The sequence below is a fragment of the Suricata suricatta genome, chromosome 7, assembly GCF_006229205.1.
Source record: "Suricata suricatta isolate VVHF042 chromosome 7, meerkat_22Aug2017_6uvM2_HiC, whole genome shotgun sequence".
Taxonomy (NCBI): Eukaryota; Metazoa; Chordata; class Mammalia; order Carnivora; family Herpestidae; genus Suricata; species Suricata suricatta.
The window spans coordinates 87,239,770-87,311,858 of record NC_043706.1 but is presented as its reverse complement, the minus strand read 5'-3'; positions in this window follow the sequence as shown (position 1 = coordinate 87,311,858).

The window sequence follows — 72,089 nt, the reverse complement described above, 5'->3', positions numbered from 1 at the left end:
ATGAATTACTCAGTTGAAAATAGAATATGTTAGGTTTTTTTCCTTATAAGTAGACATCAAGGTTAAATGAAGTTACTGCTAGATCTCTACTTCCACAATAAAAAAAGCTGAGGCTTGAACTTCTCTTCCAGTTTGTTTTCCACAGCTCTTTCTTTATATTTCATGTAAAACTAAAGAATATATTATTTTAAGTAAACCAGATCTAGGTTCAAATCCTGATTTTGTCAAATGCCTGGTCCTTGAGTGACAACTTTCTGATTAATTTCTCAACTTTCTCCTCTATTAGATGGGAATAATGATATTACCTTTCATGTAGTGAGAGAGAAACCATCGAGGCTAAGCCTATCAGTAAGGCTTCATTGGATTAGTGTCATTTAAAATTCCTTTATTCACAGTTAGATTATCAACAGATGAAATGAAGGGTGTAGGATTTGAAGCAGAACACTGTTTTCAGCAAAGCAATAGATGTAAGAAATTAAAGGGTGTGACTGGTAGTTATACCAGTTTGTATATGGAGTGAGAAATTTTTATGAGGATTGTGAGAGATAAAATAATAGAGGGCCTTGAATGCCAAGACACAGAATTTGGATTTATATAATTACCAATGGGGATAAACAAAAGTTCTTGACCAAGACATTGATTGACCAGAATTATACTTTAAGAAAAATATTCTGGTAATGAAGGAAGGAATAACTGGAGCTTGAGAAATCAATTACCAAAATCAAAGAGTGTGCAATTAGGAGTTTACATAAAGTGGAACATCAAATCTAAAATACCATGAGTTGTAAGATGCATCATTAGTTTATTTACTAAAATGAAGGAACAGAAAGGACTGTAATTAAACTATGACACAATCTTAATACATCAGTGATTGTAGAACATATTCCAGTTTCAAAGATGTTAACATTTTAACAAATACATAGGTTAGAATTAATGAAATATGCTATAATGGTCATAATGAAAAGGAGGAAGAGATTAAAAGTTTTGAAAGAATCTGATAACTAAATTACCAAAAATAGAGTGGGAATAGAAGGAATCAAATGTGGAACTGAGACTTTAAGTCTTACTTCTTTTTTTAAATTAAGTTTATTTATTTATTTTGAGAGTGACAGAAATAGCATGTGTAGGGGAGGGGCAGAGAAACAGGGAGAGAGAATGAGAATCCCATGAAGCCTCCCCATTGCCAGTGCAGAGCCCAATCTGGGACTCAAGCTGATAAAACCATAAGATCATGATCTAAGCTGAAACTGAGAGTCTGATGCTTAACTGAATGAGCCACTGAGGCACCCCATACTTGTTAATGCTACTATCCAAAATGATGTCATTGTGGTACCATGGAAGTTTCTGAGATGTTGTTGACCAAAGAGTTGTAATGTGAAAGAAAGAACTTGAAGACATGGTTGTTACTTGAGAGTGTATTTGAAAATCACATGCATTGAAATCATGGGAATATGTGAGCTCATGAAAGAACTGAGAATTTAGAAGAGAATAGAATTAAGGACAGAAAGGTAGATGTTGCAGAAGAAAAAAGGAATAAGAAAAACAGGAAAAAGATTAAAGAATATAAAAACAGAATTTTAGGGTAGAAACCCAGGTTAGGGAAGAAAAACGTTTCCAGAAGACAGTGTTGGCCATTAGTATTAGTGGCTGTAGAATGGTTAAGGATGAAGAAAGACAACTACTGGAGGAAAAAACACAATTCTGTTTTAACCAAAGTTAATTAAGTGAAGTTAAGATTTTACGTGCTGAAAAAATATTCTCAAAGAAACATGCTGAACAGATTTTATGTTCTTTTCTTTCTTGAGAACTTTCCAGCATTTAAGAGGGACACATTTTGTTTTAAAAGCTAGTATATAGGTGTTTAGAATCTGCCCCACATTTTTAAAAGCTAATGCATGCAATTTACCAGTAATCTGAACCAAATCTGAAACTTAGCTGTCAAAATAACTTCTCTAGTTCCCAGTACTGCAGATGGTCATTAGAATTTTCAAAGAGAAAAAATAAATGTAGCATCCAGAAATATAAAAACAGAGAGCAAAACATTTTTCCAAATGAATAAATAAATATTAATATGACTCATTTTACAAATACTTTTTAACAGAGGATAAGGATATATGGCAAGTATTCTCCCAGAGCCATAGGCTCTGCCCTATCACACCTTCTGGTAGGGAGTATATTTTCACTGTGAGGAAGCACCTCATCTTGTGCCCCCTCCTTACTCATCCCTGGCACAACCTGCTATGTCACATGGACCGCTCTGTTTCCACGCCAGTTGTGGTGTATTCATTTGTTCGCTCATTCATTAATCCATTCATTCATTCTTGCATTCCAGCTTCTATTGTATTTGGCAGTGAGAATAGCCCAGCATCTCAATCATTATGGACACTGAAGAACCTGTCAAACTAAACCCATTTCTAGGACCATGCATGGGAAAAGGGAAGGAGACTAGGAAGAAACAAATCACTGTACTCAGTCACTTCCACTCTGAACATTTATATCCTGGCAAAATCACGGTAAAATGAGCAACAAGGAAATCCTTGATAAAAAAAAATGTAGGCTCAAAAAGTAGGGCCAGAAACTAATACTTGATGAGCATTTAAATGTGGATCAAATCCTCTGTTAGATGTTCTAGAAATATTTCACTTTATTTTATTCTCAAAACTATGCTATGTGATGTATCTCATTAATCCCATTTTCCAGATTCCGATACTGAAGATGCAAGAGGTTATTTGCCTACTATGTGAAAAATCAGAATTCAAATTCAGGTCTCAGTTTAAAATTCATGGCTTTCCCCCATAACAGTGTTGACTGCTTGAAAAATGGGTGGACATGAAAACAGAGATTCAAAGCTGTTTTAAGCATATTAACAGTTAGTTTTTATAAGCTAAATTTGTATGGAGGTCTCAGTCTTCTTTGTTTTTTACCATCAAATGAAACAGATATCACCTTCCCATCACACGTTTTTGTGCCAACACTCACCTGTCACCAAAGAAGCCAACCTAGGATTTAAGCCAAGTATATACTTTTAAATATTATAAACTGCTTCTATAAACTAGATACAGAGATTTATTGTTAGCTATTTCTATTTGCATGTAAATAACACCCTAAAATCTTTTCAAATTATATATGTATATATATAATGTTTATTTTTGAGAGAGAGAGAGCACATGTGAGAGTGCACACAAGTAGGGGGATGGGAAGAGAGAGAGGGAGACACAGAATCTAAAGCAGGCTCCAGGCTCCTAGCTGTTAGGAAAAAGCCCAATGCGGGGCTCAAACTCACGAGAGATTATGACTTGAGCCAAAGTCAGATGCTTAACGAACTGAATCACCCAGGCATGACTCAAATGATATTTTTAATGGACAAATGTGCCCCACCACACAATTTTTCTCACTAGAAAGTTTCTACTTTTTTGATTTTGTATGCTATAACTTAACTTTTGACAAAGAACTATTAAAATACACCTATCTTATCTAAAATGCAAAGTGGGCTTCTAATCTGTGATACAAGTATAATATGTACTTTCTAATATTGTTGTGAATATTAGATATGATTTGTTTATTCAAAAACTTTTGGTGAGTACCTGTTATATGCCAAGAACAGTCCTAGTTATGTAAATCACCCAGCAATGACATGGCACACACCTGGTGCTAAATACATAAGGGTATAGGCCTCACCCCACAGGATCATAGGAGAACAGACACGCAGCTGCTTATGACTTTGGAGGGGTGTTATTTTCCCTCTTCCCCTGGCAGCACAGTGATCATTGAAGGGTAATTGCTATTTCATCCGTGGGTGTGCTGCCATGTTTCCTTTCCTTACAGGTATACCTCATAGCACACTGTCATATAAATGGGCCAATGATTGCCCCTGTATACAGGCTTTTATGTTGCTTACTTCTTCACAGCAGGCTAGGATTTTTATGCCAAAGCCCGCCAAACTTAAATTCTTACACATGCAATGGCTTTAAATATAACCCAAACAAACATATTTTTAGCCGTTTAGAGCCTGCCTGCTTTGCTTACCCTGTGAAACTGTACCCAACATCTGCTAATCATAGATAAGTCAAACTAAGTCTGTACAAACACCAAAAAAAAACATTTTTAACAAACTAGAAAGTTGCTGTTCGAAGGATATAAAGTTTCAATTATGCAAGATGAAAAGGTTTTAGGGCATTATTTCTACATGCAAGGTATTTCTGCAAGTAGAAATACCTAATAATAAACAATGTTTATCTAGTTTAGAGAAGCAGTGTTTTATATAGTTTTTAGAAGTGTGGACTGGGTTAAGCGCTTAATCCCAGATTGGGCACTTAATAACTGAGTTATTTACCTTCTCTAGGCCTCAGTGTTTTGATCTGTAAAATAGAAAGCCTAACATTTAGGATAACCCATATAAAATTGCTTATATTTGACAGTTTTTGACCTAGAAAGAGGGCAATTTCATGGGGTTGACTCTAAAAACTAACTCTAATATGTACGCTGAGGGGATTATAGAAATAATATGTGAAGAGCATCAAGCATGTTTTCTGGAATATATTCGAACTGCAATAATGTTCTTTCATATTTCCCTTCAATTCTCCATGGATGATACTGACCTTTATATATAATCTGGTCTTAATTTTCTGTGTTAGTGAAGATAGCCAGGGGATGGAAAACCAAATACTACAAGTGATAATCATTACCTCTAAGAGCTAAATTGGACCTTAGGTGAGAATTACTCCAGCCTACTAATTTTTCAGGTGAAGAATATGAGCTTAGCCACTCATGGAGAATCCCTTCACCATCCTCGGTTAGGATCACGGTCTATAAACCCCCCAATTTTGCTTATAGGGTCAGTCCATCTGGATGTCACAGAGTATCTCTCAACTCGAACTTTAAATGCTAAAACATCTAAGACAGCCTTTTTGTGGTCATTTTTTAAAGTTCAAAATATAGTTTAACATCATTGGCAATTTAGATTGAGATGAATGTGATGAACATCCAAGCTGCAACCATTTCACAAAGTTTAAGTCACCAAGAACATTTATTAAAACACCCAGAGGAAAAAAGTCCTAAAAATAGAACTAAAATGTTAAAATAGCTCTAATTAAACAATATAGATCATAATACATTTTCAATGCTACTTCCTCTAGAGTTCTTTCCCTTATGTCCACAATTCATATACCTTTAGGGACTCCTAGGCTTACTTATTCTACTTATTCCCTGTAAGCTTTAATAATATTCTATTATTCACACAATCTAGAAAAAGTATAGGCCATCCTTTTTGATTTTAGGCATGCTGTTGGTTTACACACTGTTAGAGTGTAGATACACACTATGTCCAAAATAAGACTACCAGCTGCAGGAAATAGTAGAGAGTCATGACCACTTCAATTAAGAAATATAGTCATTTGTTAGCTTAATTAAAACTCTAGGCATTGATTCAGAAAAGTGTTGACCAAAATTCAGCCTTAACTAGACTCCAAATTGGCAAAAAGCAAACATGTTTATATATGGTCAGTAATGGCAGGCAGCCTTGGAAAAATCGGGTTGAAAAACAAGAAATTATTTTCTGGGTATGAAGTGTAAGCATAACATAATCCATTTTCCTATGCTTATACCCATAAGTGGCATTATTATATAGCCTATGGAATTCAAATTGCATGGCAATATTTTTTTTGCTCGTGTCATATTATGCCAAGTAGGCCAACAACTTGGAAACATAAAACTACAACTATAGCCCATTTTCAATAAAGAGTAGCTCATTGTCTAGATTTTTATCTAGTAGTAGTAGTCTTGGTGTTTATAAACCAGAGGACAAGTAAAGAGAAATAAGAAAATAGTAAAAGCTTGTCTCAAAGATGACTAAAGTTGACAAGGCAAGGCCACCAAAGATTCAGGAACATAGTACCACTTTGTCATTTAGTTTCCTAAAGTATAGTCAAATGTTATTTCTAGCTTTCAAGTAAGACCCTAAGCAATCCTGGGAGTACTCATCTTTGCATCCACTATGCTGGGCTCACTTTGTAGCCTGAGTATCAATTCCTTTTTTTCTGATTAAATTTACAAAAATCATGCAAAAACAATTGCACTGTGAGTTTTGCCTCTGATACCCCAGTCAACCAAATGTAAAAGTGGCATATGGCACAAAAGCAAGCTGCAGATGGCCCAACAGCAGCCGTGCACATCTGGCACATGGCTGTTTGATTTTGTATTTGCCAACTTGCCAGATGACTCTTTCTGGAGAAAAGCCCAATAAGAAAAATTCACTCAACTTCCTTATTCTATGAGCTCAATGCTTTAGCCACTCTTCTTAGCCTCGTCTGTATAAGCCTAAACAATCACAGATTCTAAGCCCTTTCAAAAGAGACAGAGAGGCAAAAGGAAAAAGAAAAAAAAAAAAAAAAAAGAAAAGCCAGCAAGAAAACCCCAACAAAACAAACAAACAAACAAACAAACAAACTCTAGTTTGGTTTGATCATGAATAGTATCTGGTTTTCTGAATTTACAGCCTCTGTATAACCACTACAGAGCTTTATCTTTGGGAGCTAGTTAGATAGCCTATAAAATGGAAGAACATTTGGTTCAATGAGTATGCATTGGTAGGAATTCATTGATACAAATTCAGGAATATCAATCTCTCTCCAAAAGCTTTGCAGTTAGAGATTGGAATCAAGCTGTCAAGACATTTAAAATCGAACCCAATTAGACACCAAGGGTACAATTGGAATACAATATAAAGAAATCTCTTTTTTGCTACAGAAATTATTTTATGTAGTAGGTAATTTATATGTTCTAGGGGAAGATAGCATTCTCTCTGTAAGTATGAACTATCTGCATAAGATGTCTGTGGCAGTCATTTCTGCTAATCTCACATTTCCAATTCTCTCAAATAATTTGCATTTACCTAAACACGTTATGATGTATCATGTCTTCCTATGTATGCGTATGTTTTTCACTCTATCTGAAATGTTATTCTTCCACTTTTCTACTTAATGCCATCTTATTCACCAACCAAAATTCAAAATATTATCATTTCTATAAAGATATTTCTTCTTACTCCTTTTCATTAACTTTCCAAAATACCTTCTTTGTGTTTTCATAATGTTTTGAGTATGACTTTTTTTTTGTAATGCACTCTCCTAGTTTACCTCCTTGATTAGTGTATTGGTTTGTGACAGCTGCCATAAAAAAGTATCACAGACTGCGTGGTTTAAAGAACAAAAATTTATTTTCTTTAGTTCTGGAGGCTTGAAGTCAGAGGTGAAGATGTCAGCAGCATTGATTTTAATGAGGTCCCTTCTCCTTGGCTTTTAGATGGTCAGCTTTTCCCTGTTTTTTCACATGGTTTACCCTCTGTACATATTTAAGTCCTAATTTCTTCTTCTTACAAGTCCACCAATCATATTGGATTAAGGCCCAGCCGAATTACCTCATTTAAATTTAATTAAATCTTTAAAGACCTTCTCCCCATATATAGTCACATTTTAAGCTTAGGAGTTCAACATATGATTTTAGGGAAGCACAATTCAGCACATAGCGCCTAGTTTATACATATACTAGATTGTTTTAGTTACTTATCCATTTCCAGTTTCTAGCACAGCCTCCACAGCATACCTTGAGAGCAAGATCTCAAATAATGTCTTCTAGGAACAATGGAAGAAATGGAACTTGAAGGCGAGTCCAAATTCTTAGGGAAGAGAGATCATATTAGTACACAAGATTCAATCAATGACCTATTTACTCATGGTGTTATCTAGGCAAAGGATAATCATAATAGGTAAGTGTGAAGAAATTATTATTCCCAGGGATACAGTGGGTCCAGCCACAAGTACTAGGAAATGAGGACATAAGGTAGCAATTTGTGTTCCTTACAGAACAAGGAGTAAGTCAGGGCACCTGGGTGGCCCAGTCAGTTGAGGGTCTGACTTCAGCTCAGGTCACAATCTCACAGTTTGTGGGCTCAAGCCCTGCATCAGGCTATGTGCTGAGAGCTCAGAGCCCAGAACCTGCTTTGGATTCTGTGTCTCCCTCTCTCTCTGCCCCTCCCCAGCTCACGCTCTGTCTCATTCTGTATCTCAAAAATAAATACGTGTAAAATAAATAAATAAATAAAAAGGAATAAGTCAGGAATCCTAACACTGAAATATAAGACTATCACTGGTACTAACTTTTTAGCAGTTGTGGTCCCTCTGAATCAGTTAGCTATGACCATATGATGCTGTGTAACAAACCACTCAGAATTCATTGGCTTGAAACAGCCATCATTTATTCTCACTCAGGTATTTGTGGTTTAGCTTGGGAATTGCTGATCTACTCTGGCTAAATTAGCCATCTTTGCTTCCAGTTTTTATTGTGTCTGGACTTATTTTCTCATTGGAATGGATGAGTTCAGCTCTATATGTGGGGCTCAGGTTGAATAGGCAGCATTTACCCAGTGGAAGTTTTTCTCATGATGATACCAAAAATACAAGAAGGCAAGCTCAATCATTTCAAGATTTTGTTTGCATTTTTGCCAATGTCCCATTGGCTCAAGCAAGTCACACAATTAGCAATTGACAAATTCAAGATGGGGAGTTCTCCCCACATTTGGTGTGAAGGACAACAATGTCACATGAAAAAACATAGAGGGGCACCTGGGTGGCTCAGTCGGTTGAGCCTCCAACTTCGACTCAGGTCAGATCTCACGTTCGTGGGTTCGAGCCCCGCGTCAGGCTCTGTGCTGACAGCTAGCTCAGAGCCTGGAGCCTGCTTCGTGTTCCGTGCCTCCTTCTCTCTCTGCCCCTCCCCCTCTCATGCTCTGTCTCTGTCTGTATCAAAAATAAAAATTTAAAAAAATAAAAAAAAACATAGATATGAGAATGGTAACCAGTGGGTCCAATAATAAAATCTACCACAAGCCCTTAGCGATCTTGAGGGTAACTTTACAGAAAAAAATCAAGAAGTCATTTTGTGATGTCTCCACTTTCTCATTCAGATTTGAAGGCCAAATGCCACTGAGAAAGGCCTTCACTGACCACACTATCTGGCACAGTCTCCACACCCCACCCACCCTTGGTTCCTTCACTCGAGTTTTCTTCACAATACCAATTATTCTCCAAAGTTATCTTGTTCATTGATATATTTCTTATTTCTCATAACATTTCCTAATAGAATAGAAGTCCCTTAAGGGCAGGGAGTCAGTAATGTTGCATGAATATATGCAAGAATGAACAAAATGACTTTAGTAGAACCTGCAGTAATACTGATGCTGCACTTGGGACTATTGGTAAAGGGTCTCATATCACACAACTGCCATATTTTTTATAGGATTGATATCAAAGTTTGGTGTGAGACTGAATTAGAACAATTAGTTAGAATAATTATTAATAAATGTCAATCCACATATATCAAACATTTACACAGACCAGATACTGTATGAAGCACTATGAGATAAGGTACCATTTGCACCTCTATTTTACAGGTTAAAAAACACTGGTGGTTCCAATGGTGAAAATATTTGTGGAAGAGCTTTTGGTAAGTAAAGGGCACAAAGATAGGATCCAGAGATGTTTTACTCAATTTATAAACCCGATGCTAGGCTGCCTCACTACCCACATGTAGTCCCTTTTGGTACTTTGCTTTTCTGTCAGTTATTCCACTAGGGTAAGTATGTAATTACTTCATAGTCCTTTTTGCTTCCTTCTCACTCTTCCTTTCCTTCATGTCACAGAAGACTTGAAATCTAGACTAAATCTCATGTCCACTTTCCCTTTTGTCTTTGGTTATTGTGATCTTGATGGCCCATGGAGTTTCTGCAGATTTCTCCTCATGGGTCCCTAAATCCTTCCAACATAAATTTCCTTTTCTGTCTGTCTATTTTGGTTTCTTCTTGGCAGTCATGCTTTCCTTGCCCATTACTCATCTTCTGCTGTCACTGACAATTGCATTTCATAGAACATTTTGACTAAATTTATAATCTCTTTAGTATATAAAACTAGATTTTCCATATACAAATCGACAATTCCAATTTACTAGTGGATTTACTTTCTGTTTTGAGGACTTTAATATTCTCAAAAGAGTTAAAGCAGTTCAAATAGAAAGAAACGTCTCCCAGGTAATCTCTAATGTCCTAACATTCTGTTTTGGTTCCTATACTTGGCATATACACAGACAAACATGTTTGTGATTACAGATTTGGACCCCAAAGAGTTCCTTCTTTTCACTGCATCCACAAAAACATAATGACAAGCAAAAAAGTGACTGCTGCACCAATTATCCAACCAGAGATACAGATTAGACTTAGAGTCAACAGCTGCAATTGTAGAAGCAACATTATAAAACAGCTGGGTGTGGTCAGAAGTAGGCTATATTCCTAGGAATTATGAATCATGGCCTTGGAAAAAGGAACCGTAAAACAGGTTTTTTTTTTCAACCATTCACTTTCTATGCAGTGTTCTTTATCGTGTTAGAACATCCTAGTTGATGCAATAAAAATATATTGTTTGTCAGGCAATACAATTGAGATTCAGTTCCCATGTTAGTGAGTTGGTTTAGCAATTGGTCAGCCCCATTTTGATAAAGTTCAAAGAAGTACTAGCTCCAACTTATGTATTCTCAGATTTACAACTCTAAATGTGTGCCTAATCATTTATTTTTGACATACTTTCACATAGTTCCTTTCACTTACATTTTTTACATATGATTGGTTAAATATAAAATGGCAAAGTTAAATAAATAATAATCAAAAGGGCAAAGCAAAAACAGTCCACATCAACAGGGCTTTGTAAGGAGGTGACTTGGTGGTCATTGAGTCAGGTATTTGAGAACTGCTTCTGCAACCACTATCTCTGGAGACATATTTATGTTCTAATCAGTTGATCTTAATACAAAATGCTATACACAGAACGCCATGTGTAAGAAGGTATAAGTTCATGACTTTAGAATTAATCCAAACCAAATCCACACATCAAACTCCATGAACTTTAACTGAATTTGGAAAAGACAATTTCAAAAACTGGTTGTAGGTGGATGATTTATGATGTAGTGTGAAATAGAGGGTTTTCTAAACCTGAGCAACACAAAGGGCAAAGTTTACTGTCATCAGTTATTTTTATATAACAGTGGTGTAAACCTCTGCTTCCAATTACTCATGTGCAGGAAAAGACCTGGAAGTAAGAAAATCAGCAGATCCTCAGATGCCATCAAAGCAACCTGGAAGGGGACTAAGTAAAGATGGGACTGGTCTCTCTATTCTCCGCCTGAGGAACAAGGAAAGCTCTGCAACTGTAAGAAACTCATAGTTGGACACTCAAATATTTTGATCCTAATAGAAAGCATTCAGTTTGATTCTCCTTAAAGTATGCAGGAGGGTACAGTCTGAGAGGAACTGGCGCCTACTTGGAATATCTTACACTTCTCTTTTTTTCCTTCAGATGACTAAAGCAGGTCAGGAGAGCTGTCTGAATACCAGACAAGCTCCTGAATGAAGAAATGCTATACAGAAGAAAAATTTCACCCACTAGCTCAACAGGGGTTAGCTTCTCCCTATACATGGTCCATGCCAACCCTACCGAAGTAAGACAAAAGATAGTCATGACTCTGCCAAAGCACAAGCCTAGTCTTTTCTCCATCTTCACGGCCTATCTTCTATCTGCATTGTAGGAGCATGGGCTTGGATCAGGAGATACTGGTCACATCTTCTAAACTCTAAGTCAGTTGTTTCCAACAGTACTTCAATATTTAGGGTGTTTCCTATTCCTTGATTCAACCAGGGAATCTCTGGACTTAATAGGTTATAAAAATGGGATCATTGGTAAGCTTTTATTAGAATAAAGGGTTATATGGCTTAGGATTTTGAAAATCGTTGCAGAAGTGGGAGTTTGAATTTTTCTTTACTCCTCACTTCCACACTTGCATTCTTCTTGAAGAGGTGGCCAAATGTAGAGCTAAGGAGATAAGGAAGCCAGATTATAGGGAAGTATAGCTTTTACTAAGTGGAATTATATGTTGAACTTGAATGAAACCACTCTTTTGGGGGGGGGACTTATTTCCATTTTCTCTAAAGAGCTTTCTCTATTCACTTCTATTTGAAATGGAGTTGAGGAGGGTAAGGAGGAAGATGTGTTAAGAGTACCTTCCACTAAAGAAGCTTGTGGGACCAGAATGGGGTTAAAGGCAGGAGAGAAATAGAGCACTCTGACACATGTGAGATCAAGTTCCCCTTGTCTTCTTTTCCCTTTTTCTTCCTGATTTTATGGGTATTTTTGCTTTTGTTTTTGAGAGAGACAGACATACAGACTGTGGCTCCAGGCTCCAGGCTCCAAGTGGTCAGCATGGCACAGAGTTCAAATTCAGAAAGTGCAAGATCAAGACCTGAGCCCAAGTCAGATGTTTAACTGACTGAGCCACGGAGGCTCCCCTTCCTGATTTTAGAATGAAAACTAAAGGCGAAACCCTATACAAATTTAGTGGAAGGAAAAAGGCTTTTAATGCCTTCAGTCTGGGCCATTATTATAATGGAAGTAAAAGTGTTCTTGAGGCTCATTTCTGGCTTAGTCCAGCTTTGTTGGATAAAGGATAAGAGAGGGATTGGAATTCAGTGCTCTAGCTAATGAAAACGTGAAAACATATTGCTGTAATGTTTTCTGAGGATCTATCTCCTGGGTGACAGCAGCTATAAGTTCAAGATTCAGATTGTAATTTCACAACCCCAGGGATCTTTCCTTATAAGAAATATGAATAATAGACTGGTCTAAGGGGCAGAGATCAGGATTTTACAGAAGTGAGTTACATTGTTTCTGAAATGTCCACAATGGGTAGAGACCTAAGAGACTAACTTGAGAGACTTGTCTCCAAACAGACATATTTTCAGGAAGGACAGATATCTAAATATAATTTCTTGCCTTCAGCAATTTTTTCTGCACCTGGTAAAAGATTTAAATGCATATGGCTGTAGAGCAAAGAAGTCTGCAAGGATTAAAGACTATGGTCAACATCTACCATATCCAAAATTTAAGTTGGGCATTAGGACTTTGGTTTAGGAGAAGCAGGACCTGGTAGATATCACCTGCCTTAGTCTACTCAGTCTGCCATACAAAATACCATATTGCATTGCTTAAACAACAGAAAATTATTTTCTCACAGTTCTGGAGGCTGGAAGTCTGAGCTCAGTGTGTCATCATGGTTGAGTTCTGGTCAGAGCTTTCCTCCGGGCTTGCAGGCAGCAACCTTCTCATTGTATCCTCACAAAGCAGGGATGGAGAGGTGGGAGGGAGAGGGAGAGACAAGAAGGAGTAGGAGTAGAAGAAGGAGAAACAGCAGCAGCAACAGGAGGAGGAGGTATATAGGAGGAAGAGAGGGAAAGAGAAATAAAGAGAGAACTCTCTGGCATCTATTCTTACAAGGATATCAATTTTATCATGAGGATTCTGCTTTCATGACCTCATCTAAACCTAATTGTCTCCCAAACGCACATCTCCAAATACCATCATATTGGAGGTTAGGGCTTCAACATATAAGTTTGGGGAGATACAATTCATTCCACAGCAGATGGTTTTTGAATATAATATTGCTCTGTATCTATAAGCCCACAAAATACCAAATTTATTACCATGAAGCATTAAGAAGGTGTCCTCAGAAACAAGATTAAACCTTTAAGAGATGCAGCATAATTTAGTGAATGAAACATGGGTACTTGAAGTTAGACAGATTTGTCCTGAAATCTTATTCTGGCACTTGTGATCTCTGTAACAGGAGAACTCTGGACAAGATTAATACTAATTCCTTTTTAACAGAATTATTGTGAAGATTAGTGAAATAAAATATAAGACATCTAGCACTATAGCCAGCACTTAGCTACTATTCATAAATGTTAATTCACCCTTTTAGCTTATATCAATGAGAAATGTTTTGAACACAAATAACAGTAACTTTGTCACTAAACACATTTAATTGTCTCTCAAAATTAACATGAAGTCTAGAAGTAAAAAGATATAAGCTTAAAATAGTACCTCAGTAATGCCCTCCAGGACTTTTTATGTTTTCTCCACCCTCCTTAGTTTTGTTTTATCAAACAACAACATCATCAATGGCCACAACAGAAATCCATACCTGCATGTACCTAGATGGTTTGGTCAGTCACAAGATGTTGAGTGCAGCACCAAGCAGCATACCTATATTCCATAAAAGAAGGAAAACCTCCAGGAACACCTGTTTATTTTATCAGGAAACCAAAAGTTTCTCATCTTTCCAGTGAACTCCCTCATAATGCTTCCTTGGTCAATTAGTCACCCTCCCTGAAACAGAAGCTGAAAAACAGGATGTAGCTTTCCAACTTCTATATTGGATATGGTATAAGAGAAAGGAATTAAGGGTGGCTGATAAGTTAGTTCTCTGTAGTAGGCAGAATTCTAAGATGGCCTCCCAATTTTTTGCCCTCTGGTGTATACAAACCTTCTCTCAGCTATACAATCAAACTCTAATATAAGCACTGCTATAAAGAAATCTTTACAGATGAAATTAAGGACCCAAATCAGTTGACTTTAACAAAGGGAGATTATCTGGGTGCTTTTTGCCCTAATTACAGCCCTTTAAATATGAATCTAGTTGTCAGAGACAAGCCAAGGAAAGCCAAGGAAAATGCAAGGCACTTTTGCTTGCTGGATGATAGAGGAGGCCAGTGACAAGGAATGTCTAAGAACTTAGAGTGGTCCACAGCTAACAGCAAGCAAGAAAATGGGTATCTCAGTATATAACCTCATGGAAGTGAATTTTGCCAGTAATAAGCTTGGAAGGATGAGCTTCAATGAGCTTGGAAGAAGATTGTTTTTTTCCCCAGAGCCTCTAGGCAAGAACTCAATTCAGCTGATTTAATCTCATCCTTGAGATACCCTGAACACAGTCATGCTGTGTTGGACTTCTGACCTATAGAACCATGAGCTAATAAATAGATGCTCACTCCAAAGCCACTAAGTATGTGGTAATTTGTTGCACAGCATTGAGAAACAAATACACCATCCAACACTACCTACCATATCCCCTGATATTACTATTAAAGCATTCTTATAAAGCATATAATAAGTTATACTTGTTTAATCAGAGTAATTTAGAAAAATAGTATATGGTGGGAAAATGAGAAATACTTTTAGAAAAAGACAATTTATTTAAGTCAGCAAAATGAAAAGAGGCAGAAGCAAGGAGCAGTAGTGAGTTTTAACTGAAGTCCCTAAATTGGAATAGTTTGAGACTTAAACTTGAAAGTTACAAGAAAATTAGGTTTTTAGCAAGTAAAGTAAATTTTCCTAATAATAATAAAGTTTAAAAACTTAATCCAAAGGAAGACATTATTTTCTAAAGTAATGACACCATTATTTGTCCCAAGAAACACTTGGGCTTGCTTCACTAAAAAGGCTTGCTTCATGCCTACATCTTGTGAGACACTTTTATTAGTTAAAGTTGCTTAGATTCTGAATGAAAAAGAGCTTCAAAAGTCATAACTGATTACCTGACAATATTATATCTATACAATTTTCCCAATATTATATCTCTTTCCCAATATTATATCTATACAAATTAAAATATCGAGTAAGAAAATTGTTGAAAAGCCACAAGAATAAACATGCAGTACCTATATCCATGCCAGATAAGTCGATCACCATGGGAGCCTTTGATACTTGTGCAGGATGGAAAATCACTACTTAATTCTGCAGGGTGAACAAGAATACTGACCCCATAACACCTGGGGCAGCTGAGAGCTTACTAAACCTTCCCTTTCATTGAAAAGAAAGAAAGAAAGTAAAAAGAAGCCAGATGTGCCCACCACCCAAAACCTGGCACCTGACAGGAGACATGGTCATTCGTCAGAATGACATCAGGATACTTTGAGGAGAGTGTGAAGCCTAAATATCATCTAGCATATTAGGATTCTGGAAGAGAAAAGTAAAAATCACCCTGTCAAATGGTGGAACTGAAGGCTAGAGAAATTAGACTTCCTCATGATTAATGTTAGTACCTTCAGCTTCCACTCTGTCACCTACTTCTATGGAATCTGGGTTTACATCATGGGCAGGAAGAAGCAATGAGAGCATGTATCAAGACAAAAACAGAACCGGCTTTTAAAGAAAGATTGCTTTAACTCTTCAAAGAACCTCCCCCTTCACATACATCATGTCTCTTTCTGTGGCTGGCTCTGATCAGCGAGTATAATTAGACTGAATCTCTGGTGGCAGGGCAGGTGGCAGCTGAATGGCTAGAAAATTACACACTTTGCTTCTTCGCTGCCAGAAGCTCCCGTTTTCCTGCTTCTGACTTTGTTCTTTGAAAAAAAACAAAAGTGGTGTTTTTTTTTTTTCTGAAAAACAAATTTAAGTAGAGCTGCATTCAAAATCACTATAAAATAGCTAATATTGTGGGAAGGCAGTCCACAAATATAAAGTCTTGTTTAATTTGAACGGTGGGTTAATAATATCTAATATTAGTATCTACTGGACAGGGTGAGAAGGAAAAGTAATGATATCAATTAAATATGAATTATTTCAAGTTCATTTAAAAGTTTAATCACACTTCTTCCTTGTGTAAGTTGAAGGTAAGAACTTGATTTATAAACCGTTAAGTGTGTTTATTTTCATCTCTTGGAGGACCTTAAGAATTAGCTAAAATTATGAATCCTCTCTCTAAGAAAAATGCATGTGCACACATGATATATAGTACCAGGGCATATAGAATTCTAGAAACATTGGTTTAAAATTTTTCTCAATTAGAATTATATTCATTACTGATTAATGAGAAAATATGAGAAAGATATAAATAGGAAAAGGCAATCCTTTCCTTCAAGAAGTATATATCCCAAGGTGGACAGATGTTGAAAGGTGACAAGTCCTTTCTCAGAAGTGTTATCTAAGGTTGGTGAAGGTGTGCTATGAGATTTTAAAGAATAACTTCTTTTTAAAGCAAGCTTTAAGTTTAAAAAGTGATTGAGAGACCAGTAAATTATTTAAGAAAAGGGTTAACTAAGTATTAAATGAAGCAAACAAATAGATATGGTGGTTATTTGGATGGAGTCAGGAGAAAGAACAAAGAATATATAAAGATATAAAGAAAGGCACTGAAATGGTACTCTGAAACCAGGAAGGGAATCTCTTGCAAAGAGCAACAGATGGACATGTGAAAACTATAAACGGTGAGGATCATTTCAAAGTGTTGTTCAAAATAAAAGCAGAAGAGTTAGAAGAAATGAAGTTGATGGGAAAGAAATGTTACTACTAGACTAAACAAAATTAAAAAACACAAGGCATAGAATTAAAAAAATAAATGACAAAGCTTAAAAATAGTAAGAAGAAGAGGGGCACCTGGGTGGTTCAGTTGGTTAAGTGTCTGGCTTCAGTTCAGGTCATGATCTCACGGTTTGTGGGTTTGTGCCCTGCATCAGGCTCTGTGCTGACAGCTAGCTCAGAGCCTGGAGCCTGCTTCAAATTCTGTATCTCCCTCTCTCTCTGACCCTCCCCTGCTCGTGCTGTCTCTCTCTGTCTCTCAAAAATAAATAAAAAAACATTTAAAAAAATAGTAAGAAGAAATATGTCAGAAGCCTGAAGGTATGATAGATTACTAACCATTGTGACCATTTCTACAAATGAGGTCATTATACTTCTTGACTTGTGGATGCAAGACTATGGTCCAGACACAACCCAGGGGTTGGGGGACAGGGGTTAGACAGCTCCTTTACTGATTGTTCCTGCTTACCTGGAAGGCTTACCTTTCAACAGAACACTTTCAGGGAAATCCAGCAAATCTGCTTTGCAATAGATATGCCCAAATAAACATGAGGTACCCTCAGTCTCTCAATTCATTCCAACATCCATGCACCACACCAAGGGAAGGATTCTTGTCCTGCCTGAACCTCTTAACTTTTCTTCTTTTTTAAAAATTTTTTAAATTTATTTTTGAGAGACAGAGAGAGATAGCATGAGCAGGGGAGGATCAAAGAGAGAGGGAGACACAGAATCTGAAGCAGGCTCCAGGCTCTGAGCTAGCTGTCAGCACAGAGCCCGATGCAGGGGAACCCATGAACCGTGGGATCATGACCTGAGCCAAAGTTGAACACTTAACCAACTGCGCCACCCAGGCACCCCTTAACTTCTCATCTTAAGCTATTGGCTATCTCTGGTTAGAGTCCGCTTCAGTGGTCTTTGACCTCTTCCAAACCCATGTCTCCAGCTCTGTCTTCCTCTAAAATTCTATCCCTATATTTGCAATTGCTTCTGTTTGTCTATAAGAAGAAGTCAAAGAAGACACACAGATGGCTAACAGACACATGAAAAGATGTTCAGCATCATTCATCATCAGGGAAATACAAATCGAAACTGTGATGAGATACCACCACACACCTGTCAATGGTTACAATTAACAATGCAGGAAATAACTGATGTTGGCAGTGAGCCAGAGAAAGGGGACCCCTTACTCTGTTGGTGGATATACAAACTGCTTTAGCCACTCTGGAAAATAGTATGGAGGTTTCTCAAAAAGTTTAAAAAAAGGAACCAGGATGGCTCAGTCAGTTAAGTGTCCAACTCTTGATTTCAGCTAAGGTCATGATCTTGTGGTCCATGAGATCGAACCCCACATGGGACTCTGCATTGACAGCGTGGAGCCTACTCGGGATTCTCTCTCTGTCTCATTCTCTGCCCCTCCCTGGCTCATGCTCTCTCTCCCAAAATAAATAATTATTTTCTTTAAAAAAGAAAACTATCCCTAATCCAGCAGTAGCACTACTGGGTAGCTACCCAAAGAACACAAAGACGCTAATTCAAAAGGACACATGCACCCCTATGTTTATTGGAGCATTATTTATAATAGCTAAGATACGGAAGTAGCCCTAGTGTCCACAGTTTGATAAATACATAAAGAAGATGTGGTATGTGTGTATATATATGTACAATGGAATATTATTCAGTCATAAAAAGAATGAAATACTGCCATTTGAGATGATGTGGATGGAGCTGGAGTGTACTATGCTAAGCAAAATAAGTCAATCAGAGAAAGAATAACACTATATGATTTCACTCATATGTTGAAATTAAAAAACAAAACAGATGAATACAGAGGAAGAGAAAAAGAAAAAAGAGAGAGAGGCAACCATAAGAGACTCTTAACTAGAGAGAACAATCTGAGGGTTGCTGGAGGGGAGGTGGGCAGAAGATGGGCTAAATGGGTGATAGGTACTCAGGAGGGCACTTGTTGCACTTGTGATGAGTGCAGGATGTTATACGTAAGTGATGAATCACTAAACTCTATTCCTGAAACCAAAGAAAGGTCAAGATTCTTCATCAGCATAGGGAAGATCCCTTAGACCCAGATGCTGAATTCTCCAGCCACGTTACCTTCACCTCTTGCTCTGTGTTCCACTTATACCCAAACAAATGAATCATGTGCTCCTTTAGCTTAATCGGGAAAATCTTACCCACTTTTCACAAAATCTCAAATATTATTTCTCAGAAGACCCTGCCCTCCCTATACACAGCTATGTATCTGCCTCTCCCATGATACTTTTGGTGCCTAGACACAAATAAGATGATATTCCCAAGACTGTTTCTAGTATGGTGTCTGCTATGTCTTGTTTCTAAAAAAGTTTATTTCATGAATTACTACAAATGCTGTAGTTTTACATTGTTGTTTCAACCTACAGGTTTCCTTAAGTACACTGAATTTTTCTCCAGTGTATAGGGCATTTCTATGCCACTAGATAAAAAAAGAGAATATAATAAAAAGTAATATTTTGCCAGGCACTTAGAAGTAGCTAGGGGAGGAATTAAAGGCACACATATAGCTTCGGCCATTTTCAGGGCCAGATAACCAAATGTAATAGTTTGGATATAGCATAATACAAATACAAATATGTATGTAATCAAGTGGGTGATTGTCAGTCATTGAAGAACATGGGAAAAATAAGAACAGCTAGGATATTCTTCAGATAATTAAACTAAGAAAGAAAACACAATAGATAAAAGACACACTCTTTGGCAGGCAAAAGTTGACTATAACCTGATCACGATTATTGATATGACTGGACTAAGATCCTGTCATTCAAAGAAAAGACTGTGTAACTATAAAACAAAAACAAAACAAAACAAAAACTGTCACAGAGGCAAACATTCACAATGATGATGCAGACACTACCTAAAAGAGAAGATAACTTTTCCAGGCAGGCATAGACATAAACCTGATTTGGCTGAAATATTTCTGTTATATAGCTGGATACTGTGAGCTATCAAGGATGATTGCTATTTCACATTGAGCACATTTAACTAACACAGCTTGTTCTAATTATATAATCACTAATCCCAAGTAGTTTGTCTATAGAGAGAGAGGGGCAGGTCAGGCAAAGAGAAATACCTGATCTTTCTAATAGTTACATTTCTCATTATAAATTAATAAACTGCATTCTTGTTTTGTATGCTGGTCTTTTGTGAAGTCTATTTGCATGATTCAACATGTCAGCATCCTACCACTCTGGAATACAGATGAGATTAGATTTCTGACTTTAGAAAGTTGAATGTCATATATACCAGTCATCCCTATGACATACCCTTTATAATTATGTGATTTCTCTCAACACAAATTCCTCCAGTACAAAGAGGGAAATATAGAAAAATTGGTATCAGTCTTGAGAAAACCATCTCCCAGAAATTGATATGTTAAAAAAAAAAAAACATAACCAAAAAGCTTGCCACAAAGGTCAAAAGATCCACCTAAAATAAAGAACTGGAATGGAGAGGAGAAAATACATCTGGATCCTGAAGTGTGATTTCAAAAAGGAAAAAGAGAACAGTGATTAACTCCAGAAGGATAAGTAATGAGATCATACACTTAGAATTGGTAATAAGGACGTGATTTTAATGGACCAGAAACCAGACTGCTGAGAGTCAAGGAGAAAGCAAGAGAAAGAAAAGTGAAGGCGATAATATAAATCTTGTACTGCACAAGGAAGGGTGATACAGTAAAATTTACACCTACACAAATCTGAGTGCTCTGGAGTTTTTCTCTCAGACCTACAGCAAACCATTCTAGTCACGAGACTGCAGAAGTGGTGGTAAGCAGGATTTCAGAAAGGCAGTCACTAAGAAAAAAAGATGGTGATCAATGCTGATTACATAAAATAAAAATCATAATGGCTCTGCAATCCTTGCTTCTCTTACCAAACCAGCCCCAAGAGGAAAAGGTCAAAGTTCAGGTGGCAATACAGAAGATGTCGCATCCAATATAGATCCTAATATTTGGCTCCTGCTACTTCAGAACAAAATCAAGACGACTGTTGCCCATTCTGTGCTCAAGTACAGACTTTGCCACCAATTTACAGGAAACTGAAGGGAGACTCTCAAGTCCAATTTTATAATGTCAAGAAGCTTTTATTTTACTGTAAATACAAGTGAATTCCTCTGACATCAAGGGATAAATATTCACTATTTTTGAAATGGAAACTTGAAGAATTGAGGATCAGTCACACATACTTGCCAAACGTAATCTAAACCACTGCCTTTTATCAGAATGTATCTAGCCTTTTGTGCTTAGAGTGCTTTATATTTAAATTTGAACCTAGAACTGGGATAAGCCCAAGCAGTTATTTGTTCTCTGGAATTGTCCTCTGAAGCAAGTAGTTCAAATCCAGTAACTTAAAATTTCCAAAGTTAAACTGAACATTATATACAAGGACTATTATTAAGAAGGTAATCTTTTACTGGCACAGGACCAGGCCACCAAATGGGTCTTTCCATCTTTTCTCTCTGCGTGGAGAGTAAAAATTCTAAGACTTTTCAACTCTCACAGGATTAGACAAACAGGAACAGTAAGCTTTCTCAACATTGATGAAACTTCCCCAAGTAAGGCTCTATGTTCTTACACATCATAGCAGCCAAGCAAAGCTTAAGCTTTAGAGAAAATTGTATGATATTAAGCAGGATCAGTATTTTTCTGAGTGATGAGAAAGGAAGGTGTGCTGAGTGATGAGAAAGGAAGAGCGTGAAATGTGTAATAAATATATTGTGTGTATTTGAATTATTGCAAATATTAATAAATTGCTCATATTTTTAAAGGCATATGTAGAAAAATTGGAAACAATATTCCCAAGCATCATTTACACACACAACTATTACTTCCTACAGATTATAGATCACTTTTGGACTTCCATGGCTCTCTCTACAGTAAAAATCACATACACCCACTCATCCATAGACACACAGACACATAAATGAATACACCTCACAATACTCCTAAGAATTCTGTCAGCCTCCTAGATCCTTTGAAGCAAGAACCACTGTATCCACCGTGACCCATCCCAATTCCCTCCCATGATAAAATTTGGCTCTCTGTTCTCACTATGTGCCAAAGTTACTGGTAACGGAACTCCATTCAGGGTTTACAATACCTAATGCAATTGTAGTTTGCAAAGGTAAACACTCTAAAAATTTTGCAAGTTTATGAAAAAAATTCTTTAATGAAAACTAATGGAATACCACAATGAGATACCACTTCACATCCAGAAAATTGAAAATACAATACAAAATGTTAGTAAGGATGTGGAACAACTGGAACTCTCCTACATTACTGGTGGGTTTGTAAAATACTGCAACTTTAGAAACCTTTTAGGAAATTTCCTATAATGTTAAACATGCAGTTACACTATGATCCAATAAATTCTTTGCTTTTTTTTTTTACTCAAGAGGAATGAAAATATATGCCAATGCAAAGCCTTGTTTTAAAAGTGCCCATAATAGCTTTATTTTCAATATCCTAAAAGAATAAAACAACCTTAAAATTCATTTGAAGAATAGAAAAACTAAGGGTGCTATAACCACAAAATGGAATATTACTCAGCAATAAAAAAACATGGATCTCTAAAAAAACTACACTGGGTGAAAGAAGTCAGGTACAAAGAATGCATGTCATGTAATTGCCTTTTATGAAGAACAGAATAATCTATGGATAAAAACCAGGACAGTGGATATGTCTGAGGAAAGAGATTGATTAGAAAGTGATCCAAGGGAACTTCCTGAAGTATTGGGAGTATTTTATATCTTGAGTTGGGTATGGCTATCAAAATTCCTCAAAGCTTATGTTTAAGATCTGCTCATTTCACTGTGTATAAATTACACATCAATTTAAAACCTTAAAAAAAAGACACACATAAAGTTTATCTCCAAAGTAAGAGAAATAATAGGAAATATGAAGGGCTAGTAAAATCAGAAGGAAAGTTCTAGAATAAGGATAGTTAAGGATCTTACTACAGGGACATTCTCCAGACAAATATAGTCATAAATCATAGAATCTGCATGTCAAACTCCACCACACATGCCAAACAGCCAATACCTCTTTAGTCATATTTTCTAGCACTTGCCTCTCTGGAATTTAATTCCTGCTTCTTGGTTCTGCCCTATGATAGTCACAGGTTACAACAAGTCCTTTCTCTATGTGGTAAACTATTTATTGAAAGTTATCATGCTTCCAGACTTTAGTCTTCTCTCATCCAAGCTAAACAGTGCCAGCTTCTTACTTCAATTCATCAGCATGAAATCTGAGGCCCCCTCCTCCACTCTGTTTGCTCCCTTCTTAACAAATCTTCATTTGTCAGTGGGCTATGCTTTTATTAATCAATTGAAGTTTACATTAGCATTTTTGGAAGTCATGTCACTTTTTTCAAAATAAACTGCTGCTGAGCCATATTTCTCCTATCCTGTACATGTGCAGTGGATCAGAATCACAGAATGTTAAAGGTAGATGGCATCTCAAGAATTGTCTTGTCAAGAGGTGCCTGGGTGGCTCAGTCCATTAAGCACCTGGCTCTCGGTTTTGGCTCAGGTCATAATCTAATGGTTCAGGTTCATGAGTTTGAACCCCACATTGGGCTCCATGGCTCCACACTGACAGTGCAGAGCCTATTTGGGATTCATTCTCTCTCTCTCTCTCCCCGTCTCTCCCTCTCTCTCTCTTCATCTCTCCCTCTCCCTCCCTCTCTCTGTCCCTCCTCTGCTCATGCTCATTCTCTCTCTCATTCAAAATAAATTAACATTTAAAAAAATTGTCTATCCAGATGGCCTACAGGCACATGAAACAATGCTCAACATCACTCATCATCAGGGAAACACAAATCAAAACCACACTGAGATACCACCTCATGCCAGTCAGAGTGGCTAAAATGAACAAATCAAGAGACTATAGATGCTGGCGAGGGTGTGGAGAGATGGGCACCCTCCTACACTGTTGGTGAGAATGTAAACTGGTGCAGCCACTCTGGAAAACAATGTGGAGGTTCCTCAAAAAACTATCCGTAGAACTTCCTGATGACCCAGCAATAGCACTGCTAGGGATTTACCCAAGGGATACAGAAGGGCTGATGCATAGGAGCACATGTACCCCGATGTTCACAGCAGCAATGTCAACAATAGCCAAAACATGGAAAGAGCCTAAATGTCCATCACCTGATGAGTGGATCAAGAAGATGTGGTATATATACACAATGGAATACTACATGGCAATGAGAAAGAATGAAACCTGGCCATTTGTAGGAAAGTGGATGGACCTTGAGGGTATCAGGCTCAGTGAAATAAGTCAGGCAGAGAAGGACAGATACCATATGTTTGCACTCATAGGTCTAAGAGAACAGGAGAAACCTAATGGAGGACCAGGGGGAGGGGAAGACGGAAAGAGTGTTGGGGAGAGAGAGGGATGCAAAACTTGAGGACTATTGAATGCTGAAAATGAACTGAGGGTTGAAGGGGGAAGGGGGAAAAAGAGGTGGTGATGGAGAAGGGCACTTGTGGGGAAGAGCACTGGGTGTTGTATGGAAACCAATTTGACAATAAATTATTTAAAAATAAATAAATAAAAATAAAACAATAAAAATAAAAAGAAACAAAAAACAAAGAAAACATAACAAAACAAAACAAAAAAAGAATTGTCTAGTCAGAACTATTCCTTTGAAACCTGAAGAAATTGAGACTCAGAGATTGAGCAACCCAAACCTCTCAGCAAGTTTATGAGACTTAGATCAATATCCTGTTCTTGTTCCCCTATGCTAGAACATTTACTACTACCACATGCGTAGTCTTAGGTCTCTGAGGTCAAAAGGATCTCAGAGATATAATGTTCAAGTGAAAACAAACTGGAACTTCATGTTAAAAATAATAGCAGGAATCAGACAGATAGGAGCCAAATTACTTAAAAAATAATACCTGTTTTGCATCAGGGGCATCAGCATCAACACCATAACAGTACACTGTGTGGGAGATCTAGCTTAGTGAGTACCTTAGTGCTGGAGAGTCATTACAGTCAAAGTGTTTATTTGATTTCTAGCTGTGTGCTAAACACTTGATTCATGATTTCATTTCATTCTCCTAAATGCTTTAATAGGTAGATGTCATTTTATCCTTATATATTGGGTAAATTCAAGAAAACTGAGGCCTAGAGAAAGTTAATTAAAACTTTTTTTAAGAACTTAAATGTTCTCACCAGAAAAGAAAGGGTGGTGGTGGTAAATATGTGAGGTAATGGAAGTATTAATTAACTCAAAAGAAAAACAAATTAAGATCACGTAAGTGGCAGAACAGGACTTGTACTCTTCTGAGCACATCTACTCAATTCCAAAGTACAAATCATAGTCATACTCTTAACTGCAAGAACACTGTATGCTTGTTATATCATTGAGGAGAGGCAAAGATTACCATATTTCCATACAATATTGGGCAGATGAATTTCTAAATAACTTATTTTATTAGCATTAACATTCAAATTAAACAACTGCCATGAATCTTTACATGCTTATCATTAATAATATGTATCCAAAATAGGATACAGTAATTGGTGATCTTCATAAGTCATAAAAACTTGTCTGTTTCCTTCAAGTATACTATAACTTCCTAAAGGTGGAGAGTGTGTCCTCAACACTTATCACAGTGCCTGCACACAAGGCCTGTAGCCTGTAAAAGATACACAATTAATGTTACATCATACTGTGTATGCATTTTTTTTTTAATTTTAGGGAAAAAAAGAGCACAAGCGGGGGTGGGGGGGAATAGAGAATCTCAAGCAGGCTCCACACTCAGCATGGAGCCCGATGCAGAACTTGATCCCATGACCCTGGGATTATGTACATATCTAATTTGTTAAAATAACTCAGGTTTTAATTAGACACATCTGTTAATCACCAGAACTAACAAATACTTATTGACTTGCTTTACTCTGAACTGTGGTTTGATTTAGTGGGTACATACAAAAGATTATATTTTATAAAAAGAATTTCTTTCTGTAGTTTATGGTTTATTTAAAGAGAAAACCACATGGGAAACATATTTTAGTTGCTAATTATTGTAACAGAAGATTAAATATGTGAGATAGATAGGAAATGCAAGAGAGAGAGAGAGAGAGAGAGAGAAAGGAGAAATCAAGGTGAAGTCTGAGTCAATGGGGAGGATTTCATGCGAGAGCAGTACAATTTCTAAATAGCAGCTGGATCTGGAAAGAGGAGAAAACAAGGCTTATTATGTGGGTGGAATAAACTGACTATAAGCAAAGAAGTTGGAGTAAGTATAGTGAAGGAAATGATGGAAATAAATGTGAAAGAAATAAATTCAATGCAGAAAACCTTAAAAGCATGGCAGTTGATGCTAGAAACCAATATATATGTTCCTGAACAAAGATCTGATAACTTAGAAGGGTTGCCTGCATGGGATAAATAAACAGACCTGACTCAAAAGATTCTGCAATGAGGAAGAAAGCGTGACAGGACCACAAAACTAAGATCAAAAGCCAGCTGGTCTGGCATCTTGTTAGTTATCAAAACTCAGGTGAGTCCTGAGGGTAGCGCTGGGCTCAGGACACTGACGTCAGGTGACAGGCAAGAAAGGGTTTCAGGTGTGTGGAAATGATGGTCATAGAAGAGACCTAAGCCAAACCAAGGCAACTGAACATTTTGTACAAAGAAAGAAGCAGGACTGGTCTCAACACTAAGAAACTCTTTAATAAGACTCAGCAGTGAAATGGTGCTTCTTCATAGCCCAATCAGCTCTTCCCCAGAATAAAAACCCAGGCCTAGACAAATCTAAACAAGAATGTCCTTGGAATTGGAATTAATCAATATAGAAGTTTATTGACTGCAGCAAGAGTCCTATCTGGGCTGATATTTTCTCAGACTTCCACGGGGACTGACTGTGGGAGGAGGGGAAGGAAACTGGAAGAGCAGGCTCACTCCTCTTCAGCATCATAATTCTCTTTTTTCTGTTCCTTGTCCAGGTCACCACTGCAAGTATCCAGAAAGTAGGGAAACTAGATCTTGAAAGTATGGAAGAAAGGTTAGTCTGGCAATTATTTAGCAGGATGAATCACAGAGACTCAGTTGGTAGTCTTCTACAAAATGCTAGCTCTCAGGTGATAGAGCCATAGACCAGAATGATTAAAGATAATAAATAAATAAACAAACAAACAAATAAATAAATTGCATTAAGAGATCAATACAAAAAAGGAACTCAAAGAAATTTGTATCGATTTAAGGCTAGGTAATGAATACAAGGGGTAATTGAAAGATTATCCCCTCAGCATGGAAGCTGAAAATATAAAAGTGGGTTGATTACATAAGGACTCGTTTTAGTGAAAGCAGAGTTTTGTTTGGGACATGCTAATGCAGGAAGTAAGTTCCTAAGGTAGCAAGTTAAAGATATGAGACTTAATCTCAGGGTTATCATCAAAGCCAAAGATCTGGATTTAGGAATAAGTATAACGTGGAACCTTGAGGATACAGAAAATATAGACACCACCTAGAAAGTGCATATGAAATAGAAATATCCACAAAAACATCATCAATTAAAGTGCCATGTACAACTTCCATCTGCCAACAAGTCGCCCATTCAAGTAGAATCTCCTCCAGACCAAAGTTATATCGTATTCCTCTTTATATGTCAAGCACCTAACACAGTGCCTGGCCTATAGCAGATCATCAACAAGGTGTATTGCACTTAAATCAACAGAAAAAAGGGATTTGGGTTGCACTATGTTCCATCTCATAAACCTTTTTCAAGATTTAACCCTTACTTATCTTAGCACACCAAGCCCTCTTCTCTGGCTTCACCTGCCACACTCCCCAAGGTCCATGCTAATTACTGCCTCACATAACTATTTACACTCATATGAATAAATCACTTTGTTTCAAAATTGTATGTTATCTATCTGGTGTTTCTAACAGATATCTATGTCCCTGTCCAACCCTTTTTCTAGCTAACTCATATTTTCCTATCAACTTCATCTCAAATGCGGATTCCTTCAGGAAGCCCTCCTTACTGCATCCCTAGACTGATGCAAAAGTAGTGTTATTCTGGAGCTGCCTCATACAGGTTACGCCAGCCACTTGTAGATGTTTCTTTCCAAGCCTGTGTTCAGTGGTATCAGGCTGAGAGCCTGAAATCATCCATGGCAGAAGTATTTACACCCTGGGGATAACCAATTGCTACAGATTGCGGGTGGGGAGTTTGGTTTTTATCCCTTCATAGAACTAATTGTTAAACATCTATCAGCACATACTGCTTTAAAATTCCTTTCTTAGGGGAGCGTGGGTGGCTCAGCTGTTTAATGGGCCAACTCTTGATTTTTAGCTCAAGTCATGATCCCATGGTTCTTCAGTTCCGGCCATGCAGCTGTCTCTGTGCTCACAGTATAGAGCCTGCTTTGAATCCTCTGTCTACCTCTTTCTGCCTCTCTCTCTCTCAATATGAAATACATGTAAAAAATTTTTTTAATTCCTTTTCTGTATTATCTTAACTTCCCCTAAATCATCTTATTTATCCTATTGTCCTAAAATGATTTATTTACCTCTCTCCCTTTTTAAATCCTGTTTCTCAGATTTTGTATCCTTAGCCTCTATCACATATAAGTACTCAATAATGCCTATTAAATAAATAATCAGAATATGACTGGCTCCCTTTTATTGATACCTTAGAAATTTTTAGCCCTGACATATATCCTAACTCTGATTAAGCTCATTATAGGCCCTTAGGTAAAAATGACCAAGTGACTTGGTCCATTTCCCTACAGGTAAGACCTAAAGCTATAAGAATAAATGAGTTATTTTTAGAAAGAACATATATTGAGAATAGCAAAAATCCAAGGATTGAACACTGGAAAACATCCATATTAGGAGGCATTGGTTGGGTAGAGAAAAATAGAGGGGAAAAACAGAAATCAGGAAACAGAAGAGACAATAAAAAGTACATTCAGAGATACCAGGACAATGTACCTTAGTGGGAGAGAAAATATTCATCAACATGGGGTTAGTCAGTTATCAGATGCTACCAGATGTAATTGATATCTCTCAAAGAGGAATAACGTACCCACATTTTGGGACCAACATTTAGGAAATACACAGGATCATATGATAACAGGCTTTAAGGTCACACGCAATGGTTTTCATTATGCTATTAAATAGAAATGAAGGATTTATATGAATAGTTTTGAGAAAAGATTTTTAATAAGTAGCCCAAATATTGGTGGGATTATAAAACAAGAATACCCATATACACATGCACACATTCACACATACACACATACACACAGGGGAAATTTACTTTGTTGGAAATATCACTTATCTTTTCATGATCTTTTAGTGGTGAAAGAATTTTTACATTGATACTTATTTTAAAACCACAAAATCTCAAAGTGATAAACTAATCACTTCAAGGATCCTATTAAATAATTTTTTCATTAATTGTGGTAAAATGCATATAACAAATTTACTTTCTTAATTTGTAAGTGTACAGTTTACTAGCATTAAGCATATTTACATTGTTGAGCAACTGATCTTCATAACTTTTTGATCTTGCAAAACTGAAACTCTACTCATTAAACAATAATCCCTATTTCCCCTCTTCTGGCGATCACCATTCTACTTTCCATCCCTATGAGTTTGATCACTCTCAGTCCCTCATATAAGTGGAATAAAGGCAGTATTTAGGTTTTTCTGAGTGTCTATTTCAGTTAGTGTAATGTGCTCAAGCTTCAGCCATTCTGTTGCATGTGTCAGAATTTCCTCCCCTTTTAAGTTTGAATTATTATTTGTTATTATCATTACCATATTACATGGGATGTATATTTAGCACATTTTGTTTATCTGTTCATCTGTCGATGGACAGTGGGTTGCTTCCACTTTTTGTCTATCATGAATAATGCTGTGAACATGGACAGACTCAAATGAAAATTTTAAATTATTTTTCTTAGTAGTTATAAATGATTATTATACTATAAGTTAGCAAAAACTAGAAACCAATAAATGAAACATTATGCTCTTGGCAACAGACTAATAAAAGTTTCTATATAAAGGAAAAACAGTTTAACAGTACTTACCAAGTTCAATATGAAAAACTATGTACTTGCCAAATATATAATTAGAAGAAACTTTTAGAAAATGAAAATAATGTGCTTTAGTTTTACATATATTATATTTGTAAAGTCTCTAAATTTTACTAAATTAGTTGAATAATTAAAAGCTAAAAACCATCACTTTAAAATTATTCAATGTAACACAGGAGATATTACCTTATCAATCACTATAACTAAACTCCCTCAAAGTAAATGACCTGTATTAATAAATAAATATCTTGAGAAACATTCCATAGGGTGTTTGGACAAGAGCAGCTGAAGACCTTTTTTTTAAAACTCTATACATTGAGTAAGAGAAATGATTTAAATATATGGCTAGTTCTGCAGCTATAACTTAGCAGATGGTTAATACTAAGTTTGAAAAACTGATATGACATTTCTCAGCATCATAAGATGCCATGTGATCTTATTTACCTGTGCAACAACTGCTATGTCTTTCGATAAGTGAAGTGTTTAAGTTATGGCTAGAAGAGGAAAGACTATGGAAAATGCTTATTAAGTATAAGAAAAAGAAGTGAAACAACTATAACAATTTATCACAAGAATCACAAACACTGGTTTACTCATAAATTCTTTAAATAAAAGTATACTAAAGCACCAGCCTAGTTATCTTACAACAAATTCTATTAAATCATGTCCCTCATGTCCTGGGCATGTAACTCTTCCTCTAAGGCAATGAGCCTCTAACACTAGCGTTCATTATTCTGTTTCTCCCAACCCCACATGTATGATAGAGTTCTACACATTTAAAAACAATGAAACATCTAAGAAGACAAGCATCCTTCCCAAAGCCAGGCTCATGTGTTTACCAGAAAATTATCCAGCTGGATTTTGATGTGGCAACAGAGAAGAAGTATTTTATTTTTTTAAATGTATTATTATTCTTTTAATGCTTATTGATTTTTGAGAGACAGAGAGATACACCATGAGTGGGGGCAGAGCAGAGAGAGGGAGACACAGAATCCAAAGCAGTTCCAGGCCCTGACTGTCAGGACAGAGCCCGACAGGAGCTCAAACTCACGAACTGTGATATCATGACTGGAGACGAAGATGGATGCCTTACTGACTGAGGCACCCAGGTGCCTCCAAAGAAAAGCATTTTAAATCTTAACTATGTATAGCCTGCATATTTTCATTTTTCAAGCATAGAGTCCTAAAGTATCAATTTTTATACATAGTATAGGTAAGATTTACATAAAAATGAACTGCATTGTTCAGAGAAATAAATATCTAATACACCTAATAGTTATAAAAAGGATTACTCATTGCTATAAAGTAGCAAAGAAATTCAGTTTGGTAGAGAAAAAAATTTAGGTGATTAAATATGTACAGTTGATTCTCCCTATTTATAGCAGTTATGTTCTATAAAATTGTTCTGAACTCTGAACTATTGCTCTTAGGATAAACACAAGGCTTCTATGAGCCTCTGGCCACCAAATATTCATCAACCAAAATGCCACTTGTATTATATAGGCTCATGTGCCAATGTTCTTGTCAAAAGATCCAGCCTCAATAGTATTGATGACATAACTCTTTTCCTTTATAACACTTAGCAGGTATTTTTTTTTAATGTTTATTTATTTTGAGGTAGAGAGAAACAGAGTGCAACCAGGGGAGACACAGAGAGAGAGAGGAAAATACAGTATCTGAAACAGGCTCCAGGCTCTGAGCTGTCAGCACAGAACCCGAAACGGAAGTGAAACAACTATAACAATTTACCATTACATTTACAAGCCATGAGATCATGACCTGGGCCAAAGCCAGACACTTAATTGACCGAGCCACTCAGGTGCTCCAACTCTGGGCAGGTATTTCTTTAAATTCTTCTGCAGTATCCTGATCTGCAGAACCTGCTCCATCTTCAAGTTTAGCATTTTTCACATCATATTTATCACCTTTTGAAATGTGAGAGGCAGCCAGTATTAGCCAAGAATGGTTAAATGTTTTTCTGACCTCGAGTAATGTGACCATAAGTTTATCGGGTTTTCAGCCTCACAGCAATACTATCCACTACATTCTTAAAATTACTTGTGATCTCATGAATCCACAAATATAGCTAATTATCCAAAGCTTCATCCCACACCATAGATATTACTTTAGCACTTTTTGGAGCAGCCTCACATATAGGAGAATTTATTCTTCCTTTTTCTGACAATACACTGTTGTTGATTCATTAATATTGAACTCATGCCTAAAAAAAGATTATCTAACACTCATATTATCTCCATAAGGCACAACACAATCTACTTGCATTAAACAGTGCTTCAGCACTACATTTGGGGACCATTTTAAACAACAGAATCATCATCAAAAAGTGAAAAATATAAAACCAACACAAAAGGTGGTTTACAGTGTGGAACAAGAAGGCAGAGCATTTTCAAGTTCAACCTCAGCTGGATGTGTAAGTCACATGGGCCACTCAAATTTTACATAGCTCTGCGCGTGTCTGGGAATGACTGTAAAAACAGCAGAGTATTCATTTTTGTGTTACAAATAAATCTTAATAAGTAGGTGAATTCAAAAATACAGAGTTAATGAACAACGAGGATAGACTGCATCTCTTTTGAGCTTGCCTTTGGGAACAGGGCTGACGGAATTGCATCCAAGTGGCAGAAAGTTCCAGAGCAAAATAGAGCACTTACAGAGTGAAAATATCTAGACACGGTTCTAATACATTATTCACTTACCACAAGGATTACCTTCTTTAGCATTTTTTAAATTGTTATTATCTATAACTTAATGCAACGTCAATTGGAAAATCAAAGTCAATCACAATGTCCTGATACATGGACAGCATAATGGCACAGAATTGGCTCATCCCAATTTCAGTTCTCTTGCAATAAACATACTTGAAAATAGCATGATGTAACATTAGTACAGTTTGACAAAAGGCCTTGAAAATGAACAACAAATAGGAAACATAAGACAAGCAGAAAGAGAAAAATGTATGTATTGCCATGTGTCAGGGCTGAGAATCTAAAAGAAAGAGGAGTGTAGAGCTAACATTTATGAAATCCCATCTTATCTGTCAGTTATTTCAATGTTCCCATTTTACAGAGGAAGAAAGTTAAGGTCAGGGAATAGCATGCTCAAGAATACAGTTCAAAACCATAGTTCAAACTTGTAGTTACATGATTCAAACACATGGAGAAGTTCTTTCCAAACAATAGCTTAATACTGACATAGTTGAGACAAATCAGCTTCTACTAGGGAGTATGGAGAAGTATCTAGGACTGTAAGTATGAGATGGGAAATGGACTTATTCTCTGGCCTCACCCTCATTCCATCCATTCTCTGCCTTTATCTGTTGTGGGCTCTGAGCTGTGGAAACTGCATTATCAGGACTCTTGCCCTCTGCCTGACAGTTGGGTTTAGCGAATGGTAAGTACCAGCAGGAGAGGCCAAGGTGACCTTCATAAGTAATAAGTCAGCTAAAGTGTTCATAGTTTAAAGAGATGGGCACAGTGAGTGGTGTCCAGCTGAATATATAAATGGAAACAATAATCCCTTACAACTTTGTTTTGAGGATTAGATATTAAAAATACTATACATAAGATGGGCTACTAATTCATCAAAACCAAGTAAGTGGATGGTAATTGCATAGTATTTTTATTTAAAATTAGGACAAAGATAAAAATTTGACAATAGAAAAAGCTAAATGACACATATTCAACAACAAATCACAGAACTGTGAATGAACTTGAAGCTTCTCCTGTCTACGTTTTTTACACTGTACTAAGTTAGTAGAGTCTCATCAAAAATTACAGTTCAGTCAGTCCTGTGAAGTTTTCCAACCCCAGGTTCCACCAGACCTCAGGCCGAGGTCACTTTAGTCTACTGCATACCCCGGGTTAAGTGTGAGTTTGAGGAACTTGAGCACAGTGGCCTTTAATCTCCCCGACAGGAGGAGAAGTTATTCTTACTCTTTTCTCTCCCCATGTATCTATAATCCAGAAATTCAAAGAAATAATTTTTAAAGTCTAGAGGAGCTTTTTCTGATTTTTCAAACAGCAGTATCATGGTAAAACTGATGTCAAATAAACTGCACATATTTAGGTGTTCAATTTTCTGGGTTTTGACATATGTATAAACCCATGAAACCATCAACACAATCAAGTTAATGAGCATATACACACAACAGTCTCCTTGCACCCTTTTATCCTTCCGCCCTACCCATACCAATCTTTCTCACTGTCTCCATGCAACCACTCATCTGCTGCTTTTTGCTACTATAAATTAACTTGCATTTTCTAGAATTTTATATAAATGAAATCATCCAGTATCGTTCAGTATGGTTTTTTTTTTTGTCTGCATTTCTCATTCAGAACATTTTTTTTGAGATTCACCCATGTGGTTGTATATTTCAATAGTTCATTTCTTTTTATTACTGAGTGGCATTTAATTGCATGGATTTAACACAATTGCTTATTCATTACGTTTCACATTAGGTACACATTTGTATTGTGCCCATTTTGGGGCTCTGAGAATTCATGTACAAGTTTTGTGTGGACATTGTTGGGAAACAATGCTCCATAAATATTTTTTCTTTTCTGCTTGGTCAGAGGTTTCAGAGCAAAGAACACTGGAATTTAGTTTTGGAGATAACTAAGTAGCAACCCTAAAGATAGAGACAACTAGAGAGATATGAAATCTTATCTCTCCCTTAAGCCATCATTCATTTCCATTTCAAAAGGTAATGAACTTAGAGGCTTTCTTTCCCCTTCCCAGAGAGAATTTGCTTACATTCTATACACACCAGAGCAAAGCTTGCTCTCTCTCTAGAGGAGAAAAAGGGGCATATTTGCTCACAGCTTTGTGTAAAATCTGAGATTCATAACTCCAAAGTTCCTCTCCTGTGTGCAAATCCCTGTCCATGCACAGAAACATTAGGCCCTCATTGTGCCAGCATATGAAATATTTGGGTATGGAGAAATGGCACTGAGATGCTCTGTGAATAGATAAATCATTGTTTTGTCCTCTGACCCAGCAGCTTGGTATTGCTGGATAAATAAATAAATAAATATAGATTTAAAAATTTAACCGATATATGCATTTATTTCTCTTAGATAAATAGCTGGGAGTAGAATCATGCTGTAGGTACATATTAAACTTTTAAAGAAATGGCCCAAGTGTCTTATCAAATGGATATACCATTTTACATTCTCACCGACACTTGCTACTGTCAATCTCTTTTTACTTTAACCATTTTACTAGATTATAGTATCATCTCATTGTGACTTTGATTTGTATTTCCCTAATGGTTAATGATATGACCTATTTTTCCATGTGCTTATTTGCCATCTGTATGTCTTTTTGGTGATATATCTATTCAAATGTTTAGTGCTCTTCAAATTTAATTGAGTGGTTTGCCTTCTTATTATTGTTAAAATGTTCTTATACATAGTCTAAGATACTTAAAGTCTTTTGTTAGACATGTGTTTTGCAAATATTTTCTTATTAAAGGATTTGTTCATAACAGTTCTTTTAGAAAGTTAAACAAAGCTTAATTTTGAGTTCAATTTATTGTCTTTCCTTTATAGTTTGATTTTTGACCCTGTTTAAAAAAATCTTTACCAAAGCCTAGATCATGATTATCTAGCATATTTTCTTCTAGAAGCTTTAGAAATTTATATTTTAAATTTAGATATATGATTAATGGTGAGTTACTTTTTATGTATATATAATACATCCATGTCTAACATATGGTTTCCAGTTCTTTTTTTACTATATTGAAAAAAGATATCCAATTATTCCAGTACCATTGTATCTTTGTGAAACATAAGTAGTCCGTACATGTGGGATCTATTTATCAACTCTCTAGTTGTCCATCTTTATACCAATGCTTCATTATCTTGAAATTAGATAGGGTTAGCCCATTAACGTGTGTGTGTGGGTGTGGGTGTGGGTGTGGGTGTGTGGGTGGGTGGGTGTGTGTGGGTGTGTGTGGGTGTGGGTGTGTGGGTGGGTGGGTGTGTGTGGGTGTGTGGGTGTGTGTGGGTGTGTGTGTGTGGGTGTGCGTGTGTGTGTGTGGGTGGGTGGGTGTGAAACTTGTTTTGTTTATTCTAGGCCCTTTACATTCATAGGAATTTTAGAATTAGCTTGTATTGTTTATAAAAAGATTACTTGTATTTTGACTGGAACTTCATTGGAGCTATACAAAAATATGTGGAGAATTGAAATCTTAACAATATCAAGCCTTCTGATCCATCAACACACTTCTGTCTCTATAATCTTTAGGTCTTACACTTTTTCTCAGTAGTGTTTTCAGTTTTCAGTATATAAGCCTGCACAACTTTTATTAGATTTATCTCTAAGTAATTTGTATCTTGGTGCTTTACACGGTCTTCCAATTACAATTTTGTTTGTTGCTAGTATACAGCAACACCACTGATATTTGTATATCAATGATATATCTTCTAATCCTGATAAGATTTTTTTAATGTTTTATTTATTTTTTTGATACAGAGAGAGACAGAGCATGAGAGGGGGAGGGGCAGAGAGAGAAGGAGACACAGGACCGGAAGCAGGCTCCAGGCTCTGAGCTAGCTGTCAGCACAGAGCCTGACGCAGGGCTCGAACCCACGATCCTGAGATCTGACCTGAGCCGAAGTCGGAGGCTTAACCGACTGAGCCACCCAGGCGCCCCTCTTGTAATCCTGATAAACACACTCCTTTTTGATTATTTGCATTTTTATCACTTTTTAGTTACTTCTTTGTAGATTCCATAGATCAATGATCCTCCTTTCATTGTTTTCTATTTTTTCCCCTCATTTTTATTTTGGGTAGTTTCTATGGTAAAGTTTTAAATTAATTCATCTCATCTTCTTCAATGTCTAATCTATGTATTTTTATCTTAATATATTAATCACACAGTGTATTTTTCTTCTCAGATGTTTTATCTCAGTTTTTATCTCTAGATATTCAATTTGGGTATTTTTCATGTTTCACTTAAACTTTTGAAAATAAGGTATATAGTATAATTGGTCGATGTCTTTGTTCATTCTAACACTTGTTATTTCTGAATCAGTTTCTATTGTTTAATTTTCCTCATTATGGGTTGTAGTTTCCTGCTTCTTTGCATGCCTGGTCATTTTTAGTTGGATACCATAGATGATGAATTTTACCTTGTTGGATGAAGGGTATTTTTGTATTCATATAAATATTCTTGAGCTTTTTTTCTGGAATGCAGTTAAGTTGCTGGGCAACAGTTTGATTCTTTCAGGTCTTGCTTTTTAAGATTTGTAAGGCAGGCCCAGAGTCATATTTAGTTTAAAATTACTTCCCTTTACTGAGTCAGACTATTCTAGGTACTCCATCCTCTTCTCTGTGAATTCTGAAATCTAGTCAGGCTTGTAGATCTATTCCTAGTCCTGCGGTACACATTTGTACTATCCCCTCGAGTGGGTGGTTCTTTCCACAGCTGTAAATACTTTTCTTGAATGTATGTACTCATCAGTGTACTGCTGAATACTCAAGGGCTACACTGATTATCTCTGGAAATATTTGTACAGATCTCAGATATTTGGCACTCTCACCTACAAACTCAAATTTGCTTGGTGTCCTTCAATCAGGAGTCTGCTAGCCTCTGCTTTTATTTCCCTCTCGGTGAGCTCCAGTCTGGAAACTGTTTTCAGACAAGAACCTAGCGCAATTGCAGGGCACACCTTGTTTTTCCCCCATGTCTCAGAGATCATGGTACTTCATTGCCTGATGTCCAATATCAGTATCTTGAAAACCATTGTTTCACATATATCATCTGATTTTTTTTTTGGTTATTGTTTCTCATTGGAAGCTCAATCTGGTCTTTGTCCCTTGTCAAAAAAAAAAGTCCTCTTAGTTCTGTTATTTTCTGGGAGAACTACATTGTCAGAAAGCTCCTTCCTTTGATTTTATGAGAATTGTCACACTTTTAGATTTAAATCTTCATAGCTTTAGATCCAGCAGAAAAGATTCAACTCCTTTCTTAGTGACTGAAGCAAAGATCCCCAGTTTGGTCCTGATTTAAACTTGAATGGCTTGACATCAGTCAGATGACTATCCTGAGGCAATCACTGTGGTTTAGGGGCTGCTGTATTCTGCTTGGGACAGCTTGCATCCCTATAAACCCTAGGTGCAGGAGCTGAGAATCCGGTAGAAATGCCTCTCTGGAAGATATTCAGGGTGCCATTGCAAGAAGGCAGATGGATGGCTAAGCAGAAACAAGCAAAACACAACAAAAATAGTATCTATTATATGCTTCTTATGCTGATTATGAGAAGGTAGAAAGAGGAAACTTGCTTTAGTCATTCAACTAAGAAGTTCTAGGTCTTTTTGGTTTGCTTTGCTTTTTGGTTTGTTTATTTGTCTGTTTGGCTCTTGAGTCAATTTATTAACAAGTTACAGCTTCATAATAATACAATTGGGCTATTTCAATTCTCCAATTCTCTGTTCAAGATCATAACTGAAATAACCATTTATTAATAAAATATTCTGAAAATATATAGAAAAAATAATACTGAACAAAAGTGGCCTTGTCTTTTTCTTTAGTCAAAATACATGGTTGCATCATTTAAAAAAATTATTTAGCCTCCCAAGATGTCTGTTTTCAATTTCATAAAATAAAGACTCATGGTTTACTGTATATTAAAGAAAAAGAACATGAAACATATAGCCACTGTTACTAAGGATTTTGAAAATGTATCTTGTCCTAAATTAGTTTAAATAAGGTGATCTATCTTTTGTTGAACAATGGATTCACACTGCTTCTTGTGAGTAAAGCAAATAAGGTGAAAGTGTATATACCCCACCCCTGACTTACATTTCTAAAGAACTTATGAGCGGACAGATGCACCCTACGGAAGATAACATTATCATCCAAGTATATGTTACCTATTTTTCAATGATTTTCTCTACATTTTCTAGTTTCCTTAAAAGTAGGATCACCATTAAAACACAGCTTAAAAAGTGTTCTTCAATACATCTTTTATCCTTTTTTCTTTTTTTGCCATGAATGAGTAACAAGTAATCAAGAAACTTATATTAGAATATTTTCCATTTTCCAACTCCAGCTGTTTAAAGTGGCATGAAATTCATTTCGAAATTTTCAGAAGCATTGGACTAAGAGTTCCTTAAATCAGAATTCTGTGACATAAATAAAGGTATATCAGCCTGGTCTTCCAAACAATGCAATATCTACTAGAAAGTGCTAGATGGGAGTCACCTCACTGGATGCATTTAATTCACACCTGGTCTACTTCTCTTCACAAACCACCCCTAATTGCACACAGGTATAATTACATAAAGTTTGAATGACTTTTTTTTTTTTGCATACATCAGTGCATCACTTAACATATGTTAAGCTTTCCATTTGTCCTCTGTTATTTTCCTAAAATGTTAGTTCTTTGAAGAAAATGATACAGTAGCTCATCAAGTTAAATTGAATAATACTTTTCATCATGAGGACTAACTCAATGTAATCTGCATGATTTTATTATTTATTTCTCACTTTAATTGAATAGTCTTGATTTCCCTGTACTTGAATTTTGAAGCTACCTAAAACTTTTTTCAAAGTTATAAGAGTCCTTAATGATAGGACTATTACCAACTACATTTACAAAAGCAATGAGTAAGAATGATGGTTGGTAAAACAATTAGTAATATTTTTTGGTCTTTCTTAGTGGGCTACATAATATGATTTTATTTTTCAAGATATATTTACAGTTTTCTTATCTACTTTATCTCACCACAGGGTCAGTTGAGCTGAGAAGCTGATACTCAGGGAATAACACATAGCTTTAAAAAAAGTGTATTTTTTGTGACACAAACTTATTGGCTAGCATATTTTAAACAATCAGCTATTAAAATATTAATAGTTTGTCTAATAAATCTACTTAAAATAAAAAATTAAGCACTCAGTTTTGATATTGGAGGCTCAAACTTCCTTCACAGTAGATTAAGTCTAAATTTTGTTAAAAAGCAATCATAGATATGATCGGAAATTCCAATTATAACCATGGTGAAAACACAAAGACCAGATTTACCCTAACACTTGAACCAACTAAAAAACATATCAACAAACAAACAAACAAATGAAAAAACAGGTATCAGGCAGAGAAGGACAATGATGACTAAGGGTTAGAAAACAAATAAAATAAGTCCTACTATTGTTCCAAACCACTGCCTTGAGGACATTTCTATTCTGTGACCTAGGAAAGGGGAACCCAGGTAGATTCTAGAAGAGTCTGTAATTAAATAGATGTGACAAGATACTATGGAGAATAGGAAGCTAGAGTTCTCAGAACAGAGAACTAGAGATGAGAGAGCTAAAAAACAAACAAACAAACAAAAACAGTTCTAAAGGAGGTTTCCCTCAAGTACTCACTCAAAAGCTAAAAAAGAAAAAAGTCATATGATCATCATTGTTATATACACATAAAAAAATCTTTTGACAAAATTCAACCACCATTTATCATTAAAAAAAATCCTCCAACAAACTAGCAATAAAAGGGAACTTTGTTGATATATATATCCATCCCTACAAATAGGATATTACTTACTGGTAAAAGAGTAAATGCTTCATTTCTAATATAAAAGCAAGACAAAGATGTTTGCTCTCTCAAGCAAAAGAAAGAAACATCTGTATTTTTAATTTTTTTAAGTTTATTAATTTTTGAGAGAGGGAGAGAAAGACAGAGCATGAGCCAGAAGGGGCAGAGAGAGAAGGAATCTGAAACAGGTTCCAGGCTCCCAGCTGTCAACCATTTTAGTTACCAAACAGAAATCATTTTAGCTGGAAAAGATGTGACTTCTTTGTGTGCAACCTTTCATTTATGCATGTGAGAGGGTTTTCTTTTTTTTTTTTTAATATTTTTACATTGTAGTACTTGTTTTGCTTGTTGGTGGTGTTTGCTTATTTAATACATTCTTACATTCCATCCAGGACAGAAATTACATGATGGTTTTGTTTGTTTTTTTGTTGTTGTTGTTGTTTTCCCCCTAGGAAATGTGTCGTGGGTTTTTCCCTTATTATTTTCATTACTTTTTTTTTCCTCTTCTTTTTTTGGTGGTGGGGGTGGTTATGTTTAAATGAAGTTGCTTTTACAACACCAAAGACTTAATCATCCATTTCATATATAAAATGTAGCTACTTTTTTGCATGGACATCAAGTATATTGTAGTATAGAGGTGGAATTTAAGGAAAGGTATTAAGCAGGCTGTGTTGTAGCTTATGAACAAGTAATAAATTGTATCATTTATCTTGAATGTATCATAGATAAGTTGCTATCTAATGATTGCCACTTCAGATAGCTGTGAAATTAGGTGATTAACTAGTTGGTACTTAACCTTCTAATTTCTGTATAAGTCTAATTACATGAAATAGAAGTTGGGGTTCTGATTTTTTACTTTGCTTATCCATTTGGAGTGTCATTGTAATTACTGTATTGTAAATGATGGAAAATAATTGCATATGTTAAAAAAATAGTGTTATATTCTAAAAAAATAAATAAATAGTAAAGTTACAAAATAAATAAATACATAAATAAATAAATAAACAGACATTTCTAAAAAAGTATTGAATAAAAAGAATTCTGTACTTGCATACATGTTGGAAGGAGGAAGTTGAAGTTCAGAAAAGGCTACTTCTATGTCTCAGCTGTTCCACTGGGTTTCAGGAAATCTGGTATTTATATCAGAAACTGTAGAAAACCAGATCCACTGGTCAGGACTACCTAAGGCAAATTATGGACTGGGAGAAAACATTTGCAAACAATATATTTGATAAGGAGTTAATATCCAAAATATGCAGGGAATTTATACAACTGAGTAGCCAAAAAATAAATAACCAAATTTTAAAAATGCGCAGAGGAACATAATAGAAATTTTTCCAAAGAAGACATACAAATTTCCCAACAGACTCATGTTCAACATCACTAATCATCAAGGAAATGAAAATAAAAACCAGAATTTGCTACCACCTCACACCTGCTAAAACGTCTACTGTTAAAAGGACAAGAGGTAGCAATTACTGGCAAAGATGTCAAGAGAAGGGAATCTCAGGGATCATTGGTGAAAATGTAAACTGGAAAAGTCATTCTGGAAAACAGTATGGAGTTTCCTCAAGAAGTTAAAAATAGAACTACTATTATATGATCCAGCATCCCACTTCTGGGAATATATCCAAAGGATACAAAACCAGAATCTTGAAGAGATACCTGCACTCCCATGTTCACAGTAGTAAAGGGATGGGAACAACCATCTTCAGCAAACCCTAAAAGAAAGAAAAGTAAGCTGTGTATCAATGGATGATGAATGGATGAAGAGGTCATTTACACTTTTTTTAGTTTCATTTTTAAAATTATTTTTTAACTTTGAATATAGTCAACACACAATGCTACACTGATTTCAGATATACAACTTAGCAACTTGACAAGTTTATATATTATGCTATATTCACCACAGGAATATCATTTTTTTTAACTTTTTTAAAATTATGTTTATTTATTTTTGAGAGAAAGAGAGAGAGAGACAGAGTGCAAGTTGGGGAGGAGCAGAGAGAGAGGGAGACCCAGAATCCAAAGCAGGCTCCAGGCTCTGAGCTGTCAGCACAGAGCCTGACGCAGGACTTGAACTCATGAGTGTGAGATCATGACCTCAGCCAAAGTCGGACGTTCAACCAACTGAGCCACCCAGGGGCCCCTCATTCAGTCTTAAAAAAAAAAAGGAAATCCTGCCATTTGTTACAACATGGATGAACTTGGATGGCATTATGCTAAACATAGTTAGTTAAATAGAGAAAGGAAAATGCTATAAGATATCATTTATATGTGAAAAAAGTTGAACTAATAGAAACAGAGTAAAAAAGTGGTTGCCAGGGGCTGGTATGTGAGGCAAATAGGGGTCGGTAAAAAGGTACAAAATTTGAGTTATAATATGAATAAGGTCTGGGGATCTAATGTATAACCTAATGACTCTATAATACTGAAGAATATAATTGAAATTTGCTGTGAGAGTGGAATGTTTTCACCAAAAAAAAAAAAAGGACAAATGTGTGAAGTGATGGCGATGTTAATTAACTCAATGGGAGGGGAGTATTCCTTTTATAATGTATACCTATATTAAATGATCATGTTGTACACTTTAACACTTTAGATATATTACAATTTTGCCAATTATACCTCAACAAACCTAACTAGGGAAAAAGCACATACTGTGTATGTCACTTTATATGAATTCTAAAAACATGCAGAGCTAACCTAAGGTGTTAGAAGTCAGAAGAGTGGTCACCTCTGAGGTTGGAGGGTCAGAATTGATTGACACTTGGCATAAAGAATTGTTCTTGGGTGCTGAAAATATTGTCTTTACCAGGATGTTAGTTACATAGATATACATATAAATATTCATCAAGTTGTAAACTTAATATTATGGCATTTTATAAATCTTAATAAAAAGGTTTTTCAAAAGTTGTGTTTGCTGAAGCCCACACTCTTATTCACCACCACTGGAGGAAAACCAATGAGCTCTTCTTTCTTCACAACTTTTAAATTTGATTATGTGTCTCTCATTGGTGCAAACTGGAATCAGACTAGCAAGAGATTCTGGGAGATTTAGTTGCCAGGATTCTGGCTGCACAAAACAGGGGATAGAGTAAAAGGCAATAGGAATAAACGCTGAGTATTGCTCACAGTATTTTTATCTTGTGGAAAGGTGATGAAAAGCAAAGAATAAAAGTGTTCTAGAATATGGTACTACAGATGATATTTTTAAAATATTCCTCTTGGGAAGCACCTTTGTGGCTCAGTTGGTTAAGCCTCCGACTCTATTTCAGCTCAGGTCATGATCTCATGGTAAGTTTGGGCCTCACATCAGACTCTGAGCTGGCAGCAGGAAGCCTGCTTAGGATTTTCTCTCTCTCTCTCTCTCTCTCTCTCTCTCTCTCTCTCTCTCTCTCTCTGTGTGTGCCTCCCATCCCCCCCCCCATTCACACTGTCTCTGTCTCTCAAAATAAATAAATAGAAACTTAAAAAATTTCTCCTGGAATCTTAGGATCCATAACTGAAATCCAAGAGGTAAGGGTGTGTGTGTGTGTGTGTGTGTGTGTGTGTGTGTGTGTGTGTGTATTTTAACCAGGATAGCAGTTTGAGGGCAACATTATAACACATGGTTAGCTAGGGACTAGAATATTAAAATTATGAGTCCCTATACAACTGCATGATTAAAATTTAAATATTCTTAGAATGTGGAACAACAATTCTAATTAGACTATACTTTAACTGAACAAAAACATAAGTGTTGATTCTCTAACAGAAGATTTTTATTGAAATGGTAGAAAATGAAACAAAATAAAACTAACACATTTCAATAATTTCCTTATCATAACCCATGATATAAAATATTATATACCATATTTGCATTTTTATTTTCCTTGTATGTTTTACTTTGCTCAAAAACTAAATCTTTGAATTTAACTAGTACCTTATCTAGCTTCAAGCTTATCAATCCAGTTTTATGACTTTTTAAATTAGCATATTTTACTCTAGTAAAATATTTTGCATATTATAAAGTATATTGCCACTAATGGTATACTTTCAGGCTTTTCTTTAATTAAAAATATATCTGTAATTATAATTATGTGCCAGAAACCAATAGTTTAATATTTTATCACACCATATTATAAGATATATTCCATTACAGAGAATCATGTGTTCTAAGGCTTATGAAATACAGTCAGAGTATCTTTAAAGATCTTTTGCCGACTCCTCTCCTAACTTTCATCTTTACTATCACCCCTATTATTATAATCTGTCATGTGTTCTTTACTATCCGCCTCTTATTGCCCTGACAACGTCATCTGACCATCAAGGGCCATTTAACTCCTTTCCATTGGGAAGCCTCCATTTGTAGTCTTAACTTCGCATAAATTTAGCATGTCTCCTTAGGGGTGGAATGTCGAATTACCCAAATAATAAAGACACTTCGCTTCACTCCACCTGTCGTTTCATCTTTTCCTACCTCGATTAAGTGTGGGTCCCTAGGTTCACTTGAATGTGGTCTTCTCACATATCTCAGCATGGTCCTGAAGAGAAAAACACCGTCTCTCTAATCTACCTTCCTCAAATGGCTTATTTTGTAATTTCAAGTTCACCGGTCATTTCCTTCTGACTTACAGCACACCACTGTGCTGCATGTGTCACCCAATAAACTATTCATGAGAACATTTGCAGCAAGATTACTGGGGGTTGGGGATGAGGGGCGGAAGGCAACATGAAAACTGTATTTACCAAGGTCCTCTGTCTTGCTGTTCTCTTTTTAAAAGCATTATCAGCACCTTATTTCAATATTGCGGTCATTCTAAATTTCTTATATATCACTAAAGACTTTTTTAGTTTGATGAGAAAGAATATTTACAAATACCTTCCAGACTGCAGCTCTGCGTCTCCCAGACCCACCATTATATCTGTAACTTTTCTATGTATGCTGTTGTTTCTTCATCCCTTCTTGGACTTCCATGTCATATTTGGTATTCTTTCCCTAATTCTGCTTCATTAGTGGCCTCTAAACTCATTTTGTAAAATATTCTTAATTCTGCCCCTCTTCTTTATGTTCATCTAAATATGACACACTCCTCTTAAAAACTTCAATGCATTTTACTTGAATGTTTTGGTATATGTAAGTCATACCTACTTTCTTGTTCATGTGTTCTTTTCTCCTTTTCTCACTCATTAAACCATACTCTTTTTTGTTCTTTTAACTACTTATGTGTTAATTTGCATTCTCACTTTTTTCTACCTATATATACAAGATGCCCTGGTATACAGTGCAGAAGTGGTAAAGATCCTGGCGTTGATCCTGGCATATTAACTCTTTCTCTGACCTTTGGCAAATCACTGCACCTCTATGGGTGTCACTTTCCTCTCCTCACCTATAGGTGATCAGTTGTCCTGTGAGGTAACTGCTAGTGCCATAAATTCTGTCATCTTAAGAATCAGTAATTATGTCTATCCCTAAATGTCTGTATCTATACTTATCTATTTCCCTACTGTATTCTATTTGTAGACTAAAATAGAATCAAGCATTTTTCTCTCCATTTCCAATTCTAAATTCTGCAATATTATATTATTTATTTTGCTTATTTTTCGTATAACTTGTACTTTTTTTTTATCTACTTTCTTTTTGGTTTTGGTCTGAACTCTAGGGAAATTGTATTGTAGAATTTGTAAATAGCCTGCCTCGGAAGTCTCAAGCCTGGGACTTCATTAAGCTACTCAGTTTGTGAGAACATGTGCATGCACATACACATGCATGCTTTGATACATACACACACTTTGGTGCCTCTGGAATCACACTTGTCTAAGGGCAAATCCCAGCCATATACTTCACTTCTGAGCCATAGTTCCTCACATGAGAGTATAAAGTTGTATCTCTACCTTAGAGCTCTGTTCTGAGGATTAAATCAAATGGGGATGTACAGTATTCAACACAGCTCCAGTCCATAGGAGCTCTTAAACTGCTGCGCCTGTCCTCCTTCTCATTATTTTAATATTATTTCAAATGGAACATGTAACTGAGCTCCCATGACAGGTCGACTAGCTTTATCCTCCACACTCAGCACCAGGACTGTGACTCCAGTGGAAAGGATGGTTCCTTCAAATCCCTGGATCTATTTGTAATAACACTTTGAAGGGTTCTTTATTTGGAGATTTTCTGGCAATGATGAGAGGATTTTTTGGCAATAACTAAATCTACTCTCTATAAGGAAAACTATATAAAGTTTATTACGTGGTGTGCATGTCAGTTCCCATTCACTTCCTCTTCAGTGTGGAACTGGTATATCACTCAGCCAGTGTAATCAATATTTGTTTTGGCTCTGCATGGAACATCTTCTAGATTTTGTCTCATGCAGATTCCTCCTCCTTTGCCCAGAAAGGATTCCTTTCTCTTCTCACCATGAAATTGATGGACCTATTTCCTCATCCTTATCCTTCACTTGTTCTTCTGTCAACCTTCCACAATGTACTCCAGATCCTGTTTCCACACTGAGGCAGTTATTCTGCAGTCACCCATTTCTCCCCTGCCGTATCAAGTCCTTCTCCACTATGTCGATCCATCTGCTATTGACATGTTCTAATATATACTCCTCATTAAACCTTCTCCCTCAATCCTAAATCCTCCTATAGTTAATATTCTATCCCCGAGTCCCTTCACAGCAGAACTTCTCAAAACTCTGCTCTCCTGGTCTTCATTTCCTCACTTTCCATTCATTCTTCATGCTGACTTTTTTTCACTTTTGAATCAAAACCGCTGTTTCTATGGCAATTAATAAACTATCATCTGGTCAAATCCATGCTTATTTCACTAGTCTTCTCTGACTTGGCTTCTCAGTAGCATTCACATAGAACCCACTTTTTCTTAAAATATTTTCTGCTTTCTCTTCAATGATATCACACAACTTTATTATTCTGTCTTCTGTCTCTTTGCAAGATCATTCTCCTCTCCAACTTCTAAATATTGGAAAACTTCAGGACTCAGTCCTAAGGCTTATTCTTAATCATTCTGTATTTAATCTTTCCATATGCAATCTCTTCCAGTTCCATGGATAGAATTGCTACTTTTGAATTAACTTCCAAAATCTTATCTCTAGCATCCAGGCTCTGCTCTAATATATCCTGTATCTATACCTAGATATCCAATAGTCATCTCATATTTAACATGTTCTATATCAATCTCTTAATATAACCACCTTGGTTCTTGTAATCTTCCCCATTTCATTAAATGGCACATCATCTTTCCTATAATATAAACCAAACATCATCTTACCCTTGAATCCTCTCTTTCCTCCCTCCCCACCAAAATTTAATCTAGTTGAATTCTATCTGTTATTTCTACCCATGAAATCTCTCTCAAAATATCCATTTTCCTCTACCCCAGAGGCAGCAATGCCCAGGTAAGCCACCATCATCCTTTTATGTGACCTGATCAGAGAACTGAGAGCAAAAGGGAATTCAGTCATAATGCTGATGTGCTTCTATGGCAAGAAGTTCCCCATTCTTCAGCCCTGGCTTTTCAAGAAGGAACTTTAATGGATAAGAGAATGATAAGAAGTTTTATATCTACTCCATTAGAAGAAGGACTGAAGTGAGGAAGAAATGGGAATATAAATACAGAGAGAGTACATGGACCAAGTTTATATGGCGTTCCTTTTTTTTTTTTTTTTTTGGAAGGTCCCTAAGGATTGACTATGAGGAATGCATAATGGTAGTATTTTAAAAATTAATTAAAAATAAATCCACTTTAATGTGTTAATCCAAACCAACTCCAAAATGCATCATTTCTGTCTTTTTTTTTACTATTATTTTTTTAATGTTTTTATTTATTTTTGAGACAGAGAGACAGAGCATGAGTGGGGAGGGGAAGAGAGAGAGGGACACACAGAATCAGAAGCAGGCTCCAGGCTCTGAGCTGTCAGCACAGAGCCTGACGCGGGGCTCGAACCCACGAACGTGAGATCTGACCTGAGCTGAAGTCAGAGGCTTAACTGACTGAGCCACCCAGGCGCCCCAGTTCTGTCTTTTTAATTTGAATATGTTAAATCAGCAACTTTTTTTGAAGGATCAGAATCTTTGTATTTTCAATATGCTATGGTAATAAATGAGATTTAAAATATCCTTTGAAAGAAAATATCTCTTCATGTGTGAAGTTAGAACTTGAAATAATTTTCACTTATTCCACTTGTATCCTTACATTTTCACCTCGCACATAGCCTGAGAAATAGTCATTTGGGACATTACTATGGAATCCCTTCATGCTCTAAAGTAATAAATTGCCTGACATAAACATAATGTTACATTTTTATTGTGGGATGTAACTAACCTCTTTTTTGATTTGTGTTAATCTTGCAATTCTCCTGAGGTAACTTCACTTCGGGGAACAAGGAGCTTCTAATTTTTGTTGTTGTTCCTTTGCTTTGCTACCTTTATGGGGCCTAGCATGGAGGCAATGCAATGATGGAAAGACTCACACTCGGAATCCTCTGCTCACATGTTATACATTATGAACCTCAGAGGTTGGCTTTCTGTGCCCTCTGGATAAGACAAGAGCCTGTACTGTGATCTTTCCAAATATTTTAAGATAACCAAAAATGTCCCTTAGTTTCTCCTATTACCATCTTAATTTCTTAGTTTCCACCAACCAATAATTTTACTCCTTTCTTCCACTTCCCAAGATGACTTTATTTTCCTGTTATTTTTCAAATATCTGTCAATCAAATTGTAATGCTTTCCTACTCTACAGCATGTTCTCATTGCAAATTTGCTTAAAAGGTTTGTAGTCTACTCTCTCAAGATTTCCTTTGAGTTCCCTCTTACCTAGTGTCATTCTGTCTAACTGTATTTTCCACTTATATTTCTCTCCTATTCTATACCTCTGCTTCTGCTATCACTTCTATATTTTTACCTCTGTCACAGTATCTCTTAACCATACCTTTTCTGACCTTTACCTGTTTTCATGATATTCTTTATTCTTGGCTTATTCAGAGGAATCACTAAAATCATTTCAAACCCCTGGTCCCTTTTCTTCCTCATGTATTCTCCAAAGTCTGATCCATTTCTTTCCCCCACCCAATCTGAAGCTTACAGCAAATTCATTATTAACAAGGATTTTAATTATCTCAAACATGCCTCTTGTGTTCAATCCAACTGAGTCTCTAATCAGTGTTCCCTGGTTGAACAACTCTTCTCAGCCCCCCTGTGGCAAATCTTCACTGTGATTCTTCCCTTGAAAGCATCACCAGCAGCCTTCACATCCTCTTAGAGACTGAAAAACTTCTTTCAAGCTTACTCTTGAGCTCCTCCCTAAACTAGTCCTTATTTAAAAAATAAAAAAAAAAGCTAACCCAACATGCTGAGTTTGCTGTCCTTTTCCTTTCCCTTCATTTCTTTTTTTTTTCCACACTAAATCAGTTTCTTGCCATTACTTCTGTCTTACAGTCTAGATTTGCAGGGAGCCTGGACACTGAAAGTGAGCTTGGCTGGAAGATAGTGACATGCTCTCATCCCAGGCAAACTGGGGGGCATCTGCTGTGGCTCTCCTTCTCCTATCTCCACAAGGACCACAGTAGCCTAAGCACATACTGAACTGTTGCTTTCCCGACTCCTCCAGTGCCTGAACTGCCTAAGTCTCTAGCCTTAGATTGAAAGCTGAAACTAGTTTTAGGAGTCCTGGACACTTTCATTATGATGTTTCCTTTAAATAAAATGTGCTTTGCTTTTCTTACTCTTTGTTCTTCCTCTACTTCTCACCCCAGGGCCAGTCATGCTGCCTTGTCAGAAATACATGCCTCTCACACAAATGTAAGAGGATCCACAAACTAAATTAAGCAGGAGCTCTAGTTGAACTACATTTGCTCTAGTACTTGTAATTAACTTCTAACCTGGAAATTATAGAGATTTTCTGTGATCTAATCTGACAGAGTATCACAGTCAAAGAAACATAGTCAAACAAAAGTAAATAGAAATAATTTCAAATCTGCATTAATTTTTTAAGGAAGCCCAAAACACACAGTGAAATATCTTTAAAAACCCTTTCTAACCATCATTGCCACTCTCATTGTTCTCCACACAGATGGAAATCCTCACAAAACCTGAATCCACATGGCTCTTCTCTCTTTCCATATTTTCTCTCTTATGTTAATGGCTAAAAATCACTTTTTGTAGTTCATCATTGCATCTCTCTTTGTCCACATACTACTTCCCAATTTCTCTTCCTGCATATGGATGCCATCACTTCATACCTTGCCTTCCCCCAGAAGCCCAAGCCCCCTTTATGGAACACTCCACAGTGAATAGAGAGGTACAGTGAATCCAGTTCTCTGACGGGAATCAACACATTGCCCAAACTCTGTACAAGAAAGATGAGCCCAAGAACTGACCCCTTAATGAAGAATAGACCCACCCCTCCATCGAAGGGGGGATAAGAGTGAGAAAACATGAATATGGTAAATATGTAATTATATTTTCTTTTTACAAAGTTCAAATCCACATTAGTTGAGAATCTCCTGCACAAAAAGAACTAGAAGAAATATTTTCTGACTGTACTCTACTTCCAAGATGTGTTTAATGTAACCTCTCTACATAAAGGTCTAGAATCATATCTAGAACACTTCTGGAATATGATAATGACAAGAACTTCTAAAAGTTAGAAGACCTGGAATTAAACTCTGCACTATGAATGGCTGGATGACACTGAACAAGTCACTTGCTGTCTTAGTTTAGGTTCTCCAGAAGTAGACCCTAAGACAAATATTTAAGTACTATTAGTTGACTTGGAAGAGGATTCCAAGAAACATAAGAGCTTGTGTTGAGAAGTGAGACAAAAAAAAAAGGAAAGAAGTCAGCAACAGAGGCATTATGAATCAAGTTACCACTGACAGCAACTGGAGTTTATTTTGCCAGGAACTCTGAGAAGGTATACAGGAGATACCCCTCAAAGCTACCCCATTCCAGGGTGAGGGAAAAGGGGTGTTAAAACAGCAATTCCTGTCAGATTTGTATTGAAAGCTTTATTTGGTGGGGGGGGGGAGGTGGAGATTGGGAGGTGGTACTAATTCCAGCATGGCCTTAGCACAGACAGGGAAGGATCTATTGATTAGAGTAAGCACTCAAAGTACCACAAATCCTATTAATTATAAGATTTGGCAGGGTGCATGGAAATAGTAAATATCAAGGAACTATGGAAAGGTACTTGCAGTGTCTTGCTACATTCTTCCCTTGCATTAGTTAGATTCACTCATACCCCATATGAAGGTCACTCCATTCTGTCACTGAGTCACAATTTCTTTTGTAAAGTCACATTATGAATTTTGGTGGAATAAGTTCCAGGCCCCACTGCTTCACTGATTTTGGAGACCATAATAGATATGCGTTATCTCCTTCCTTTATCACCCATGCTTGCTTTTCATTTATCCTCAACTATTTCTTTAGCTTCATGAGGTTGCTTGCCTGGTAGTATGACTCAGACTCTAATCCCTGAGAAAACTGAGCTCCTGGTTACTTTATCTTTGTCAGGGATGGCTGCTGCAGTGCCCACTCAAAGTTTTCATCAGGCATAGAAGCATTTAGAGGCACCTCACTGGATCCCCTGGGATCGAAACATGTTCTTTCTTGTTCCAGTTAGATAGTGACAACTCTATCTCCTCTTAATCATCAAGGCCAACTATCCTATCAATATGGTAAATTCTTTCTTTGCCTGCAGTCTACTATTATGAGAAGCACAAAATCACCACTTGATAGCCCTAGCTAAGGTTTAATGGAATGTTTGCCATATCCATTTGAAGAAAACTTCCCATATCTGAGAGCCCTAATCCAGCAAAATCTAAAGTTGTGGGTCCAGGAATCACAAATTTCCATAGTCAGACTAATTTTAAGATGGGCCACTCTTTCCTCCAATCCTTGGGGTTTTTCTACATGTCAGGAACAAGAGTCATATAATGGCTATCATTTCAAAGTATATAACACCTCTGAAGCAGAGCCCTACCTCCTCAGAGCTTTACCCCCCAGCTGGCTTCATAACTGTGCCTTTAAGAACTAAATTACATAGCATTTCATCAGGCCAGCAGCTTCTGGGCAGGTGATACACATAGTGGTAGAACTAATTGGTGCCAAGGTCACATGTCCATTGTTGAAATTCCATGCCTGTAAGTGGTTCTCTTGATCCAAGCAATGTCATGTGGAATTCCACTATGATAAATTAGGTACTTTGTGGACCCTCTGATTGTGGTGCTGGACAGGCAAAAGGCAAGCTTGCATGCACAGAAACAATAAATGACAAGGGGATATGGATGGGACATTGACATTATCGGCTGACTTCCTGAATCTCAGTTGCGTAGTCTATAAATTGGACCCAATAATAATGTATCTCAAAGGATTTCTAAGGGAATCTGTTTTAGAAGCATTATAGAAATATAAGCTATAAATATTGTTTTCTGACAGAAGCTAAAAAAGAAATATCATTGTTCTAATCTCCAGAAAATGAGAACCTATCTTGAGTTCTCTTTTACATTTTATTTCATACTTAGCCACCTATGGTTAATATGTGACTTTCAGTCTAAGACATAAAAAATTAGGCAACTAAGAAGAAAATCCATCTTAACAGATAATAAAAAAAACATAAAATTAAGATTTCCATTTCCAAAAAGATGGTTGCTCATAACACATACAAAAGAAACTAAGACTAATCAATTTTTTAATGTTTATTTATGAGACAGAGAGAGGGAGGGAGAGAATATAAGCTGAGGAGGGGCAGAGAGAAAGGGAGATACAGAGTCTGAAGCAGGCTCCAGGCTGCCAGCACAGAGCCCAACCCAGGGCTGGAACCCATAAATCGCTAGATCATGACCTGAGCTGAAGTTGGACACAACCGACTGAGCCACCCTGCGCCCCTAATCAATTTTTTTGAAGTCTGTAATTAAATACTGGCAGTTGATGGAGGGGAAGTTCATTTGCCTGTTAATGTTTGACATTTTAACTTAATCTATTAAATCAAAGAATTCATTTATTTTAGAAAATAAGATCGCTGAATGATACCCTTGATTTCTAAGATCAATAAAAGTAATCCTTAGGGTATATTTTAAAATATTATTTCAAAATGTCTGAGTTTCTTTAAAAGTCTTAAGAGTATTTTCTTCCCATGAGCACCAACTAACATTATATTCAGTAAGTACACATCCATTTTTTTCAAGATCCAGCCTCTGTTAAGCTGTATTAATTTTTGTGGACTTTATAGGGAGGAAATGATGGAATAGCCTTAGGAACATGAGGCCACGTTATGAAATGCAAGAGCCAGTCTAGTAGACAGAAAAATATCTACTAAGAAAGAAAAGGCACTGGGCAAAGGCTATAAAGAAGAAAGGAAGTTTAATGGTACAGAGAGAGCATTTTTGTACCAAGAAGTTATTTTTATAAGAGAAAGAACAGATTCAACCTAGTTGGTTCAAATAGTAATGTTCATAAGTGAAATATTCCCAGGGAGACAGAGTTTTCAGAAGAATGTGAACTAACCATCAGATTTGGCTGTCAATTACATCTTTGAAAATACTATTTTCAAACAGAGATAGCATCCATCTTAATAAATGTTCTCTATTTCTCTTTCCTTTTTCGTTTGTTATTATGGTTCATTATAATTGCTTTAACTAAAACTATATTTCTTGTTATAAAAAATTTCAAAGGTAACTTTCTTGATACTACTATAAAATCTGTTTACACATTCCTGAGTCTATTCACCAGTCTGGTAATTCACCAATGACTAAGAAATCTCTATTATCTCTCCTCACCCAGTGCCAGCAAGATGAGAATGAATTCAAAATCTTAGCTGCATCTGAGACATCTAGTTAGAATTGCCTCAAACCTCAAAGCAATAAGAAAAAACAATGCACAAAGTCACACTTGGTAGAAAGAGATGGGGAGATCTTTCACATCCTTTTACAAAGGACAGACATGAAAAGCAAAAATTCATTAGTGACAACAAATACCTGTCTCAAGACTTAGGGCCTGACAAACCAGGACTTATGACTACACCAACATTCAAGATTAATGTTCTCTTTTGTTCACATAGAGAACCACAGACATGATTAAAGTTCCATCTCTCCATTACAGCCCCTCTTGTGCTTTCCCATAAATAAAGAAATGTTTTCTTTCTCATCAGCCTTGGGGATAGTTATACCATAATCTCATCCCAACACTCAGAAAAAATATATATTATAAAACAAATTGACTTTATGTAATTTTGTTACCTACCGAAAAAAAAAGCTGTGTATATGCGTGTGTGTGTGTGTGTGTGTGTGGTTCGTATGTGCAATAAATTTTATTCTTGACTAATTATGCTTTTCCTTTACCAGCATATAAGTATTTCCATGTAGTATCTTAAACCAGTACTCCAGAGGAAATAATGTTTCTGGCAATAACTGGGGGAGAGGAGTTTATTTTTTCTATCACAATGCACAAATGCAAAGAGGTTTATTTTCCTTGTGCTTTTATACTTGGATAATATTTTAAATATTATTTTTCACAGTATTTCAAAATAAATCTTCATCTCAAGGTATTTAGTAATATGTGCAATTCTTCCCTAAAACAAGCAGATATACAAAAAGGGAAAATGAAAATGTGTAAGAATAGAAAAAATTATATGATTTCCAGGACAGGAATTATTTTTAATTAGTAAGTAATTAGAATCATAATTATAAACTCCTGGTTTTATAGTTTATAGTAACATAATTTCTGTGAATTTAAATAGGTAGAAATTTGATTACATTTTGTCAAGATGGAAAAATAGATCAAATTATTTGTCAAAAGTGGAGGTTCAATTCAAATTGAAATTTTTAGAATGACCACTAGATACATTATAAAAATAAAAACACTTTGGTTCGATTGAAAGGATAATATAAGAAGAACTCAAAGACATGGTTTCTGCATTTATGGTGTTTGGAGAGCTATTATTTTATGTATTTAATCTATTATGCTTACTTAACAATTTGATTTAGACGTAATTTACATAAATGACAAGATATTCAACCAACCTGCTTAACATGCCCCAGTTCTAAATATTAAATATAAACATACAAGGCAAAGTTCCTTTCCCTATTTGCTTCAGACACCTGGATTTTCAAAGACAGCAAATTTTAATGCAAAGGAAATGTTATGAGCCAGTAAATACCTACTACAATCATCTTGTAAATTTACAATAACCTGTTTTAAAGATACTTTAATTAATGTACACTTACGATGTTTGACAAAAATTGTGATTCCAGTCTAAATTCAAATATATAAAACTATCATAATAAATAAACCTAATATGTAAATATATTTAACAGAATAAATTCCTCTGAATGTCTTAAATCCTCCTCAAAGAATAACATAAAAACATGAAAAAAATGGGTGAAAGGATGAGACTAGAGCTAATATTCATTGAATGCTTTTCTCTGTGTTCAGTTCTGTTTTCAGCATGTTACATATATCCTTGTAAATCGCATTTGTCTTCTCTTCTATTCACTAAATCAAGGATGGGTTTTTTTTTTCTGTTAAGGGTTAAATAAGGAATATTTTAGGCTTTGCAGTTCTCTTTTTCAACTATAAACTCTGTCACTGTCTGTGTAGAAAAGGGTAGCCATTGAGCCTCTCCTCCTGTAGGGCTGAGTTGCTCCTAGAAAATGGCTACTCTTGCTGGGAAGGAATGACATTACATTTTTATGTTACTTTTGATCTCATCCTGCCAAAATTTATTCTTGAGTTAGTTTATTTTACATACTTTCTATATTAGTAAAGTAGTACATGCATGCAATGTATAAATAAATATGCATATGATAATGGTGCATTTGCAAATATTTTTGCTAACAGAGTTGTGCAATCAAACGAGTTTTAAAAAACACTGCACCAGACCATAAACACCACAAGAAGAGGGATTATGTCTGTCTCTGCATCCTTCACAGGGCCTTGAACATGATTACCCCTCAATAAATTCTTATTTAATAGGTAAATGAATAATAAGTATTTCCAATTCATTGTCTTTATTAATTAGTTGGAATTATTGTATGTATGCTAGAGTAACTAAAACTGTATTTGGAAAAAAAATGACTCTAGGCTTGCTTTCATAAATAGACCAAAATCAATTCATAAATAATAGCATCCATTTGCATATAAACAGTGTTTTAAAGTCTTCTAACATTATGTTGTCTCTTTCATAAAGGTTAAACACCCCCCACCATCTTCTTTAAGCCATTCATCTATTCAGTTAAAACTTTCTTCAAGATAACACAAAGGGAAATGTCAGCCTTGGCAAATGATCAGAAATTCCAAATTAAGTAGAATCTGAATTAATGAGGTTTTATCATATCTTCAAACCAACAAAAATCATTTACTATATTCAAGGTCATTACTTCCATTTTTAAGGGATAAATTTAACTTTTAAGTAAATGTGTGTTCAATAGTGATTCTCTAAGCTCTGTGGTGTATTCATGAGAATCATGTCTTGGGAAACATTAAAATAATTATTGCTATTAAACTTTATGTCTTCAGTATAACCAACACCATATTTTTTATAATTTTTCAAATCATATAGTTGCTTTATCATTTCCTCTACTATAGCCTTCCTAGACATACTAAAAATGTAAAAAATTTTCCTGTTTTTAAAATAATCTTTTACATATAATAGTTTTTATTTTATTTAAAGCAAATCCAATTATCTGCCCCCAATCCTCCCCCCTCCTTCTTTTGCCCTTCCTATACTTCTCTTTCAACTTCAAAAATCTTCCTACTGCTAGCAAGCAACAAGAATGAAGCTTAGAAGGGCTTGATCTCTGATCTTTCCCACTCAGGTTCTCTGCAATCAAAGGCAGGAAGGACAAGTTGAAGAATCAAGTTCCATAGCTGGTGACAGACACTAACCTTCATATGCAATTTCTAATAGGATTTTCTCTCATTCATTTATTCATTCAGTAGTCACTATTTATTCCCATATCCTTATATGTAAGTGGTATAGATTCACAGATGAACAAAACAGACTTGGACCCTGATGTCAGCAAGTTCACTGTCCACTAAGGGAGTTTTATACCTGCGAATATATATACGAGTATATTCTTGCAAATTGTGATCAATGCTAAAATTCAAAAGGACAAGTGTTCAAATTACTTTTTACCCACTAATTGGTGGCTTAATAAACACAATCAACCATAATAGAGAAAGATCTTTTTTTTTAAAGTCCAGTCTGAAATTGGCAAAGAGATGAGAACTGGCTGAGCCTTTCCTGGTTAGAACTCAAACACTGCTGTGGGAATTCATTCTCAGGATTACAACCGTGTCACACCTTGCTTTTCTCACCAGTTTTTATCTCAGTAATCTTGAATCTTTCATAGTTATTCTGAAGAAGGTTATGAAGGGTAAGGTGAAATGTGGTGGTTAGAGAAAGTCCAGAGTATTTTGTTATTGAATGTATAAAATGATGAAGTGTTTACAATGGTAAACATTGAGAAACATTGAGATAAAGGCAGGAAACAACAAAATGCACTTAAAATGCTAACAATGCAAAGGTCAATCTTAGGCACTATCCAGAAAAATATATATGCATATAGCCTGATTGCCTTGGCTATGGAATATATATATAGACATGTACATGCATATATAAGCATATATATATACATGTATATATATGTGTGTGTATGTGTGTGTGTGTATATATATACACATATATATATATAGCATATATATTCCCAAGGAATATATCCCTCAGCCAAATGCAACCAGGCTGGTTCTAACTAAATGAATATCTTTTCCCAAGTACAACCAGGTTGTGATGACCAACGAAATCCAACATATTCCTAAGGTACATGCATTTCAGGACAAAACAGCATTTTTAGTTGCCTGTACTTATGTATTTAACATCATCTAAGGAATAGTTTCTCTTCAGTTTCTGCTGTAACTGAAATATATTCATCGTTTTTTCCTAAGTTTTCAGAACAATAATCAATAAAAACCTATAAGGCAAATGAGAACACAATTTAATTATCGTTTGCTGGTTTGCAACCTTGTGAATTTTCTGAGTGAAATCTGAAACTGGGTCCTGTACATGGAGGGCGAAGAGAAACTGAAGAAAGAGGCAGGTCACTCCAGATCGGAAGATGTTAGGTTTACTAGGCAAGGGAACTTATATAAGTGGCTTGTCTCTAGCAGCCACAAGATGAATAAATCTCCACACCTGCCTGCCAGAATCTTAAAAGTTTATATAAAGGCCTTTATGGGGTTCAGTTACACATACCATCCAGATGGTCTTGACAACACAATGCTCTCTCAAGGCTACATCCTTGAAAACAGCTTGCACTGTGGGAATGGCCAGCAGAATGTACATTCCAAGTACAAAGAGGCTTAGGAGCCTCTGATTGCCTGGGGCCAGCTTGCAGGTCAACCAGAAGTCACATGACCTCCTTTAACCCCATTAACTCAGGAAATGTGCTATAGCAACTCCCTCAGGAGGGGAAGCTCTGAAGGAGCAAGAACAGAATGTTCTTTCTACCCTCTCTCTACCCTCTCTTTATTGTCTTTTCCTTTTTAATGGTCATTCTTCTTACTAATATTACTATTATCTGGAGTTTCTTTTATCCAATACACAGGGAAGCAAACTATATCCCTGTACAAAAATATAGGTATACCAAAAACTTATTTCTCCATGCTAGCTTTCCCAAGGTAAGTTTCCTGAGCCATACAGAGGTGTATTTTTTAATGTTTATTTATTTATTTTGAGAGAGAGACAAAAAGATAGAGAGAGAAGGGGAGTGGCAGAGAGAGAGGGAGACTGAGAATCCCAGGCAGGCTGTCAGCACAGAGCCCAATGCAGGCCTCGAACCCACAAACCATGACATGATGAACTAAGCCAAAAGCAAGAGCTGGACATGAAACTAACTGAGCCACATAACCAACTGTGCCCACTGAGGTATATTTTTAATGTAATAATTATTTGCTGATCTAATTAGCATTATAAGAGTATGCTACTTTCTTACATTTCAAGACCTTAATATTTTCTCTAATTCAATTTTGTGATGGTATAAACACATAATTTTTGGATGTCCCTATAAATGTCAGAATTTTAGAGCTATAGAAAAATCTAATCATCTGTCCTTTTGTTGTTGTTGTTGTTATTTACCTTTTATTTATGTGGGAGGATAATTTGTATGTATGTCTTTACTGTCATTTGTATTCTTCTCTCCTGCAAAAGCAGGAGAGGATATTTAACTGCTAAAGGTTTTAATTCTTTATCATATGTTACATTCTTTATATTGTTACAGATTTTTCCTACACTTAAGGGCTGAAATCTGTTTATTTCCATGGCATCCTGGATTTCAGTATTGTTAGGAAGATCTTCTCTACCTCTATAAGGTGAAATGGACATTTATTTCCATTCCTTCTTTTTTATCAGTTACTATTTTTTTTCCACTGAACTTTAAGCAAGTTCCCAGAATAGCTAACAACAAACTCAAGTGAACTGCTACTGTATTCAGAGTTGCTGAATCCACATCAATGTTTAAAAAATAAATCAATAAAAGCAACTGCAATCAAAGACACCTCTCTTTTTGGCCAAATCCAAATGCACTGTAGTTCTGAGCTCAAACACAAGCTTCTTTCGTCTCTTTGGAAAGGACTTCAGCCTCAGAGTGAGACCAAGACTTGAAGTTGATTTTTCCTCTGAGAGAGAGTTACATCCATGAGGTTCCCTGGGACTGCACTCCCTCAGCTGTCTTAACCTTGCTCCACAGTCTTTACAGTGCTGTTCCACAAGGGTATACTCTATTTGAAGCACGTTTTAATACACTTAAAGAAAAAAGAAATTTCTCCCCGTCAGAAGAGGAAGGTACTGGATAAATGAATCTTGAGTAAAAAAAGAGAGTGGAAAGAATAGGAATGCTAGTAGCTTTATCTTTCAATGTAAAGGGCTAGTAATTCTGTCTGAAATTGATAGAACAGGAAAAATATCTGAAGCTAAATTTTTTATGGTAACAAATACAAGAACGATGAACCGAAAATAACAAACTAATCATTACCACACTGTTCCTAGAAAATTTCTACATTAGGAACAGAGGAAGACAGGATGCAGAAATGGTATAAATGAGTTAAATCCTTGCCTTGCTTAAATAGATTTATTTAAAGTTAATTAGTCAAAAAAGAAAAGTATAAGTTTGTACTTGGAGGGGCAGATGTAATGACAAGAAGAACTAAAAATGGAGATAGCTAAATTCGAACCTGGGAATCATCCAGGGTAGAGCAGATGACAGGGGAGGTAGAGACATAGAAGACCTCTGCTCTGTACAATTGTATATTTTAACCATGCACATGCACTACTTTGAAAGAAATTAAATGTATGCACAAAAAAGACAAATAAGCCTGATGACCAATCTTAGCCAACTCTTAGATATTATTAACTCATAATAAAAATGCAATAATAAGATGTGTAATGTCTATGCATTATTTTGCTTTAAAACAACCTAAATGCAAACTGAAGATTTATTGCAATTGAACAGTTCATTGAAAATACATGAAATAATTTCTTTCAGAAAAGCTAAATAAGACAAGAAAGAACCAATCAACCAAATTCCAAAGTGTTGTTCATTTTAAGGGACAAATGATCCAGTTTTCTGACAGATAATAACAAATAATGACAAACAAAAAAATGACTGTTATAGCATGAAAGGGACTTAAGAGGCATAAAATACAAACTCTATATGTGAAGGACAATTGATCCCTGATTTAAACACTTCAGCTGTAAAAATGCATCTCTGAGATATAGGAAAATTTGCATATATACTGAATATCAGATGACATTAAGAAAATACAATTAATTAGAATAGGTCTGATAATGGCACATTGAGTATGTTAAAAATCTCTATCTGCAGATATAGATGAATAAGAAAGTATTTATAAGTAAAATGACATGATATATTGGATTTGATTTAAAAATATATCAGCAATGGGGTGCCTGGGTGGCTCAATAAATTAAGCATCTTACTCTTGATTTTTGCTCAGGTCATTATATCACAGTTGTGAGATCAAGCCCTGTGTAAGGCTCTGTGCTGGGAATGGAGCCTGCTTGCGATTTTCTCTCTTCTCTCTCTGCCCCTCCTTCACTTATCTTTCTTTCACCCTCTCTCAAAATAAACATTTTAAAAATCCAGCAAAATAAGATGTTGGCAATAATAGTGATAAATGAAAAATGACAATAAATGATGCTTATTGACTCCAGGTGAAGGGCACATTGGAATTCACTATATAGTACTATGCCCTCTACTTTTGAAATAGTTGATATTCATAATAAAAAGATTTTTAAATTTTAAGAACTGGCTAGGCTTAGATGTACTGGGGGATTTTCTTTAGTAATTGATGAATGCATAGGAAAATAAAAATAGATAAGCAAAATTAAGGCTGTGATCAAGCAATGTCATTATGACACAGGCCATTCCAAATCTTTCTCCAAATATGTGGGTGTGTAAAAAAGTGATGCTTTCCACTGAAAACAATAGGATTTATCCTGAGAGACAGGACCTGAGAATAGGGCTAAGCACTGAGCTAATTCTAAGCACTATGACAACTTGGAAAATACTCTGGACCAGTGTCTACAGACTCGCCTTGGTAACAAAGTAATGGGCAGCAATGAAAGAGCCACAATTTAGAAGAACAGCCAATCTTACTGTTGAGTACTTCTGGTGAGAAAACAAAACAAAACAAAACACTGAAACCTGTAGGTGCCTTGAGCTAGATAGGAATGTTCACTGACAAAGGGGATAGGTAAACAGAACAGGAGCCTCAGCACTACACTTACCTTTCCATGTACCTAGGGGTACAATGACATATTTTGGAGCAACCAGTATTCAGTCATAACATATAGTTTGCCCTCAAGGGAGAGCTTCTCAATTCTGGCTCTTGCAAAATGGCTAGGAATACCAGGAAAAGGCCTTTGAACATGAGAAAACAACTCGAACTATTCATGGAAATATTCTCAAAGAAGGGAACCTACTACTCTTGGTAGGAAGGAGCTCTACTGTTGTGCTTTGGGAACTAGTGAAAAGCCATTATTTGCTTCTTAAACAATTAAGCAAAGTATCTCAGTTAAATACATATTTACAAAAATATAACCATATGTACATATCATTTGCCTTATTCCACTTAATAAATTGTAAGCATGTCAATAAATAAACCATGTTACCTTGCTATATTCCATTAAATCATGTCTCCTCAGTTTGTTCAATATAACCTCTACATCTAGATATTTAGACTGTTTCCTAATTTTTGCTATTATTAAAATGACACAGTAAACATTTTATAGTTAGATCATTGTGCTTAACCTCACTTTCCTAGGATGAATTTCAAGAAGTGATTTCTTAGTCAATGTGGTACTGTGAATAAGCAAATGAAAATGAACTGTCCCAATTACATATATGATAAAGTAAACATCATGGATTAGTGTAGAATAGAATTGTTTTACAACAAATGTTCCTAGGGGTGCTTGAGTGGCTTATTATTAAGCGTCTGACTTCAGCTCAAGTCATGAGTTCAAGTCCCACACTGGATGAGCTCGAGCCCCACTTCAGGTGAGCCCTGCTTCTCTCTCTCCCTCTCCCTCTCTTTCCCTCTCCCTCTGTGCATCCTGGGATTTTCTCTCTCTCTCTCTGTCTCTCTCTCTCTGTCTCTGTATTTCTCTCTCTTTCTCTGTCTCTCTCTGCCCCTTGCTCGCTTGCACCCTCTCTCTCTCTCTCAAAAAATAAAAAGAATAACTATTCCTAAGCCAATTGCTTATTTATCAGATTAAGTTTTAATATTCCTCTTTGTTACATAAATAGTTTAAGATGGCTTACTAATATGTGTATCATAAACAAAGTTAAGGTAGATTTCATAAGGGAGAAATGAAGTAAGCTGAAAACAAAGATAGAAGAAGAGAGGTCATTTGCCTGGCTTGCTTTTTTACGTATGCCTTAAAATGCTATATGTTTGTTGGACTTAAGCCAGAAATGTTTTATGGCATCAAATGAGAAGACAGCAGTAAGCAGCTATTTAGTTCACATAGGCAATGAGATAAAGACAAACTAGTTGTTAGAAGAAGCACAAATACTCGCATGCTAACCCCTGAAAGAAACTCTCTCTAGTTCTCTTAGAGAACAAAGTTTAAATGTAATGGACAACACCCGTACAGTATGCACCACAATGCACTTCCTCAGCCTGTTTTCTGCAACATCCTTCAACATAAGTTAAGGGCACTGTGTTGAAGTACAAGTCAATACAAACTCCACAAGAGAAGGTGAGCAATAAAATGCAGTCCACACAGGGAGCAACCTATTGTACTGATTTCAGCCAGGGTCAGAGCATCTGAGGGAGGATGAATAGCACATCTTTTAAGTCAATCCTTCTTAAATATGGTTTCTCTCAACAAAACCCTTGATAGATGTTGGCAGTACTGAGTTCATACTTCCTGAAATGTTCTATGAGTATAGTCATGTTAAAAGTGGTGAACAAAATAATGAAACTCTTTACAAGTATACATAAATCTTGATATAAATCCATCTCATCTCTCTGAAGTAAGCAGGGTAACTACATAGTTTAGATAAAATAACTAGTCACTTAATGGATCCATACTGTCTATACTAGTTGTAATTAAATACTCATGTAATGATCAGTTTAATTCATAATCTCCCTGCTGGGCTGTAAACTCTGAAGGCAAGAAACATAAGATATCTCATCAAAGAATTGACATTTTATAGGCATCACAACCCACTGCCACTTCCTCCATGCATTTTGCATGGAATATTGGCCTATAAATTCAGGCATGTAATTTATAAGCCAAACAGTGGTACACATTTCGGTCTGAATGTCCAATAAATTAATAGTCTGTAATTTGGGAGGATTAAAAGAGTTTCTGCTTTATGGGAAAAAAAAACAGTACGCTAAAACTTTGAATGTCACATAAATTCTATCTGCTGAGTTGATAAGTTTGAGCATGCTAGTAAGAGCTACAGACCAAAATTCAGGGAGATTCTTGACAATGGTAACATTAAGAATTCCTCCCCAGTTGCTTTATTTAGCTTAAAACTCTAATCGTATTTTACTGGGTTCTGCAAAGTTTGAGGCAGCAGCCATTGGCTTATATACTGGAAAAGGCAAATCTTCCAGGTGGTAATTTCTTAGAGGCATTTTATTCATTAAGCAAATGAATCTCTAATTGATGGGAAAGTAGGTGTTTCTATTCCACAGCTTTCTTACTTATGATGCACTCTGCCTTATTGGAGTGCTGAAGGCTGGGACAGGGGGAAGAAGCATGCCAATCTCCTTCTCTTCCCTCTTTGTCCTTGTTTTCTTCACAAATGACTTTCTAGCATGTAAGCCACTTTATAACATGTCTTGTATTATGAGGCACTTGTATCCTACCTTGTACAGATTCTGTATTTTTAAGTGACTCGTCATATTTTGAATTTTTAATAACATATCCCATAAATTTTTCTAAATAAACTAACAAAAAATAACTCTCTTTGAGATTCTTACATTTCCAATTCATTAGTTAAGAGTCCAGAGAAAGTTATGATAATTTCATAATGAATTTTATGTTTAGACTTTTAGTTCTATGGACATTTTATATTTCTGTTTTTGCTCTGACAGAATATGTAAATAAAGTAAACTTATTCATATAACAGTGAGATATATATGAGTAGAATCTTATTTTTTTGCTAATATTACTTTAGATAATATGTATAATGAAACTAAAAATTTTAAGCTAAATATTTAAATAGTTTTAAAATTTGTCCTTGAGCTTAGTATTATGGTAAAAAAATTCTATAACTATGGCTGAATTTAACAAACCTTACATTTATTTTATTTTTTTATTATTATAGTTGATTGTCAAGTTGGTTTCCATATAACACCCAGTGCCCGTTCCAACAAGTGCCCTCCTCCATGCCCATCACCCATTTTCCCCTCTCTCCTACCCCCATCAATCTTCAGTTTGTTCTCATTATTTAAGAGTCTCTTACAGACAAACCTAACATTTAATCAAGGAAACCAAACTGAACTCAGATAATATTGTATTTGCTTATACCTTCATAATCAAAACAATTTTTTCTTGAAAAGAGACAGAATGAAATTCATTATTTAAACAAAAATTTGCACAATGACTTGTAATTTAAAAAAAGAAACTGTAGAGTCCTATGTTAAGTCTAACAAAAGGTAGGATGGCATATGTCAGTGATTATCCTGAGGCCTAAATCAATGCTTGCCACCCCTGGGACACTGATGACTTGGTGTACTATGTCTCTGGAAAATTCCAAAATAGGAGGGAGAGGGGTAGTGATGAGGCAGAATAGAGGGGGTAAAGGGAGAATCAATGATCTGAGACTTTAGGAGAGGCAGGCAGGGTCCTAGGAGTTTACCAGAGAAGACAAAAAATATTTACATCAATAGATATATGATTTGATACAAACCCCTGAATGCTTATAACATGCCAGATAGTGTTTTAGGCATATTAAAAGTTCAATTTCAAATAACTGAAATAATATTTTCAAAGACATAGGCCACAGTAATTCTTGCCAAAACATACTATTGAAGCGGAGTCAGTAATGTGTGCACCAAGACAAGCAAAACAAATGGTAAGCGTCTACATGAGCCAACGAGCAGCTCCAAGCTGCGCTAGTTTCTTTTTTTTTATTTATTTTTTTATTTTTGATACAGAGAGAGACAGAACATGAGAGGGGGAGGGGCAGAGAGAGAAGGAGACACAGAACCGGAAGCAGGCTCCAGGCCCTGAGCTAGCTGTCAGCACAGAGCCTGACGCGGGGCTCGAACCGACGAATGTGAGATCTGACCTGAGCCGAAGCCGACTGAGCCGCCCAGGTACCCCCAAGGTGTGCTAGTTTCAACTGCCATGACCAAACACAGCATCAACTGAGGAACGCCAAAGGACTCATGTTTTTTCTCCTACTTTCTTGATAGAAGAATGTGTTTTTTTACTGACTTATATATTAGAACATGACTTATACTTCACAATTTAGAGTCTATTTTAAGTTTAGGAAGCAATGATTCTCTTTTTTTTTTTTTTTTTTTTTGGTGGGGGGCACACACAGGACACACGTGGTCTTCTGAACCCTGACGCATCCACTTCCGATGTTCTTTTTATTTGGATATATTTGCAAATTGGAGCAAGGGCTGTAACAACAAAAGCCCTAGATGTAAAGGTGACTAAAATTTTATTTGCTTGACAAAATTAATCGTATTGTGCAAGATCTAAGGTAAAAGCTTACTTTAGAACATATAGTATTTCAAAGTTCGAGGGCCATATATGCCGTGACAGTGTCAGCTACTCTCTTGTGACCCAACTATATTTGAAAAACTGCCATGGTGTCTTCTCTCTTTATCTGAGTTAAGTATCGCATTTATCCTCCGGCCTTGTCTTCACTGAGGGTCGCTAAAGATCTGGTGCCCTTCTTCTGTCAGCTGCTTGTTACTCACTGCTCACTAAAATAACAAGACTCAGATAAAACTGCTTTAGCCCCACTTATCCTAGGGGAAACTTCCTAGAAAAATCATAGGTGCCATGTATAATTTTATAAATGGGAATCGGTTTAATAAAAACACTAAATGATTATTGTCACAAACACCCAAAAGATATATTCTAACATCTTAAACATAATTAAAGTTAAAAAAAATTGTTGAATCCACAAGCCGATGCATGATAAAGAAAATCAATTAGCCTTTATACTGTCTTTAGGTTGAATTACATTCATCTAGTGAGACAATGTTCTATTTACTTATTTAACATAATACTTTCCATAATTTTGATATTATTGTTCTCTTTTCTAACCTGTGAAATACTGCATTCTTTATTTAAATTTCAAAAGGAAATATACACATAGTATATATTTTAATTACAAGTGACATATTTGTAGCTTGGTGTCTTTTCTCCTCAGTAAAAGCTATTTTTACCCAGAAGATAACACTGCCAGGACCGCTCTAATAAATTTAATCTATGATAACTGATCTAAAATGTCCTAAATTAGGTCATAATACAGGAGACTCTACTAGCTGAAATAAGTCATTAGGCTGTTTCAAGTTTTGACTTCTTTGGATTTTTCTAGATAATTATAAGAATATATTTTCTTAAAAGGAAGAAACATTTTTACACCCTCATGTAGACATGACATTTAGACCTTCATAGTTCGTAATTTCCACAAAAGCCAAATGGCTATTGCCAGTCACCCAGAGCCGTCATAGGCTATAAAGCAATTAAGACCTTTTCAAGAGTTCATAATGACTATTTTTTTCTTAAAATACTATGGCAAGCAACAAATGACATTCAGCTGCATTTAAGTCATTTTAATGGTTTGATTGGATCACATTTATCATTAGGATAAAAAACTCAGAGGGCACATTTTTCATAATCTTTCTGCACAAATTATTGCTGCGCATGCATTACTTAACAGACTGTTCTCAATTCCTAGGTACAAGGGCATAAAGACAGTCTTGAAATTTTGCCTTAACTTCTATTACCTTGAATTGGCACATTAACACTAGATGTATCCTCACTATATTATGGGAACTCTTTAGTTGCCATGGGGTCTGCATGCCTACATATTTTTATGCATGAGAAGATATATACAGCTAGGACCTGAAGGCAGCGTTTTTGAAAGCAGTCCGTAACCATAGCTAAGTCTTTTAAATGATATGGAAGACAAGTGTAATAAGCAAATCTGTGTGCTGGCTGGAGTGACAGGTGCAGATAAAGTCAAGTTCTGGTTATCAAAAAAGGACAGAATGAAGCTCAAAGCTTAAGAAAAGTGAACAAAAATGTGCTGCTTGAAGGCTCTGAAGCAAATCCTGAGGACTTGTGACAGCTTCTATTTTCACTTACTGCTTGCAAAAGATTGATGACAAGTGGTAGACAATGAAAAAAAAGATAGCCCCAATCCTATATCACACACACACACACACCCACACACACCCATATGGGTGTGTGTGTGTGTGTGTGTGTGTGTGTGTGTATAGATATACACACACATATATATACATTACAACAGTTTTCTTGGGCATGTTAAAGTTATTGTTTTTATATCATAAACCCAGATAGAGTTCCAAAGAGTAACCAAGAATCTAACCAAATTTACTTTAACCCATGCAAATTGAAAACATAATAATAAAAATGCACTTAAGAAAAGAGGTCTGAAACTTAAACTAGTCTTTTATAATATTGAATATATAACTTATCTGATGCACTCACATTGTATTTCATTTTTTTAATGTTTATTTATTTTGAGAAAGAGTGAGCATAAGTCAGGGTGGGGGCAGAGGGAAAAAGAGAGTGAGAGAAAGAGAAACAGAGAGAGAAAGAGACACAGAGAGAGCGAATCCCAACTAGGTTCCATGCTGAGTGTGGAGCCTGAAGCCTGGCTCAATCTCTCTGGGGTGAGGTCATGACCTGAGCTGAAATCAAGAGTCAGGTGCTTAACCGACTGAGCCAGCCAGGCATCCCAGACATTGCATTTCTATTCAATGTAGGTGACTACACCTTTTCTGGTTGTCATCCTTGAGTCATTGTATATGTTCATGCTGCTTTTTGGTAGCATGAGTATACATGTCAATGATATACAAGTATGTCAAGTATACAAGTCAAAATTGAGCTATCTCCTGTCACTTTTGAAATACACTGGAGAAAACTGATTGACAGTATTGGTTATAGTTTGCTGATTTTTAATTTATCAACTTCCTGATATATCCTTTCTTCAGTCACAGTGTCATCATCATCATCATTATCATCATCCTCATCCTCTACAATGTTAGAATATTAATACTCAAAGAAACATTAGGAGTAAAGTCATCAAACTGCTTAATTTTTAAGAAATTAAGGCCTGAAAAAGCAATGGTCTAAAGAAGTTAAACAATACAAGACAATCTCGCAAAGAGTGAGGATTTAAATACCCCCACACAGGGGCGCCTGGGTGGCTCAGTTGGTTGAGCATCCAGCTTTGGCTCAGGTCATGATCTCAGCAGTTCCTGTGTTTGAGCATCACGTTGGGCTCTGTGCTGACAGCTAGCTGGAGCCTGTTTTCAGATTCTTTTTTTTATTATTTTTTTAATGTTTTATTTATTTTTGATACAGAGAGAGACAGGGCATGAGAGGGGGAGGGGTAGAGAGAGAAGGAGACACAGAACTGGAAGCAGGCTCCAGGCTCTGAGCTGGCTGTCAGCACAGAGCCCGACGCGGGGCTCGAACCCATGAGCGTGAGATCTGACCTGAGCTGAAGTCGGAAGCCTAACCGACTGAGACACCCAGGCGCCCCATGTTTTCAGATTCTGTGTCTCCCTCTCTCTCTGACCTTCCCCTGCTCATGCTGTTTCTCTCTCTCTCAAAAATTAATAACACATTAGTAAAATAAAATAAACATTACCACACATACAACAATATTGTTACCAATTTTGGACTACTCTGAATGGTAGCTTCTGTTATACTGTATTTCATTAAATGTAAGGCACTATCAAGCTTATGAAGTCATTATTTTATATGCCATTTAAAAGACTCAATAATTTGGGGCACCTCAGGGGCTTAGTCAGTTAAGCATACAACTTCAACTCAGGTCATGATCTTGCATTCTGGAGTTCAAGCACGATGTCAGGCTCTATGATGACAGCTCATAGCCTGCAGTCTGTTTCAGATTCTGTGTCTCTTTCACTCTCTGCCCCTCTCCCACTCATGCATGCTCTCTCTCTCAAAAATAAACATTGAAAAATTATATAACCTTTGGCCAACAGGCACATGAAACGATGCTCAGCTCACTCATCAAAAGGGAAATACAAATCAAAACCACACTGAGATACCACCTCACACCGGTTAGAGTCACTAAAATGAACAAATCAAGAGAATATAGATGCTGGCGAGGGTGTGGAGAGACGGGCACTCTCCTACACTGTTGGTGGGAATGTAAACTGGTGCAGCTGCTCTGGGAAACAGTGTGGAGGTTCCTCGAAAAACTATCCAGAGAAGTCCCTTATGACCCAGCAATAGCTCTGCTAGGGATTTACCCAAGGAATACAGAAGGGCTGATGCATAGGGGCACGTGTACCCCAATGTTCATAGCAGCACTGTCAACAATAGCCAAATCATGGAAAAAGCCTAAATGTCCATCACCTGATGAGTGGATCAAGAAGATATGGTATATATACACAATGGAGTACTACATGGCAATGAGGAAGAATGAAATGTGGCCATTTGTAGCAAGGTGGATGGACCTTGAGGGTGTCATGCTAAGCGAAATAAGTCAGGCAGAGAAGGACAGATACCATGTGTTTGCACTCATAGGTCTAACAGGACAAACCTAAGAGAGGACCATAGGGAGGGGAAGGGGGAAAGAGAACTGGGGAGAGTGAAGGACACAAATCATGAGAGACTATTGAATACTGAAAACGAACCGTGGACTGAAGTGGGAGGGGGAGGGTGGGAAGGGGGTGATGGTCATGGTTGGGGGCACTTGTGGGCAGAAGCACTGGGTGTTATATGGAAGCCAATTTGACAATAAACTATTATAAAAATTATATAATCTAAAAAACCAATAACTAACATTAAACTGTGATAAACCATCAACTATATGCAGCATCCTCATTTCAAAGACATTATATGAAAAAAAAACAAAATCTTGCTGAAATATGGTATCATACTACACATGAAGAAAAGGGTCTCCATCTTATACTGAATTCAGTAGCCAAGCTATAAAGTCAAAATTCAAAATATTTATGATCTGATTCTCATCCATGGCTACTACAATTAATAGTTACCATTATTTTATTATATGAACTCCAACTAATTCCTGAAATAATTTGAAGGTGCCTAAAGAAATAGACAAATATATTTATAATCACTAACATAAAGGAAAATAATAAAATCTAAAATTAAGGGATAGAAGATAATTTCTATCCAGACCAACAAGAGCAACAGAAATCAAACCAAAACAAAAATTATTTCTAAAATTTGTCTAAATAAAACACAATAAAAATACAGAAAATAATGTAAAGAACATGTTCAAGATTTATTACAGTACATATTCCTGAAGGGGGAAATTACAAAGGAAGACACTGATGTTTCTAAACAGAGTCTTAAGCCAAATTAATAAAGAGATTCCTAACTTTTATTGCAACATCGACCCTATTAACATTTGATGAACCCCTGCCCCAAATTTCCATAAGTGTATACAC